This window comes from Vigna radiata, unplaced genomic scaffold, assembly GCF_000741045.1.
Source record: "Vigna radiata var. radiata cultivar VC1973A unplaced genomic scaffold, Vradiata_ver6 scaffold_165, whole genome shotgun sequence".
In the NCBI taxonomy this organism is placed as follows: domain Eukaryota; kingdom Viridiplantae; phylum Streptophyta; class Magnoliopsida; order Fabales; family Fabaceae; genus Vigna; species Vigna radiata.
The window spans coordinates 99,865-171,953 of NW_014542359.1; the positions used below are offsets into that span (position 1 = coordinate 99,865).

General features: G+C 32.2%; 4 protein-coding genes and 1 pseudogene across 11 annotated transcripts in view; 3 read left to right on the plus strand and 2 right to left on the minus strand.

The window, feature by feature from the left end:
• The first annotated feature begins 2,584 nt into the window (after positions 1–2,584).
• Positions 2,585–28,073, plus strand: LOC106779666 (callose synthase 7). Its single transcript, XM_014667831.2, has 43 exons — positions 2,585–3,241; positions 5,190–5,290; positions 5,588–5,700; positions 5,783–5,870; positions 5,965–6,075; positions 6,184–6,345; positions 7,251–7,337; positions 7,474–7,565; positions 7,921–8,044; positions 9,329–9,463; positions 9,566–9,642; positions 9,750–9,840; positions 11,522–11,650; positions 11,778–11,895; positions 12,038–12,369; positions 12,512–12,564; positions 13,098–13,158; positions 15,095–15,179; positions 15,273–15,322; positions 15,435–15,521; positions 16,170–16,274; positions 16,384–16,478; positions 16,566–16,647; positions 16,743–16,906; positions 17,002–17,125; positions 17,242–17,336; positions 17,444–17,540; positions 17,631–17,782; positions 18,993–19,102; positions 19,187–19,297; positions 19,388–19,456; positions 19,553–19,739; positions 19,832–19,943; positions 23,203–23,325; positions 23,425–23,543; positions 23,650–23,733; positions 24,053–24,165; positions 24,287–24,516; positions 25,673–26,470; positions 26,565–26,615; positions 26,868–27,053; positions 27,416–27,675; positions 27,777–28,073. The coding sequence occupies exons 1-42, from the start codon at positions 3,031–3,033 to the stop codon at positions 27,653–27,655; spliced, it is 5,754 nt and encodes a 1,917-aa protein (XP_014523317.1). The 5' UTR covers positions 2,585–3,030; the 3' UTR covers positions 27,656–27,675; positions 27,777–28,073.
• Positions 28,074–29,015: 942 nt separating this feature from the next.
• On the plus strand, positions 29,016–33,634 carry LOC106779650. The gene is given in 4 exon segments (XM_014667808.2): positions 29,016–29,196; positions 29,742–29,804; positions 32,980–33,469; positions 33,471–33,634. Coding segments are annotated over 3 exon segments (588 nt in total). The 5' UTR covers positions 29,016–29,196; positions 29,742–29,778; the 3' UTR covers positions 33,543–33,634.
• A 19,714-nt stretch (positions 33,635–53,348) lies between these two features.
• LOC106779671 (probable receptor-like protein kinase At2g42960) lies at positions 53,349–58,037 on the plus strand. Of its 3 annotated transcripts, none has more exons than XM_022776653.1 (9): positions 53,349–53,377; positions 53,969–54,042; positions 54,529–55,264; positions 55,376–55,480; positions 55,662–55,784; positions 56,293–56,463; positions 56,548–56,677; positions 56,771–56,980; positions 57,420–58,037. In XM_022776653.1, the coding sequence occupies exons 3-9, from the start codon at positions 54,600–54,602 to the stop codon at positions 57,546–57,548; spliced, it is 1,533 nt and encodes a 510-aa protein (XP_022632374.1). In that variant the 5' UTR covers positions 53,349–53,377; positions 53,969–54,042; positions 54,529–54,599; the 3' UTR covers positions 57,549–58,037. The 3 variants fall into 3 exon arrangements, with proteins under 3 accessions (XP_022632374.1, XP_014523328.1, XP_014523329.1); XM_014667842.2 differs by lacking the exon at positions 53,349–53,377 and adding an exon at positions 53,464–53,735 and having other exon boundaries at positions 53,857–54,042; XM_014667843.2 differs by lacking the exon at positions 53,349–53,377 and adding an exon at positions 53,464–53,735.
• Positions 58,038–59,463: 1,426 nt separating this feature from the next.
• LOC106779668 lies at positions 59,464–64,053 on the minus strand (annotated as a pseudogene).
• A 3,913-nt stretch (positions 64,054–67,966) lies between these two features.
• The window catches only part of LOC106779667 (transcription termination factor MTERF6, chloroplastic/mitochondrial), a 5,664-nt gene continuing 1,541 nt past the window's right edge, over positions 67,967–72,089 (minus strand). The window contains exons 2-4 of one of the 6 annotated variants that reach the window (XR_002666417.1): positions 71,496–71,778; positions 71,237–71,343; positions 70,109–70,194 (exon numbers count right to left, since the gene is read on the minus strand). The gene's annotated coding sequence lies outside the window, so the exon portion shown is untranslated. Of the gene's footprint in view, positions 68,501–70,107; positions 70,195–71,175; positions 71,779–72,089 lie in introns of those variants that run through there. The other 5 variants (XR_002666418.1, XR_002666416.1, XR_002666419.1 and 2 more) reach the window with 5 other exon arrangements.

A 72,089-nucleotide genomic window follows, 5' to 3' on the forward strand; every position in this document is an offset into this window, starting at 1 on the left:
AGTGAACAAGAATCCACGAGTTTATCCCCTGTAATCACAACAGGTCCAATGCATCAATTTTCAAGGATGCCAAGCCAAAATCTTGATCAACCAGAAACACCTTTATTGTGCAGAATGTGATCAAGCAATGTGTGCGCAGTCAGTCTCCCTTTGAATCTCTTTCAAGAAAGATCATCACCATCTTCTTGGAGAATTCTTGGAGATCTAAGATCAGAGATATCAATCTGAAACATAAATGAAATTGTTAGATCATCAAAAGTCTCTAAACATCTTCGTGTTCAGCTAATTTATAGATTTCGGTTTTAATAGACATTCTTTGAGTCGAATAGGCTACTAATACAGTCGACTGAGTTATGACAGTTATGACAATTCAGTCAAACTGGTAGCATTCAGTCAACCAAAATAAAAACTCATTTAATACATTTGACCTACTATTCAATGCTCAACTAACTTTTAAAAATATAGTCGTTAAAGTACAAGAACATAACATAATTTCAAATCAAACAACTTATGCAGTCAAATATGTAGCGCACACAGTCGACTTCGACAAGTAAGACTATTTTGAAATTCTTTTCTTCTCAAAATCTCAAAAAACACTGATTCTCAAAATCTGTACAAAGACTTTAGCATAGTCGAATCAATTAATGATGAAGTCGACTTTACTGCAGCTTTGTCACACAGTTATAAGGTCATAAAAGTGCTTGTGGCTTTCTTGCATTAAAACATGTGCAATACATCCAAAAATGATGTAACAATTACAAGCTCAATGTGTATGCATTCACATAGCAATAGATCACATAAACATGTTCAACAAATATATCAAACATTTAGCATAAGAACATGTAACACACCAACAACATATGTGTGTTATTAAGCAATGTGTTGTCATCATAAAAACCTAGAGTGATATAGATTTTGTGTTGTCAACAATCTCAACAGTTGGGTGAGGATTGAGTCGTTGGGTGACGTCGAAGTAAGTGAACTCATTGACTTGGTGATCGTTGGGTGAAAATATTCTCATTGAGCGATTACAAAGTCAGAGAATCCACTAACTTGGTTGTCATTCGGCGTTGTTAGCAGTTGTTGGGCGAGTTTTGGCATATTAAATCTTAGGAGTTCCAAGGGTTCTCTCATTGGGTGACAACTATACTCATTGAGTGCCACTTAGTTGGCATTGAACACTACTCTTCTAGGGACTCCTTTGTTTGAGTGGCGTTAAACGACATTGAGTGACATAGGGCAATGGCTGGGTGACTTTAAAAATATCTTCTAAATTGCATAATAATGTGTTAATGTATATATGTGTATATAGGTTTATGCATTAATGCTATGAATGTTTGTAATCTGTAAGTAATGGTTTGTGTAGATGAATGTATTTTGTATGAGATAATGGTTCATAAGGATGAAATAAAGTGTGAATTGTTTTGAAGAAATAAATTCCACAGAGAAGTTCCATTTGTTTAGTAGTGTATACGTTGATATGAGAGTTCAGGATTGGACGTTGTCTTGATAATTTACTAATCATTCATCTCATAGAGAAGAATGTTTGATGTGTTGAGAGTGGTGAACTTTTTGAAGTTTTGGTGGCTGTATAGGATTAACCTTGTGGGTGGAGGTTATCCATCACAAGTGTTAAAACATCCAGAGATTCAATATCAGAGCTTGAATAAAGATAATTGAGTCTTTTATAGTATTCTCTTGTGAATTGCATAATGAATTATTGATATAATCTTATGACTGTGTGTGTGTTATTATTTTTGTAAATTAGTTTACCATCTTTTGTTTGATTGTCTATTATGTGTTATGTTCTTCTTTTTGCAATTATTATCTTATTGATGTCATTAGATAAAGATATTGGTTAAGAAGTCAAATATCTAGACAATTGAACAATATTAGATCATGTTAAGTATAGTCTTATAATAGAATTATAATATACTAACTTGAAAATGTATATAAGTGATATTATTATAGTCCTGTCTTGTAAGACTATACTAATATGCCATACACATAATGTATTTTGAATATTCATAATAAAATGTTTTATTTTAATTATATTATGCTATTAAAATGGAATGTTAAAAATTTAATTTTAAACTTAAAAAATACTTCTAGTTTCTAAACATTAAATTTGAAAAATTAAAATATATTTTCAAAATCATTTTAATCTCTAAACAATAAATTTAAAAGGTTAGTATCATATCATTTTGTTTTTTCGAATTATAAGATTAATTGGGAGATCAAATATTTAATTAAACTTATTGCTTTTCTATATATATATATATATATATATATTTTTTTTTTTTCCTTTTTTTTTCATTTTAAAAATGAAATAATTCAAACAAAGCATATAAATCTTGGGGAAACTTAGTACAAACAAAGATGCTGTGACGATTCTAGGATTGCAGAGGAACAGAGTGCGCACACATACAGTGACACTAGAGACTTTCCTCTCACAAACCACTTTTCTTTTTGTTACGTGTTTTCCGTAAAAAACATAATGATTGACAGCAACTCCAAACTCCAAGGTCCTTAGCTAGTTTCCTTGGCATGTAAGGATTAACAATTCGTCAAATCACAGTTTCAAAGACTCACTTTTCTCACAAAAGAACAAACCAAACAAAAAAAAATAATGAAATTGCAATCTGATGTGTGAAGTGTGAGCTTTCCTCTCTGGTTTGTTCCTTTGTTTATTTATCACCAAAAGAAAAAGCACTAAGCAAAAAAGAGTAGCAGCTGCATCACCCTCTGTTCCCTTTTTCTTTATTTTGATAATTATTTATTTATGGTTTCCCTCCTTTTCCCTTGCTACCAGAGCAATCCCAAAACCTCTCTCTCAATCAAAGTATCAATCTTTTTGGTTCCTTCTTGTACCCCAGTACAAAAGATGGCAACTTTACCTTCCCTCACTCTTCAATCAAACCCCAATACCTGTGGTGCTTTCGGGGTGGCGAAGGAGAGAAAGAAGAAGAAAATTGAGGAAGAAACCTTGAACCTTGTTGCATTGGCTGTAGTGGTGTTGGAGGCAGGACCATGGCCAGCACCAGTGGCACAAAGGGTCCTTTTGAGATTGGCAGGCAGCCATCAAAGAGAATGGTGAGGGCTCCTACCAGAAATGTGGACTTGGGAAATGAGGAGGGTGTGTTGGACAGTGAGATTGTGCCTTCTTCACTTGCTGTGCTTGTGCCTATTCTCAGAGCAGCCCTTGAGATTGAGGAGGAGAATCCCAGAGTTGCATATCTTTGTGAGTATTTCTTCATTGGGTTGTTTTCATGATTTATTTTCTTTTTTAATTTTTGCCTGATGTGTGCATACAGTGAGTTGTTGTGTTGTAAGTAGGTGTTTAAGGACGGGGAATGTTCACCAGGGAAGGTTGGTGTTTTGTGTATGAAAGTAGAAGTATATAAGGCTGTGTGGATTTCCTTGGATCGTTTGGGCAATGTCTTTTTGTTTTCTTCATTTTTTTAGAATGAAAGAATAATTTTTATCATGGAAGAGAAGAGTGCAAAAGTTAATAAGGCTGGGGTATTATAATCATTATTAGGGAAATATGTACGGCTTATAATTAGGGATATTCTCCATTTTAGCCATTATTAGGTTTCCCTATATAGTTTGAGTGATTATAAATAAAGTGTTTACATGTGTGTTTATGAGGGGAGGGGGGAAAGAGAACAGAAAATTTACCAGTTCATACCGAGAGGCCACATTCAGCACTCACCTCACACATTACATGATCAGCATAAGGAATTGTCTATAAGGAAATAAGAAAGTAAGTGGCAGATTGCGTCCATGTTAAATCACATCACTGGATTTCCAACAGAGCTTTAGTGCTTATCTTGTTGAGTACTGTTATCCAAATGAAATACAAAATTTTGGGATGAGCTTCGGTTGGACTTTGAAACAGTGTTCTGTTAAAAGAAGATCATGATATACAAGCCTAAATTAAAATAATATGATCATGTATAAAGGAACTAACCAACGTTCCTAGTATAGAAGTGGTTGGTAACTGAGATGTTACCACTGCACTGAATATAAGAAAGTAAGAGTTCATTACAAAGAAATGAAAATGAATTAAGAGGATCACTGGTTACCACTAATTATGTTTTCCAAAATCTAAAACATTCCTGTCCCTCTGGTTACCACATGTTTTCAAAATGAAAGGATGCATTGTTCCTGACTGACCCCTGAAGAATGTAGTAGTAAATAGTGATGGGATTTTATGAATGACTGGGAAATAAATCCTCTTAGGGAAAAGGAAATGAACAATTAAAATGGCCAAATAATCACTCAATGAAAATAAGTTAGTGAACAAAAGAAAGTGATATGTTGGCACTTCAAATGTTCATAAAATTGGCGTAAAACAATATTGAATTTCAATTAAGCAATAATTATCAAGTTAAAACAGTGTCCATTTTCATTAATTGATTGATTGAAACCCTTACAATGGATGCTTATATCTTTAGAATTGCATTTCACCACTGATGTTGTCCTTATGACTGAAGACTGAAGACCTGTCAAACACATACTAATATTTCTCCCTTTTACAATTGCACTATATTATTTATAATTTTTTGAAGAAAAAGTTTATTATTGTATGTTTAGCTCAACTTATTTTGAAGAAAAAATTTCTTGTTTTTACAGCTTTCTGAGTGTTCTTGAAAAAGAAATGATTATTTTCACAAAATAAAATAAACCAATCATGCATAGCCACTAGAGCAATTTTTGTGAACACCAACGTCTAGTAATTCTTCTGCTTGTCGTATCTCATGACATGCAGTATTTAATACTCATAGATAGATTTCAAAGTCTTCAGGCAGAAACTAAGCTCTTTCTATATAGTCTCCATGAGGGAGATTCACTTCAGCTACGATCCAAAATCCTTTTTTCTATGGCCAATTTGGACTAACCTAAATTTTTGGCCTGTTTAACGTAATCCAAATAGAATTCAGAAGAGGAAGAATGTAAAAAATAAATTTTAGTAAAAATATATAAAAAAAATCCCTTTTAGTTATTGCAAAGTGTCACATTGAAGCCTGATTCTGCTTTCCAAATTGTTACTTTGATGGTGAGCACAAATTCAAAGTCAACACCTAAAAGAAAAATGAAATAAAGCGTTCCTTCAGTATATCATAGGTGTTTTACCTTCTATTCAGAGAAGTGTATATGGTACTGATGTGTGCTTGTTAAATTAGGTCGCTTCCATGCATTTGAGAAGGCCCACACAATGGATCCAACATCAAGTGGGCGTGGTGTTCGTCAGTTCAAGACTTACCTATTGCACAAACTTGAAAAGGTACACTGTCTATTTTTATTTTCTTACAGATCTTATAGTTATAGAAGGTTCTGTTTTGTTTCCTCTGATGTCTATATGCTGGTAATGATGGGTGTTATGTTGAGTTATATTTTATATATTACTCTCAGCCGGATAGGGTTTTCTCTTTTTCATTTCAATATCAGGAAAAACATTATAGAATGATTATATTGGTTGATCCTTTTCAAATAAGAACTGAAGTCATTTCTTAATATATACCTGGAAAATGAGAATCAAGTAGTTGATGTATTAGACATTTTTTAAAATTCCTTGTTGCAGGAAGGGGAGCTTACAGAAAGACTTGTTAAAAGAAGTGATGCCAAGGAGCTGCAGACCTATTACCAACAGTTCTATGAGAAGAAAATCCGAGATGGAGAATTTAGCCAAAGACCGTGAGGCTTGATCTAAATCTTGTGCTTTCAAGTATTGTGAATTGTAATGTGATGTTTTATTGTTCTGATGTTGCTCTTGAAGTGAGGAGATGGCCAAGAATGTTCAGATTGCCACTGTATTGTATGAAGTGCTGAAGACTATGGTAGCTCCACAAAATATTGAGGAGAAGGTTTGTTTTGCTTGATTAGGCTACCATGACTAAAATTTTAGAATTCTAGTAAGAATAGCTCAGACCTTGACTAAGGATGTTGTTTTATTGCCAGACAAGAAGGTATGCTGTGGATGTTGAGCATAAGAGGGGACAATATGAACACTATAACATCCTTCCATTATATGCTGTTGGTGTAAAGCCAGCAATCATGGAACTTCCCGAGGTTTGTGTGTCTGGGATATATGCATTGTTTCTTTTGCTTCTGCTAATAATATAATTTCTCTGAAATTTTAAAGTTTTAATCTGCTTTTCTTTTTCTTGAAAATTAAAGATCAAAGCAGCAATTTCTGCTTTATGCAAAGTGGACAATCTTCCACTGCCTATAATTCCTGCAAGACCTGATGTATCTAATGAAGATTCTACAATGCCTACCGAGAGGCTTAAAAAAGTGAATGATATACTTGATTGGATTGCCTCAGTGTTTGGGTTTCAGGTAATGGATGTTCTCTATCTCCCTCATCCTTCTATTTCCTAATTTCATTTTGATTGGAAATTGTCCTTCTTACAAATGTGGGTGAATAAGGAGCTACATTTATTATTACCATAGGATTAGGGTTCTTGGTTTAAGTTGGTGGTGGATGAAGAGATCTAGATTGGATTGATGATTGGGTTCTAGGAGTTGTATTCGTATAAGACCTTGAATCAACTTTTTAATAAAGGATCTCATTTTTTTTATCGCATCGAGTTAGTTTCAAATGGGGGGATTGGATGCTTTTTTTCTATGTTCTGCTAAGCATATTTAAGAAAACTAATGATTTCTGTTTTTTACCAAGTTATTGCGAGAGTTTCTAGAATATAGTTTGTTTCTCCCCAAAAGGTGTTACCAAATATGCCCTCAGTTAAACTTGTGTTAACATATGGCTAATTTGGAAGCAATAGGGTAATGATTGACGACTAGAAATAGCAATGTTTCATAGGTATGAACCATAGTTTCAACTTAGGTTGGAATTTGAGAAGGGTTCTCAAATTATATTTTTCATTGTTCTCTGGTACTGAAAATATGTCTGAGCAATTCTTAGCATAAGCATTTGAGTGTTTGTCTGTTTGTGGCTGAAGCTAATGTGAGTGCTTTTCAACGGAAATATTCTCCTTGAACCTTTTATGACATTAGTTTTTTTCACTACAAACATGGAAAATGAACAATTTGATGAACTTTTATTAATAAATTATAAAGAGATTGAAGAGCTCAATTTATTCAAACCTTATTTCATTTTGAATCTATCCTTGGTATGATGAAAGTTATGCTTCTCAATGTTTATTGCAATTAGCCAATGACAAATACAGGTAGGTATATTTGTCATGATCTGATATTGTTTCCTTCTCTTTTGGGATGTGAAGAAAGGAAACGTGGCAAATCAAAGGGAGCACCTCATATTATTACTTGCCAACTTGAATATAAGGGACAGGGCTGAATCATCTTCTCAGGTGAACTATTATTTCCCACATAAAAATTTTGTTTTCCTATCTTTTTTGTATTTAATGGGCAGGTTGATGCTTAATTTCAGAGTTATAACTACATTCCCAATTCTCATAGTAAAAGCTAACACAAAGCTTACTGCAGCTTCATGTCGAAACTGTAGAAAAGTTGATGGGAACAATTTTCAAAAATTATGAGTCATGGTGTCATTATGTGCGTTGTGAATCCAATCTTAGGTAATTGAATGTTTTACTTTGGGATAATAAAACCCATAGATTTGTACCCTAAGAGTATGTTTGGAATGAGCCGTTGGAAAGGGAAAGGAAGGTTAAGTTTTCAATTTAAATTAACATTTTTTGAACGTTTTTTTAAATGAAAGAAAAAAACTTGAAGTATTATCAAGTAACCTTCCAATCATCTCTTATTTGTTTTATGTTAATGTTTTATAGCTATCAATCGAAAACCGTAAACTAGCCCTCCTTTTCCTTTCTCTCCAAACCTTTTCAAAAGATACTCTAAATTGTGCTTTTTACCGTGTTTATATACTAATAAGTGCTATTGATTCATTTTTTGTTAATTTTTTAACACTAGGTTTATAGAAGATTATGACCCGCAACAGATAGAGCTGATATATATTGCCCTTTATCTTCTAATATGGGGAGAAGCTTCCAATATCCGCTTTATGCCTGAATGTATTTGCTATATTTTCCATCATGTAAGTTCTCTATGACCTAGCATTCATTGTTCTGCTGTGCCTCACTGTGAGTCCATCATCTTAATCTCATTCTCTAATTACTCATACAAGTTTATGGTTCATTATGTTAGCAAAATGTTTTTGTTACCTCTTTAAAATTATCATTTCACCATCATTCTCATCTCCATCAATAACATAACAAGTGTTATAGCTTCCATCTGTAACCATACTTATTGAAATTAAGTAGAAGATATTTCATGAATAAAAAGAACATTGTAGATTCTATTTTCAGATTAATGAATTAATATCATTCTAATTATTTGCAGAAAGTCATTCTAATTAGACAAAACCTTATTGCGTACCTAACAAGATTCACTTTCTTATCCATAAATTAATGTTCTAGATGAATGCCTTTTGAAAGAAAAAAGATTTCTTCTGGTTATCACTTCTCTCATGAAGTTCTGATCATACAAATTTCAAAAAAGTACCGTCACGTGAAACTCCTGTTGGGATTAACCCAAGTGTGATTCAAAGTTTCACATTGGGTAGAAAAGACAAAATTAAACATTATATAAGATGAAAGACTCATGAACCCATTGCTTTTAAGGTTTTGAGTTAAAAGTGGTATTAATATTTTATATGTGTGGGTTAAATTCATGTCATATACATATATATAATATCTCCCATTGAATACCCACCTCTATAACATAACCCATCAGCGACATCAGAGCTGATGGTTCGAACAACTACACCATAACCACAAGGGTACGAGTAGGTCACTGTGCACCTTGGGAAAATATACCATATGAAAAGGGACTCACCTTTGAGGGGAGATTGTTGGGATTAATCCAAGTGTGAGTCAAAGTTCCACATTGGATACAAAAGCCAAAGTTAAATACTCTATAAGATGAAGGACCCGGAATTGACGCTATATACATGATTTGGGAAGCTAAGCAACATTTTCAACCAGAAAAGTGTTTATATCCTAGTACTCAAGCATAAATAAATAATAGCATATCTATTATTAATATTCAACATTCAAACTACTTACAAAGCAAAAGCCATATCAATATCAGACCTATTCTGAGCGTGCCTCAAATTTTACCTAATGACAAACCTAGTTCCATTATCATTCTTTCTATTCTAGTAGTAGGATAGGAACTCTATTACCTTATAGCACTGATCCTGACCCTATAGTTTAACAAATTTTTAATTTCAATTTCATGTTTTAACCGAGCAACATAGCAAACATGTGCTAGATGGTTTGGTGATATGTTAATAATTCTCTCTTTTTTCCTTTCAAAGATGTGCCATAGTGTCCATAGAATATTAGACAAGAATCCCTCTCGTGTGACTGGGAGCACTGAGCTAGTAGAAGGGCGTGATGATGAATATTTTCTGAGGGAAGTTATTAGTCCTATATATCAAGTTTTAATGAAGGTCAGTATGATATGCAGTGCGTTTTCAAATGTCATCTGGAACTTGTTTTGCTGTGTGTGTTCAAATGTTGCCTGAAACTTGTTTCTGTATTTGTTAAAAAAGGAAGCAAAGAGAAACAACAAAGGCAAGGCAAGTCACTCCAACTGGAGAAACTATGATGATCTTAATGAATACTTTTGGTAAACATTTCATTAGACTTTTACTTATCAACTATTTAACACTCTTGAAACGGTGATACTTTTGTACGCATTTAGATAACACGGAGCTCAAATTTGTCCTTTTATAGGTCCGGAAGATGTTTCGATGATCTAAAATGGCCATGGGATCAGAAAGCAGATTTCTTTAGGCATTCAGACGAGACACAGACAAGACATCGGGTCTGTCTATCTTCTTTCTCTCTTCTTTACATTCTGCATATGTTTGCTGTTTTCCAATTGTCAAATTCTCTCATATGTATTGGATGTGGATAGAATAAAAGAATATTTATCTGATTATATCATTTACTTTTATTCTATTTATTTGAATAATTTATCATCTTATGTTAAGTGTCATATTTTTATACTCTATGCCAATGAGCCTAATAATATCCTATTTTTACCTTTATTGAAGAATGATTTTACTTATTAAGACATTTTCCACAAGCTGGGGTTGGTTACATATTTCCCAAGATGCCACTATGTTTTTGGAAGTTATATTGAAACAAAGGGCTGTAGCAAGAATAATCCTATAACTACAAATATGAAGTGCCAATTCTCATAGAACCCGCAAGAAGGATTCCTGCATCAGAAATTTAGATTAGGATACATTTTTTTGGGTAAATATTATATTGTTTTAGATATTTGAAGGACTATCTCTCCTAAAAGCTAAGTTGCTAGGTGGAGGCATTTGCACGTTTTATATTTCCTACTGTACTTTGTGCAGAAAATCCAAGTGGAAGAATCTTATAATTGTGGGTTTGGACATAATTCAACCTTACAAATTTGACTAGTGAAATGAGAGAGTTGTCTCATTTAGTTATATACATTACTTTGACATTATCTCTAATTAATGTAAGACTTGAGTTTGTCCCAACATAGCCTCTCATGCTTAGCATTATTGAATTTGGTTTGTAAATAATATTATATTGGATCTAGGATGTTTTAATAAAATCTTTGAATTGTTGCTTTGATCCTAACTCAATCTCACATAACTAGCTTTGATAAGTGGGACCATCCCCTTACTTTGTGTTCATACTTTGACCTTTTTAATAGTCGATGTGAAACTTGGAGTTTTTTCCAATAAAGAATACATGTATCATTGAGGTGATGAGAGTATTTAAAATAGATAAATAACTAGTTCACATAACAATCAATTATTTCCAAATTCACCAAAATAAGATTTAATTGAAAATCAGCTCATGACAATTTGTTTTTATCCAAGATAAAACATATCATGGAAATGCATTAGAAATTCATGCAAATTTATTAAGGAGCAGAACCTTTTTCATGGTTTCACATTGGTGTTCACGACGTGAACTTTTTATGGGTATTAGGAGTTTGATATGTAGAACACTTGACTGCTCTTTTACAACATTAAGTTACTAGTATCTCTTTCTCAGATAAATTCTCTTCTTTTGACCAAAAATAAAAGAAAGTAAATGTTGCCAGCAACTGTGGGATCTCCGTTTCCAGTTTTGGTAGAGGTGTGAGAACGATGGAGTCTGTATTGTAGAATGACTCCACACTTAATATAGTTTATTTGGTTTGATAGGGCATGTTGGCCTTTCTTCAATTAGAGACATATGTCGTTTATGTATATAAAATATTGCTCAGGTCGAAATGGTTTTTGATGTTTAGCTATTTATTTGTATGTTGATTTTTTTACTTGTTCTACTTTTGTTTTCCTTGCACTTAGCGTGTTCAATATATATATATAAATGTAGCCTACTTGTATTTTCCTGGCACACTAATAAAATTGTTGCATTGATTATACATAAGTTTATGTAAATACTCACCTGGTCAGATGAACTTGCATTTCTTTTGAAAGAGACTTTAATTAATGTACAAATTTCAATGACAGCGCCGTAGCCAAAGCAACACTGCAGTTGGTAAGAGGAAGCCCAAAACAAATTTTGTTGAAGTTCGAACATTTTTGCATCTGTATAGGAGTTTTGATCGAATGTGGATATTCTTTATATTGGCTTTACAGGTAATTGTAGTGCTTGGACCTGTGGAATGTCCTTTATGTTGACTCTAACTAAATGTCTAGAGCTATGGTTACGTGTGTAAACTTCACCATGCAAAATTTGTTTCAAATATGGAAGTATTTGTTTCAGGCAATGATTATCATAGGATGGAGTTCCTTGGGACCTGCTGGGGTGTTTTTTGACTATGATGTCTTCAGAAATGTTATGACTATATTCATTACATACGCTTTTCTCAATTTTCTTCAAGGTACTTGATTCCTGTGTTATTACTATTACTATTCTATTGTGTCACGACTTTATTATTGTAGAATGACTATATTCTTTATGTTGTTTTCGGAGCACTTACTGGCATCATTTATTAACTTTTTTCTCATAACTTTTATTTGCAGTAACTCTTGATATCATTCTGACATGGAATGCATTGAAGAACATGAAATTTACTCAGTTGCTTCGATATTTTTTGAAATTTGTGGTAGCAGCTGTTTGGGTTGTTGTTTTGCCAATCTGTTATTCCAGTTCACTAGTTGATCCATCAGGGCTTATAAAATTTGTCACTAGTTGGGCTGGGGATTGGGGGAATCAGTCCCTCTATACCTATGTTGTTGTATTATATATGTTTCCAAACATAGTGGCTACAATACTCTTTTTCCTTCCTCCTCTGCGGAGAAAATTGGAGCGCTCAAACATGCGAATCCTTACCTTTGTGATGTGGTGGGCTCAGGTCTGCAATACATTCATTTATTTTTTTATTTTATTGCGGAAATACCCAATGGATGCTTCATGTATTAATTTTTGCATTTCTTTCTATTTTCTAATTGATATATGGTTTTGGCGTGCTTTGTCTAACATTGACCATGCTGCAGCCAAAGTTGTACGTAGGAAGAGGCATGCATGAGAACATGTTCTCACTGCTGAAGTGAGTGAGAATTTATTATCATTTTCGTTTTTGAATCCAGTTCTTTCTGTGGGATGGAGGGGGATGATTTCATGGTCGAAACCTTCGTTTTGCTCCAACCAAATCTTTTCTTTTCTAATTGTATTTTGTTATGTTAAATACGATTTGATTTATTAAATGCTTTGTAAGATACTTGTACTTGTTATACAGGGAATCTTTTTTCTATGAAAATTATATTCTTCTTTTCCTTAAAGCTTTTTCAAGAAGCTAAGAACAAAGATTTTTTACCCCGAAAATATTCAAACAGGCACTTACTCTCCTAGTTAAAGACGTACTGATGAATATATCTGTAAACTTCCTTTTAGTGTTTTCATCATATGTTTTACAAGACTATTTTGGCCCACATAGAGACATCAAATCATTTTTTTTTTCTCTTAAAATTTATTCAGACTAATAATTGGGTATTTAATTCAATCAGAGGGACATATTTGATGCTTCTATTATTAAGTATATTTTCATATTTTTTGGCTTTAAAATATATTTTATTATGGCAGGTACACCCTCTTCTGGATCATGCTGCTGATTAGCAAGCTAGCTTTCAGCTACTATGTGGAGGTATTATTTATGTAATTGATTTTTTATTTAAATTTCTTCTAGTTTCCATGGCTTGTTGACAATAAAACACATGTAAGTGATAAAAAACATGCCTTGAACTCCAAAAAGAGTGATTAAAATCTTGAATTACAAGCTTGCTTTTTCTGTCAAAATATCCTTTCAAATTGCACTGAAACAAGGTCTAATTAGTTTTTGGTTCCTAAGCCTTGTATGACTTTTACTCCCAATAAATTAGTTTTTTGAAGTTTTGGTACTTGTTATTTTATTTTGGTCCCAATAAAATATCTATTTTTTCATTTTGGTCCCTGTAATATTTTGTTCGTTTTGAAGTAGTCTCTTTCAAAATATTTGAGGGGTCAAAAGAAAATAATCTACATATAAGAACTAAATCATAAAAATAGATATTTACAAGGAGTAAAATAAAATAACAAGGACTAAAATAGAAAAAGTTACAGGGACCTGATGTTAAGCAAAGGTTTTATAGATAAAAAGTTACAATACAATTATACTTCAAAAATAAAAAGCATATTTAACCCTTCATGTTTTTTTTAGTTTGTTAGAATATCTACAGAATATTTTGGAGGACAAGTATTATGAGTAATAGATTACTATAAATAGGGTTAGGAGTTTGGTAATTGATTCCTACCATAAATAGGGCTGTCAGTGCATTGTCTGCATCACGTAAAAAATATACGATATTCTTGTTATGGGACTCTATTGTCTCGTTTTCTCCTTCCTTACCTAAACAATATGATTTAAACAACCATATTGGGTTCAGCAAACTCATTGTGTTATTAAGAAATATTTGTTTAAAATTATATATCAATGCTTAAGATCTATTTTTGTAAAATTCAACATAGATACTATCACAGTCTCGTATATACTTCAAATAGACAAGCTTAATGTTAACAATTTTGAGCTTTAATATTATGTGCTAACTAGAAACAATGCCAAAACACAGAATATAAGTTGAGACAATTCTCACTTTATAAGACAGTTTTGTAAGGTTAAATAAGATCTAAACCACCTCCTAAAATGGTACCAGACCATTTTTTCTCTTCGGCAGTTGCCATACCCTTTGACTAAAATGTCATATCATACATTTGACTCATATCATTCATATGCTCTAACTTGTGGGAGAATGTTAAAAAATATGATTTGATTTCATTATATAGGGAAATATATGACTCGTGTATACACAACACACACCTACAGGCAATCCGGTTTCAGAACCTATCATAGATCCATTAAAAAGGCCACTCATCATGTTATATATGTAGCAAACCTTGTAGTACTAGATGTGAGGGAGTGTATTGGGAAAAACCCAAGTCAACTAGAGATAGTGGCAAAATATAGTATATAAGTGGAGGTAATCCTTATTTTAATAGATGGTCTTTTAGGATTGAGCTAGGCTTAAATCATTTACCAAATCATGTAACTATGTTAATCAGGAAACTTTCTCATTACATTGATGATAATAGCACATGGTGTTAACATCTTGTTAGAATTCCAAGAGAGTCTAAGTCTCACATTGGATAGAAATAAGAAAGTAGAGCATTATATAAAGATAAAGACCTATCAACTCATTGCCTTAAGGTTTTGGTAGAGAATGGTGTCAATCCCTTATATGATTAGACTGAGGTCTCATTGGTATTGTATCTTCCTAGTAAATCTCCCCCTCTATAGACCCAACACATCTCAGCCCTCTCCTTTTTTTCTTGTTCTCATTTTCTCTTCAATTATAAATTTGTGCAAAACTTTATAAGGATAATGAAATCAATTCCCAGTAAATGATTTATCAAATTTTTTCCATGTTTCATGTATTTTCTTTATTCCTCTTTATATCCATGTCATGATTGTACGAAACTCATCAAATATTTTAAACTATAATTCATGAAATTTGTTTCTCTTTCATACTGAATTTATCTTTCTGCAGATATTGCCCCTTATTGGACCCACAAAATTAATCATGGGGATGTCCATTGATAACTACAAGTGGCATGAGTTCTTTCCAGAAAATGGTAAACATTTTTTGTCCTTTTCACATCTAGCTATCTTTGCTACTTGTTCTGTCTGCATAGCTAGCTTCAACTCACATTCTCTAACTGCTACAGAGACTCACAATATTTGTATTGTCATTGCAATATGGGCTCCAATTATCCTGGTAAGTATAATAGGAAAGGAATTTTGGGCTAACGAACTTCAATTTATTCGAATACTCTCTCTTCACTTTGGTACGTTAATTCATTCCATTGTAATATTTTATTAATATATAGGTTTATTTTATGGATACTCAAATATGGTATGCTATTTATGCCACTCTGTTTGGTGGCATTGTTGGAGCTTTCAGCCATTTGGGAGAGGTTAGTGGCTTGCTTATTGCAAAATTTTATATTTGACCTTTGTGATCCTCCCCTTATTATTTGAGTTCTTTAGTCCCACGAGAAAATGCATTATTTGATACTAAGCTCTCTTATAAAATACAATTGTTCATAATTTTTTATTTATTTATTTGAACATTTGCTTGGTATATATTAGTAATGTTATACTTTTCTGGTTATGATGCACATATACTTCAAATTTGGTGATGTAGACATGTCAGATACTGATATATGTTATACTGCTGCTTCTGTACCAAAGCATGAATGCCTCGTCTTCAAACAACTTGCATTTTTTTTTTTTTTGACAATAATGATTCTATATAAAATTTGATTGCAGATATACTTTTTATAATTTTTTCAAGATATTAAAGACACAATAATAGGATGGTGACGGAAAACCAATATAAATACCATATTATATATTTAAGAAAAATAAAGAAATCAAGAAAAATAAATCAATAACATCTACACAATTTATAATCATTATATTTTAATATATAATGTACTTCTATCCTATGTTTTAAATTGTCATATTTATGTATTGTATCTTATTTTAGCTAGTACTTGTACCCATACCATGCAACATAGTTTGTTTTTTGTAATTTTCTCCTAATGTTTTACATCCTTTAGATAAGGACGCTTGGAATGCTGCGGTCTAGATTTCAGTCTGTTCCAGTAGCTTTTAGTCAGCGCTTTTGGACAGGAAGAGATAGAAAGACTAAACAGGAGGAATCGGTACTGCAGTTCATGTTTCAAAATTTAGTATTTATGTACAATAAAATTATATAACTACATAAAAGTTGAATAAGTATCTGGTGTCTTATGAATGAATTTTCGGTGCCAGGATGAGACCTATGAACGGAACAATATTGCATACTTCTCTCAGGTTTGGAATGAGTTTATAAATTCTATGAGAGAGGAAGACCTCATCAGTAATAGGTTCAAACTACTGGCCTGATACTTCTTGCATTGCATGCCTGGTCCTGAATTTCAAGCTTTTGATTATATTTTTAACTCATTGTCCAGGGATAGAGATTTGCTTCTTGTCCCATACAGTGCAAGTTATGTTTCTGTAATTCAGTGGCCTCCATTCTTGCTTGCTAGTAAGGTGTGTCATATGAGTGGTTACCTATGGCCAGAAGTTTATTATGATTGAATGAACGTGTCTTTTTGCTTCATTTCTAAAAATTTTCAATTTGATAGATTCCTATTGCTGTTGACATGGCAAAAGATTATAAGAAGGAGACTGATGATGATTTGTTCAGAAAGATAAAGAATGATGGGTATATGTATTCAGCAGTTGTTGAATGCTATGAGACTCTCAAGGACATCATATTGAACCTTCTGCTTGAAGAAGAAGATAGGCTGTAAGAGAGAAATACTTGTATATCCTCTGTTCACCCATTTAATTTTCTTCTTATTGGAATCCTCATGAGTATTGGGTTTCTTCCATCTGAGACAGGGTTGTGAGCAGTATATGTGGTAAAGTAGAACAGTGTATACTTGAGGAAACATTTGTCAAGGAATTCAATATGAGTGGCTTACCTTCACTCAGTGAGAAGTTAGAGAAGTTCTTAACCCTACTGGTAGGTTTTCCCACTCATGATACCTTTTTTTCTCAGTACATGTCAGTTCCTTCTCGTAAGACTTATTCAGGTCTTAAAAGTATTATTTTTCACCTATATTTTTCACCTATTGGCAGCGATCTGAAGATGGCAAACTTGAATCCCAAATAGTCAATGTCCTGCAAGATATTGTAGAAATTATCATACAAGATGTCATGGTTGATGGCCATTTGTATGTTTGAAACAGTGACTGGAACTTTGGTTTATGTTTCTTTTTTTTTTCTTAAACCCTTTAGTAAGTACTTTTTTATGATATTGGTTTGGTTCTGCCCTCTCCAGGTTTCTGCAAACACCTCAGCAATATCATTTAGAGAGAGGGCAGAGGTTTGTCAACATTGACACATCATTTACACACAATAAAGCAGTGATGGAGAAGGTACTCGTAACAATTATAATATAGTGAACCCATTGTATTATTTCTTTTTTAATGTACAATTGCTTACCAGTTTCTGTTTTCTCTCCGTAGGTTATCAGGCTTCATTTGCTTTTAACAGTCAAGGAATCAGCCATAAATGTTCCCCAAAATATAGAAGCCCGCCGCCGTATTACATTCTTCGCAAACTCCTTATTTATGAATATGCCAAAGGCTCCCAAAGTTCGGGACATGTTGTCCTTCAGGTCAGTCAGTCATTGTGATAGACTAATACATTGAAAGGAAAGGGAAAAAATAGAATGAATATTGATTAAATTGAAGGAAAAACTCGTAAAATGGTTTTACATGACCCACCAACTCAAACAAGAGTGCTTTGAGATTAAAGCATGGATTTACTCATTGGTATACTTTATTTTGTGTTGAAATTCATTGGATGAATGAGGGCAACAAAGATCAAACATTTTAAGAAGTGAATTTTAAACTTAATTCAATATTATAAAATCAGCTTGGAAAGTGAGATTTGCACTTATTTATATAAATTTGTCTTACCCCTAGTCGTCGATGTGAGATTTTCAACACACAATCCTTAAATCGAGGCATATATATCTCAAGCATGAGACTAGACATTAATGGGTGATTTGATAGTGGTTCTATAGTGGGTAGTATGATAGGTCCGACAAACAACAAATCTCGTTAGGATAGATTTCAAATGACTTTAATACCATCTTAATAAGTGGACTTTAATCTTGACTCAACCTTACAAAACTAACTTGTAAGATGAGGTTTGCCCTTACTCTTGAACACTTGGTCATGCAAACTTTTATGCCATGTCAAACAACAACTTGCATAAAAGCTTAAGCTGTTGGGCTGAGGCTTATGAAAAATTTTATATCAAACATAAATTTTGATATGGACGGATGGGTTTTCCTCTATGCACAATGCATACTAAACCCATTTTTTGATTGGCTCAAAAGAGAAGAATGATTTAGATACTAATTAGATTTCCTTTTTCATCATGATTTTCATTTTATTGTTTCTTTTTAAATCAAGATAAAAATTCTATTGCATCACTATACAGGCTATAGTGCTAATTAGGTTAGCACTATGTGTTGACACCTTATTTCTTGTGGCTGCATCCATGTATCTACATGTTGACTTTACCCGATCTATGGATGATTGTTTACTTTTTGCTGAGAGAATTATTGGGAGAAGTTTGTGCTTAAACTTAATCACAAGCTTTGTTAGTTATTGGTTGTTTTACCAATAATTAGAGTGTAATAAGGTGGCAAATTCACTAATATCTGGCCAAACTATCTGCAATTGAACATTCTAACGTAAAACAAATACACTTCACAGCATATTCAAATAATGCTAAACTTTTACTATTATTGTTAATATCCTAACTATTTTCCCAATTACTACTGTTATATATAACTTACCTGAATATTGCTTCAGTGTTCTGACACCCTATTTCAAAGAAGATGTTCTATATTCTGATGAAGAACTCAATAAGGAAAATGAAGATGGGATATCAATTTTGTTCTACCTGACCAAGATATATCCTGGTCAGTACCTTTTTATGCTTACTTATATTTCTGTCCCTCTTGTATATATGCACTCATTTATTGACTGAAACTGATGTACTGTAGATGAATGGGCCAATTTCCATGAACGACTAAAAAGTGATGATATTGAAGAAGACAAGGAGGAGTTAATGCGCCAGTGGGCATCTTACAGAGGGCAGACACTCTATCGAACAGGTCTTGATTGTAATGAACAGTATTGTCAATGATATATTTGAATATTCATTCCAATTTAAATGTTATTTTTCAACTTCTTGTTTTTGTTAGTGAGAGGAATGATGTACTATTGGCAAGCTTTGATCCTTCAGTGCTTCATAGAATCTGCAGGAGACAACGGTTATTTCTCTATTTGCATACTGTATTCAAGTTAAAATTTTGAGATATGCATAAGGCATTCATTTATAAATGAAATATATGTCTTTTCCCTTGCAGCTCTCTCTGAAGGTTTCCGGACAATGTATTCCTTTGACACAAACAAGAAGCTTCTCGAAGATGCACAAGCTATGGCTGATTTAAAGTTCACTTATGTTGTTTCTTGTCAAGTGTATGGTTCTCAGAAGAAGTCCAAAGTTACTAGAGACAGAAGCTGCTATAATAACATTCTCAATCTGATGTTAATGTGAGTCAATACAACCAGCGCTGAGCTTTATTAGTTCTTGTATTTGTAAACCAACAATGAGATTGAATGGAAAAATGGATCATTCCATGCAGGTATCCAGCCCTTCGTGTTGCTTACATAGATGAAACAGAAGAGACTAAGGATGGAAAATCTCAGAAAGTTTATTACTCTGTTCTTGTCAAGGGAGGGGACAAGTATGATGAGGTATGGATAAAACATCCTTGTTTTATGCTTTGTTTCGAGTTTAGTTTTGTTTTTTTTTCCAAATTTAATGGAATTTAATTTCTATTGTCTGGCAGTGTAATTTTTTTATGCTCAACCAATAAAAAGTTATCCTAGGTAGATTCTGAAATTATGACAAAAACGATACAAAAGATGTTCAGAGAACAAGCTGATTACAATGAAAATTGCAGGAAAATATCATAAGCTAAACTGAAAAGAAAAATATAAAAGAAGCTGTGCTTTTCTGCCCTGTGACCCTAGCCACTGCCAAAACTACCTCCTCTGCACATCTAATGTGTCCTTTACTATAACTTTCCGTACCATCCTCTTCACTATCCTGCTGCCAGGTGTCTTTAATGATGTTATTGTATCCGTGTATCAGCTAGTGTTGTCCACACATAGTTTCTGTAGTTGGTGATCCTAATCTCTGTAACTATATCTCAGTTAGTTACAACAGTTTCTCATATTACAACTGTTTTGTTAACTGTTACATCAGTGCTGGGTCAGCACAATGGCGCTACCTTACAAATAACTCTTCTCAGAGTGTCGATTAATATGTACTATGCTGAATATTTCAAAATTAATAAAATCTTTCTTTCTCTAGATTGTAATATATTGGAGGCCCACTGTGTTGAGTTGAGGCTCATTAATGGCTTTTAAGTTAATTGTTGTAAAGGTAAACAAATTTACCGTACATGACAATTTGTGATTGGATTGTACTGCAAAAACCCCTTACACTGTCAACGCTAGAATTTTGTTTTTTTCTAAAATTTACTCCAGATAGCATCGTGTGCTTCTAGAGTAGCTGATAGGATACAGTAGAGACGGCATAATGGGTATTGGGTTTAGGTTAGAAGGCAAAGGAATAGTATAAATAGGACTCTATTATATTGTCAGAGGGAGTTAGTCAATTGTATACTTTGTAGAGACCGGTTTCGAACCTGGTGAGAGGGGTTAGGCCCTCGAGTTACACTTCTTACTTTGTGATTGTTACTGTGAATAAGATACACATTGTTTCATTCTTTCTGTCTATGAATACTCAGTGGTGAGGGTGACTGTTAGGATCTTACAATAAAGATTCCTAACAGTAGCATTAAAAACCAAGATAAAAAGGAAAAAGATTTATATCAAACCCATGTGAAAGCAGGCAGACCAAAAAAACGGTTTGTGAAAAAAATAAAAATACAGCCTAATATAATCGAGCATCCAATCATACCAAATAAAATCATATCCGGATTCTATTCCTAAATTTCAACCAAGGTTCAGCTGTCACATGAGCAGACCCAAGTAGCCCCAAGTTTACTAATTTAAAAGACTCCTAATATTCTAAATAAACACTGCCATTGTTTCTTTGTCTTAGGTGGCCTTCCAGGGTTTTTTTTTCTTAGCTTATTTATATTTTGATAGAACAGATTGAAATGCTGGCTCAAAATCACTAGTGGGGGTGACACAATGTACTCAACAGACCTTGCTAGGATAAGATTTGATATTACATTAGAAAGGGGACTTTAAGACTAACTTAATCTCACAAAACCAGTTTATAAGATGAGATTTGTTCCCATTTATATATACTGTAATTTAACCTAATCTTTAGTTGATATAGGATCTCCAACAAACCAAAAATTAAAATGGTTATTAGTGCATAGACTATTTAATCTTAAATAAAATGTTATAAATTAACTTTTTCTTTTGTAAACTTGTTCTTTAAAAACATACCTATCACTTTGTAAAATCTGATGATGGATTAATTTGTCTTTGCAAAGTGGATTTGTTAGGATGTATAGAGCAGAGATATTGTTAAGATAGTTGGAATATTCATGAGTCAGTTACTTAAGTAAGGTGTTAGATATAAATAGGATAGAAGGAGAGGAGAGGGGAAAGGAGGTGAATTTTTGTAGCTTAAGCTTTTGTGAAAGGGAAGTCCTTGAAGGAGAGAGTGCTCCCCTATTTCTTGTTCTTTTCATAATATTCAATAAAAAAAAGTTCTTTTCATGCTCTTTTCAATTCTTGGTTCCTAACAAAGTCTATTCTTTTTCACTCTTTCATATGGTGTCGTTGCCATCTATGGAAGTTTATTGATTGAATAATCTAGCATGAACTTGTGGATGTTCAATCAACCCCTTATTGAGCTCCTCATACAATTGATATCAGGTTCAAAGTCATGAGTTTGATTCCTAGTGGAACAATTGTTGAGGGGAGATTGTTGTAAGTAGCATAAATTGTTGCCAATGAGACAATTGATGAGGAGCAAATTGTTGTAGGTGGCATCAATTGTAAATAGATTAGGTGGACCAAGTCACAATTTAATCATAGCGGGTGGCTACACTCCTAAGTAGAAAGAATTGCAGTCGACCATAAGATATAACTTTTGGCTAAGTGCATAGCACTCAATCCAACAATAGAAAGACAATTGATGCCCTTGGCATGTGACAACCACATGCTGATGTGGTTTTTTAGTTTGATTGGTAGAATAGAGAATCCTGAACTGGTTGGAGGCTGCTATAAAATTAATCAAATTGTGTTCAATGTGATTAGTCATTGCTGGCCATGAGAAAAGCTTCCGTAACTCTCCTGGTTTAATCTCTTCCAAGCTTTGGAATCTGGATTTTAGAATTATATGAAAATATCTAAAAATATCTTATCATGTCGTAAGATTTTCCTATATTTTCTTATCTTAATATCATTCTTTTTTCTAATTATAACTTATGTTCATAATTAGTATAAATATAGGTTAGTGCTCTTGTAATATGTCTAAGTTAGTATCAGTTTTTTCATTCTTCTTTATTTCTCTTCTGTCCTCTATACATAAAACCACATATTTTAAAAGTTTTAATTCAAACGTATGGAGAATGGAATGCATGACAGAAAGTAGACAGAAATTCAACTAAAAGGAATAATTCAAGTTGTTTCTATCCACAGTAAATCACCAGTTCTTTAACAATGGAGAAATCAATATGGAGTAGATACTTTAGAGCTGAAGCAAATGGAAATATATGCTTACAGCTACAATAGTTCTAGAATAAAATACGATTAGGGTGACAAACTGAAGCATGCTATGTACTACTAATTGCATGGTATAAAGGATAACCTGAAGGGGTTTTCAATTTTGTGTAACTGTTGTGCCTAAATATATGATGAAATAGTTTGACATTGTGCACAGGTTGCTCAATACATGTTAAGTTGGGTTTCTGATTTGAACAGCCTTAAATTGAGTTCAAATTATCCTCTATTGCATTATTAGGAAATATATCGCATCAAGCTACCTGGTCCTCCAACAGAAATTGGTGAAGGGAAACCTGAAAACCAAAATCATGCCATTATATTTACTCGAGGAGAAGCCTTGCAGACCATAGACATGAATCAGGTAACTTTTCCCTGGACTTCAAGGACTTCAATTTAAAACAAACTATGTAACATTTTTTGTATAACTCAATGCTCCTAATTCATTTTTTCTTCTGTTAAGGATAACTACTATGAAGAAGCTTTCAAAATGAGAAATGTATTGGAAGAGTTCCGAAAAAGACGTAGTGGGAGACGGAGACCTACCATATTGGGTATAAGGGAGCATATATTTACTGGAAGGTCTGCCTTGAATTAATTTTTTTATGATCAAGAAAATATATACTTTTATATCATCAAACTTGAATCGGTGCAAGTTATCTATGCTTATGTGTTTCTTATTCTGCAGTGTTTCTTCACTTGCTTGGTTTATGTCAAACCAGGAGACAAGCTTTGTAACCATTGGCCAAAGAATTTTGGCAAATCCATTAAGGTTAGTCCCAATTTTTTTGTCCTGTGATACTGACTGCAAGTATGATAATCCACTAGGATTTTCATATTGTTTTCACACCTTTTACCTTATTTTCTATTTTGTTTCTTCCGCTTAGTTAATGTACAAGAAAGGGTTCACTTTATTATTTATCGACTTTCCCACCTAAAATTCCTTTAGGCCTAAAACATGAACAGAGCACAGACAGGTCACTACCCTGTGCTGCAACTGAACTTCATACAAGAATAGGACAGTCTTGCTTTATATGAACCAACCTTTTTTGTTTACTTCAGTTAAGTAATCCACATATCTGAATTTGTAGGGTCCGATTTCATTATGGTCATCCTGATATATTTGACCGAATCTTCCACATAACAAGAGGTGGCATAAGCAAAGCATCAAAAGTTATAAACTTAAGCGAAGATATATTTGCAGGTATTAATAATAAATAATATCCTACCAATCAAATTTTCTTCTGATTGCACTTTCAATTCAAATCCATATTGGTAATTTTTGTGGGTGGGAATTTTTGACTAATTATGCTTGACATTCACAGGGTACAATTCAACACTACGTCAAGGATTTATCACACATCATGAATACATTCAAGTAGGTAAGGGTCGTGATGTGGGCATGAATCAGATATCACTCTTTGAGGCTAAGGTTGCAAATGGAAATGGAGAACAATCACTTAGTCGGGATGTTTACAGACTTGGACGACGATTTGACTTCTACAGAATGTTGTCATTCTACTTCACAACAGTTGGTTTCTACTTCAGTAGCATGGTAACTAATCAAATCACGTTTTGGGGATCTTATCTTGATAGTTTAAGATATATCATAGTAATCTATCTGCAATTTTTCGTGTAATGAGTGATTTCTTAAGGCTTAATTAAAGCACTTGGTGTCTAGACACATGTACAACATAAAACAAGGAGTGTAGACATTTCTTAGTAAGAATTTAATATGTATGGTTCATGTTAAGAAGTGAACTTTAAGTTTAACTCAATTCTATAAAACCAGCTTGTAAGGTGAGGTTTGCACTCACTTATATACTCTAAATTGGTTTTTTCTCTTGTCGATGTGAGACTTCCAACACTCCCCTCTCGCCGAGATATATGCATCTAGTGTGTGGGACTAGACATTAGTGGGTGTTCTGATAGATAGCAGGTGAAACAATATATCAAACAAATAACAAATATTGCTAGGATAGGCTCTAACAATGACTCTAATACCATGTTAAAAAGTAGACTTTAAGCCTAACTCAACCCCATAAAACCGGCTTGTAAGATGAGGTTTACACCCACTTATATATTCTAAATTGGTCTTATCTCTAGTTGATGTGAGACTTCCAACATAGTTCATTTAGTTTAGAGAAACCTTACATTGGCCATATATATTCTTAAAAAATTGGTGACTAGATATTAGAGTTGCCTTGCTCTAATGTTTAGTCTTTCAAATATTTATTATGTTTAGTCTTCCACATGAACTTATATGGTAAAATTTTAGATCTTTGTGGAAATAATTGGGTGACACAATATATAGAGGACTACTATGGTGACAATTTTAATCATCGAACGATTGATTTGATAACCAACACTTTTGAAGGACATATAAGCATGTAACTTTAATTCAGACTCATTTGAGATTGTGTTGACTTTATGAAAGTGGAAGATACAAAATGCTATATATGAAAATCACATTTCATAATCCAGTATTAGATAGGATCACATTCCTAATTTTTAAAGAATTCTACAACAATCAACTTAATTTTTAAGTTGGCATGTTTTATTGACTGTGTAGTGAAATATTGCAAAAGTAGCACGTACAATACAATTACAGATATTACCAGACAACTAAATACAGAAGCACATGACTCTAATTTTGATTTTTAAAATGAACTTATGCTAATGCCTGTATTTGGACGTTGTGAATTTTTCAGATTACTGTGTTGACTGTTTATGTATTCTTATATGGACGTTTATATATGGTTTTGAGTGGTGTTGAGAGAGAAATTCTTAAAAGTCCAAACATACATCAGAGCAAAGCCCTTGAAGAGGCTTTGGCAACTCAGTCTGTTGTTCAGTTGGGCTTACTGCTTGTGCTGCCCATGGTTATGGAAATTGGCTTGGAGAAGGGATTTCGGACTGCCTTGGGTGATTTTATCATCATGCAGCTGCAGCTAGCCTCTGTGTTCTTTACTTTCCAGCTTGGAACAAAAGCTCATTATTATGGAAGGACACTCTTACATGGGGGCTCTAAATATAGACCAACTGGTCGTGGATTTGTCGTCTTCCATGCAAAGTTTGCCGATAACTACCGGATGTACTCACGAAGTCATTTTGTGAAGGGCCTTGAGATACTCATACTATTGATTGTTTATGAAGTCTATGGGGAGTCATATCGCAGCTCACATCTTTATTTGTTCATCACAATCTCAATGTGGTTTCTGGCCACTTCCTGGTTGTTTGCTCCTTTCTTGTTTAATCCTTCTGGCTTTGATTGGCAAAAAACAGTGGATGATTGGACAGATTGGAAGCGGTGGATGGGAAATCGTGGTGGCATTGGTATTTCAGCTGATAAAAGCTGGGAATCTTGGTGGGATGAAGAAAATGAACATATGAAACACTCAAATATCAGGGGGAAAATACTAGAGATAATTCTTGCATTTCGTTTCTTCATGTACCAATATGGTATTGTCTACCACATGGATATTACTCATCATCACAAGGAGTTGCTGGTATAGTAACACTTTATGTGCATTCTCCAATCTTATTAATAGTTGCAAGTTTTATTGGCACCATTTTACTTCAACCTTTGGTTTTTCGCTGCAGGTATTTGGACTTTCTTGGGCAGTTCTAATAATAATACTTATTGTATTGAAGGTATGTACAAATTCTAACTGGGGATCAAGAGTGATTTCCTAAAAGACTATTATTGCTTCAATTTAAGCCTATTCATTTGCTTGATACAAAATATTAACTAAAGCAAATTTTCGCTTTTAAATTTTAGTAGTCAAACATTTATCTGCATAAAATAAAGGTTGCTTTTAGAACAATTTAGTCACTCGCAGCTAAAATTAGTTCACATTTCTGCAGTACTAATTATTTGTCTTCTGCTGTCTGTATATATATCAGATGGTATCAATGGGAAGACGAAGATTTGGCACCGACTTTCAGCTCATGTTTCGTATTCTGAAGGCCCTTCTCTTCCTTGGCTTTTTATCAGTCATGACTGTATTATTTGTGGTGTGTGGACTCACCATATCAGATTTGTTTGCTGCCATTATTGCCTTCATGCCCTCTGGATGGGCCATTATTCTGGTAAGTTAAAACTTCTGCACGTTAGAGAAGCATTAATTAAGAACAACTTTTTGTCTTTTTGTCAAATTGACCCTATTTGAATAAAGTTTTCAATAAGCACTTGCGTGAGAAGAAAGTAAGAGGATAGAATGAATTAAATTTACATGAAAAGAAACTCTCGTTTAACTTTCCAAAATCCAAAATACATAAGTTTTATGAAAGAATTTATCCAAATAAAACCATTATTTAACATGTCTGAGACAGATTGATGAAATATTGCTATATATTTTACTTGCACTCCGTCCTAGACAATTTTTCTGAGGAAGAGTTTCATTCATCAAATAAAACTGATGTTCCCTTCTTTTCTTTTTTTGTCATTCAAGATTGCACAAGCATGCAAGGTGTGCTTGAAAGGAGCTAAACTATGGGACTCAGTGAAAGAGCTATCCAGAGCTTATGAATATGTAATGGGATTGATAATATTCTTGCCAACAGCTATTTTGTCATGGTTCCCATTTGTGTCAGAGTTTCAAACCCGGTTGCTATTTAATCAAGCATTTAGTAGAGGGCTCCAAATTTCAATGATTCTTGCTGGAAAGAAGGACACTTATAAATCTGATTGACGTATTACTGAATCGGGAAGGTAATCTTGCATGCATCAAAGCTTTTTTTGTACCATGTATGAAAGAAATTGATACTTGTTTACTTTACTCACTGGTTTCCTGTGTTTCCACTTATTGGCAGGAGTTTGAAGTTTTTCAGATTAGAGAGAAATTGATCTCCAACATACTAGAATTTTTGGGAGTTCATAGGATTCCCTTTTCCTTTTCATACTATATTTTACTGACAGAATAGGAATGACAGATGACAAAAGCAGGACTTTGACATTTTGAAATTGCAAAATTGTATCAGCAATGTATATGTATGAGCTAAAAGAAGAGAGCTTTATTTATTTGTTACATACAATATAAAGAGGATTCAGAGGTCAACATCACTGTTACTCATTACAGTATAATTTAATTACAAATATTTATGTATTAAGTATTAAGTTTCAAGTTAGTTTACATTCAGATGGGATTTTAAAAGGGATAAGAATGTTGTATCTTAAATAAAGCTTGCTATAATTTCTCTTTACTTGTGCGCCTTGTTTGTTTCATTCAGTATTTGGAACTAAAGAATCATTGCAAAAATATAACAAACTTTTACTTGTAGAAGACAAATTCTAAAGCTAATGAACCATCTAAATTTTGTTTTAAAGATTTCCAGGATGTATAAATTTTGTGACTTAGTTTTTGAAATTTAATTCAAAAAACAAATCATGGTCTTAAGTTATTGAAATTTTAAAATAAATATCTTAATCATATGCTTTTTGGTCCTCAATTTTCTCTAGGCAGCTTTATCTGTCATGCATGTTGAACTGATTACACTATTAAGCTATAATTTTATTTTATTTTTTTCACTCAACTATGTACTCTCATTTTGATTTAACTTGCTGCCTTCTTTATTTTTTGTTTATTTGGAGAGGTGCCAAAGGCCTATTTTTTATATAATAATAGCAACAAAAGTTCAGTTACTGTATTGAATATTATTATAAATATTAAATTATAACCATATAATCTGTAAATATTTTCATTGAATGATATATATATATATATATATATATATATATATATATATATATATATATATATATATCCATTTTAAAATAAATTATAATTTCTAAATGAATATTTGTATTAGTCATGTAATTTATCTTTTAAAAAACTATCATACTTTAAATTACGTTTTTAATAAATAATTAAGTAATTTAAGTTTTAATTAAAAAAAGCATAAACTTAATTTATGCTATGAAAAGTTTTAGTTCAATAACTAAATTATTAATTATTAAATTAAATTATATGCATATATGAATTAATTATATCAGAATTCAGTCCTAAAATAATTCAGTTTTCAATCATGTTAATAAATAGACTTTTTTTTATTGTATTGGTAACAATAACCCTAATGGTGAGATGATTATCGTAGATTCCATTGGCAGGTATAGAATCTCCACACCATTTCACATCAGTTCAGTTTCAGCTTCAGAGGCCGATGCATAACACAAGTTGAAACTAAATAGCAGAAAGACACGCCCGCTACTCCGATCAATTGTTCTAAATATCAGGTAATAATTCGCAAAACCCTCAATCTCTTCTTCCTCCCATTCGTTTCAAAATGCAATTAGTTTTACCTCGTAACGCAAAATCTTAAGATTTGTGCTTCTTGGCGTTTCTTCGGAATTCCTTTTTCTTTGAAAAATGCTTCTGTTACCTATTCCGCCAACCCTTTTTCATCTAGTTTTTTTTTCATTTTTTTTCTGTTGTAATTGAATTTATAATTTTTATAACAGCCAAAAAGAACCCCTAATTACCAAACCTGTTGGGAAGAACCCACAAAATTTACCTCTTTGGTATCTGACTTTACATCACACTATTTGTTCATAATTTTCTCTATTCACTCCTGGTTACAATGTTAGTGTTACTTTATCTTTTTTTACCTCAACAGCTTAACTAAGAATATGTACTCGTTTTGGTACTTGGTCATGAATTCCTACATGGGAACTTTGGTCTATTGCTTATGTCCTTGGACAAGCTTCTGGAAAGTAGCACATACTGTGGTTTTGACAAGTTTGATTTAGTGTTTTATGAGTATCATTTTAATTTTATGTAGGTGGGGTTTAAAGTGTGGTGTTACCGGGCCTGTGACCATGGTTTTGATTAGTGGCAACAAAAGGTAAGTTTTCAAGTCTAGCAAAGTTTATTCGTTGCCATTAGTTTTGACTATTCCTTTGAAACCAAATTTTTTGTCTTCAATATCACCACCTGTTCTTGATATACTATATTATATCCAGTTCTCATAGTTCAAACAACATACTTGTTGCTAAACAATTATGTACAATCATTTCTTTTTTATAATTCAACCCTCTTGTATGCACTGATTTGCATGTTGTTGATAACTCTGCTTATATCAGGGTGGAGCATGGTTTTCCACAAAAGGCATGACTGATGTTGCATGGGCTTCTCCTTCCTTTTTCTTTCATAAATTGAAACTAGGCTTTTTAGCGGTTGCTTCCTCAGATAGACCATGTGCAATTTTACGTCTCTTTAACCCGATTCCAATTCTTTTACCAATGATAATAATGTCTACGAAATTGGAGGAGACACTACCTACCATAGGTTCATCGAAAGGAGGTTGCAGCGTGTCAACAAACATGGCCACCTTTTACTTATAGTGCAAGGATGGCTCCACTTGAGCAGCAATATCCCTCCATCATTGAGCATATTTCTTGAAGGTTTTAGATTCCTTCTTCATCATGTCTTGCATCTAAAGTTTGTCTAGTGCCATGTCCTTATTATATTTGTACTGTTTTAGAAATGTGTCAACCAAGTCCTTCCATGAACGAATGTGTGATGGCTCAACATGCATACACCAATTAAGCCCTATATCGGCTAGATTGTCTTGGAAGAAGTGTATCAATAGTTTGTCGTCATGTGCATGTGCAACCATCTTCCTGAAGTACATAGTGAGGTGGCTCTTGGGACATTTTTTGCTTTCGTCTCAAGCTTGCATTGCAACAACTCTTCTATTGGATATTTGACATCAATTGTCTGTTTAAAACACAAGTGATGAGCCGCACATAATATCAGCAGACGACACAAATTTTAGTGTTCCCTTTATTATGGCTTCATCCTTGTTTCCTTTAAACAAATTTATCCTTAAGGGTGTTATAATTTACCTATAATTGACCAAACTTAGAAGGAAGAGAGTTCATAATAAATTATACCAGAAAATATTCATTTACTTCCATTCCTATAAACTTCAGCTTTGCAGCTATATTTCATTTACTTTCATTCCTATAAACTTCAGCTTTGCATCTATATTTTCCATTCTTGTTACATGATCATGAATAGGTTGTGACCATTCAAATTACTTGGTTGTCAACTCACTCATGAGAGTTCTCACTATGGACTTATCAGTGATATCAGATTGTGAATATTCCTTGATCAACTTTAAGAACTCCTTTGTATTTTTAGTCATGGACATAGATTGCTTCACATTTTCTGTCATGGTCATGCGCATCAAGTTCAAAGATAGCCTGTTAGACCTTTGTCAGGCTTTATAAATAGACTTTTCATACTGTACTGGTCTTATTGATGGATGGAGGCATCTCATCCATAACTATTGCTAAATCTAAATTAAACACACCCAATTGAAATTGGATTTGTATATACCAATCAGCATAGTTTAAACCATTGAACTTGACCACACTACTGCCCAACCAAACATATTCATAGAAGTTGGAAAAAGTATATAAACTCACACACATTAATGTTTTGATAAATTTAATGGATTCAAACACATAACTAATCATAAATTTAAATTCACCTTTGGGTGATGCTTACAATGCTAGATTAACCATACAAGTCATTCATTTAAGTTTATTTTTGGGTGAAGCTTAAATTGACAAATTTCCATTCACTTAAGATGTTAGAGTAAATATATTTTAATAGGAAATCAATCATACTTAAGTCTACGTGTATGTTACTTTTGGATATACAAACATATTTACTATGTTAAGTGTCTTACTTTAATGTCATTAATTATAAGCAATGGTTTGGATGACAAATATTCCTTGTTAGTTAATAAGCAAGCAACTGTAAATATATAGCATCCAAACATACATAATTCGTAAAATTTTAATGTCTCTCGACCAGCTAAACAAACTTTTGGCCAAATTTCACTTCTATGCAAAAGGTTTGTTCGCCCAGCGGAAAACATTTTCACGAGCGAATTAATGAAATTGTATGCAGTTTCATACCAGATCATACTCAACCCTACATTCTCTTGTCTTTATCTACAAACAGCCCCTATCTGGCTATGCAACCTGCCTCCATAATTTGGTCCCAAGTGATTCCGGGAGTAACAACCACCGTCCATTGTGATAAGCTCATAATTCAATAATAATATTACAGAGTTACACTTCCCATACTCATTTGATTCCTCTTGTCTCACACATATACACATAGCAGTTTGTTTGTTTCTTTGAACCAATTGCCATTTTTTTGCACCAACTAATACTATTTATTTGAGTAGTAGACTTCTTTGGTGCTTTTGGTAAACGTTGGATTTGTCCACAGAATGTGGAGTACTTTTTATAGGTTGTCTAAGAAGTTGTGAGTGGATTAAAGAAGCCAAGCTTGCTTTAGGTAATGTGCCATTTATGCTGGTGTCAAATGTCTACGCCTCTTGGTTGGAGAATAGTCTTAAAATCTGTTCGGTTATTTCCTGCGGTTGCCCATTGGTGACCTAAAGTACTCTTGTAGGGTTCTTTTTGGTTCTCAGTTCAGTTAATGGTAATTATGGAGTGCTGTCAATGTTGCTCAAGTAAGAGAACTTGGAAAGTTGTTGCTTATCTTATTTCTTTTCTTGCCTACCATTTTTTTCAGTATTTTGGTTTATTTACCATCTGTTCTTATACATCTCTCATTCACCAGAAAGAAATATTTATCTTTATACACTCATATTATACTTTTCTTTTGCTATTCCTCTTTTGATGTCATCAAACCCTTCAAAAAATTAAAATGTGAAACTATTCAACTACCCACCTCTTGTAGCTTGGGCCGTGTAAAGTAATCTCTACGTATGCTATGGAGAGGCTACCTAGGTCGAATTCTTTCAGAAGCATTGTTTGATATTTATCTGTTACAAAAAAAAAAAAAAATTTGTTGAGATTTCTATGAATGGTATTACCAATGTTGTCAAAAAAAAAAAAAAACTTTAATTTGAATGGCATGGATGCTCCAAGCAGGTCAGCAGATGCTGTTTAGACTAATAATACGCATAGACTTTCTAACCTATTTGATTATCCTGTATAACTGATCTCTTCTAATCTGATGTTTGAGGGCAGTGTTTTGCAACAAACAAATGATGAGAGGGCCAAAGCACAAGGTATTACAGTGCTGCAGAATTCGCAGCAGCACGGAAACAAGAATGTGGAAAGTGCACGGACGCAGAATGTGGCCAGTGCTGGCTTGACCAAAGCAATGACAACAATGGATGAATTCAAGTCTGGATTTCCGTCAGAAGGCTTATCAGCCACTTCAAATAAATGGTGGGGCAATAGGGACCATGATGATTGTGCAGGAACTAGTGCCAATGGAGCCAAGACTCAACCAGAGGAGAAAGCAGGGGAAGCCAAGATGGCACATGATGAAACAGCAAAAACTGGAAACAGTGAAACTCCTCATGGTTCATCTTTATTGACCGCTGTGAGGAAAAGGGCTGTGGAAGAAGGAAGAGAAGCATTGAAATTAGGAGTTTTTCGAGGCTATGGCATAAACAAGCTAAGCAAAAGGGAGAAAATACTGCTTCACCAAATATTCGGATCTTCACTGCCAAAGTCATGGATGGAAACATGATTTTAGTAGTTTAGAGACAGTGTCATTCTGCACAGCTCAATACTATTTCTGATTTAATGAGAGTTCCTTTTCTTTCCCTGGTTTTTCCATTGGAATGGTATGTGGAGCTAATTTCAGGGGGAGCTCAAGGTATGCTTTTTGTCATGCTTTCTGAGATCCGTTGAAAACTACAATATTCAACAATCGTCAATCAAGAAAATCTACAAATAATGTCCTTAACAATAGTTGAGAAAATTCTAACTAATATGCAGTAAGAAATAATAATAATCTGCAACAACAATAAAATAATCCTAGCAACGCAAATAAAAAATTTTCTATTAACATCTATAAGAAAAAAACCATAGTCAATATCAATCAAAGAGAAATCCTGTCAACATTGGCCAGCAAAATCCTAATGAACGTTGTTGAAGAAATAAACAAGAATTATGTCTTCCAACAAAGTAACTATAATTGATATTGGTTTAAAACTCGACTCGATTTACATAAATTTACCCGAGTTCACATAAATTGCGAAAAGAAAATGTCTGACACTAGTCAAAGAACATTGTTAACGTTGATTTTTTTTTATTCAAACACATTGTAAAAGTGTAGGGGTGTGTAGTTAAGTACTCGTCAAAAAAGGAAAATAAGTTCTAAAATTTTTAATAACGTGTTCTTAGGATAAACATAGGGTTGTTTGTAATTTTTTTTTATTCTTAAAATTAAGGTTTAATTATGTTTCAAAGAAACTTTTAATTGAGTGTTTAGGTAACCTTTTTTAAAAATTTAAATTTTTAATTGAGTCTCTATTGTTAACATATTTTATTAATTTAGCTATGTGATTGTTTAAGTGGCTGACATAGTTATTATTTTATAACTATGTCATTTAGCCATATGTTTAAGTAGTAAGTGACATGGTAAGATTATAACTACGTTAGTCTTTAGCCATTTAATCACCGCAGACTAGCTTAACACAAAAAATTAACAGCAAATATTCACTTAAAAAATTAAATTTATTGAGTATTTAATAAATTATAAAAAATTATCAAAGACTTAAATTATATTTAAGTCTAAAAATAATGTAATTCAACATAATATTAAAAATATGGAGTCTTTGAAGATATATGTGATTTAATATACTAAAAATATGGAGTCTTTGAATCTATATGTGATTCATATACTAGCGAAATCGTGGAGACTTAAAAGAACTAAAATAAAGAAATAAATTTGGGGAATAATTTTCACACTTAGTAGCAAAATACTTTAAATGAAAAAACCATCATATATTATTCAATGTGTTTATTCCAAATATCAAAATTTCATGTGCTTACTTTGTTAGTTCTAATGTTTATTCAAAAGTTATTCATCCATCATGGCTATAGAGATTATCTTTTTGAATGAACTACACAAAGAGATTTATATTACTCAATCTTTAGTTGTATAATTCTTAATCAAGAGAACAAATTGTAAATTTTTTAAAACCTAAACAAGTAAAGAGACATGCAAAACTTGATATTTTACTAACCAACTACTTTTTTATTAATAAAAATGATATTTTTGCACACAATTTTTTTATAATCATTTGATGTTATTTTTTTTTTACTCTTTTTTTATTTAAAAAATATGATAATTTAATTTTTTATAACTATTTTGTTCTTATATATCAAATAATAAATATAAATATATATAATCTTATTATTACTCTTTTATTAATGATGCTAATAAACGCTTATTTACTAAATTTTGAAAAAAAAAATTGTATATTTATAACATGTTAATATTTGGTATATGAAATTATAGTTTAAAAGAAATTATGAAATCTAAGTTTAGAAGGAAAATCATGGATTTATAATTTTGGAAGATGGAATAAGATGAAAAGAAGGTAATATATTACTATCTCAATAATAATATATTGCGAAACTTTATAAAAATATTTACTATTATGAATTTAAGCTGATAAGTGCTCCCCACTTATTCTAAATTAAAAATAAAATGAAGTAAATATAATATTAAAATATCTTACTTACAAAATTTACCCTTTGAAATGTCACCCCTAATCTAATTAAAACACTTTAACAAAAAAAAAAGGTTAATAGAAAATGTAGTATAGAAAACCCATCCAATGCACTGTCAAATTGTGGAATTTTCAAGTTGGACTGTGATATTCCATCTTGAACGATGTGTTGTCTTTTGCCAATTTTTTATTAAATTAATAATAAATAAAAATAAATATAGTTAATATCATAAAATGTAAAAAGTAGTTTCTTAATTTAATATTATAAAAAAATAAAGTATTTTTCTTTGCAGGAAATAAAATACAAACTAGTTATTCTCCCAAACAGAGCTCAGAGGAATATGGACAATTGTTGTCGAGCTGTTATATCTGAAGCATAATCTTAGCATATCTCAATAATTTACACGAATTATACTAGAGTTAATAATCTTTTATATTATAAATATTAAATATTTTATCACGACTTTCTTTGTTTACTTTAGTTTCTTTTTTTCTAAATTAAAAGAAGTTACTTAAAAAAAAAAGGTAAATGGGAGAACAAATATATATCTATTAAAAATTTACCGCTAAATAATAAGTTCTCATTTTCAAGAACAATATATTGAGTGAGGATCTTTTTCACCATTTTTTATTTATTTTGTAATATGTTTATTCTAATTTTATACAAAACAAATTACTATTATCATTTTTTTGGCAAAACAAAAAAAAAATCAATCAAGGGGTAATTTTAAATTCAATCATTCTTTTTATTCACATTGAACTTAAAGACTATTTACAAATCACCACCATAATAATATTCCATCAATAAACAATTTCATTTATACACTTTTTTATATTTAAAAAATACCCATTTAAATCCCAAATACATGTGTACATAGAAAATTACACACGTGTATGATACATAGTATTAGGGTTTACTCTTCTTACTTAGAAAAGACATATACATACATAAAAGAAGAGACGTGAAAGTCAAAGAATAGATATACTAAATTTAAATAGTTATGTTATGGAGAGATGTTAATATTAATTAAATATGAAAGAATGTGAGGTCCATGTGCATGTTGTGAACAACTTATCCATATTAGAGACAGACAATGAAAATGATGCAATGGTGATATTGATGTATGTGTAGTAATACATTTTTGCAACTTCAAGGTGGCATAGCATGTGGAATTTCATAGAGAACTGAAAAGAGAATATGCGTAGTTTTTCATACCAATTTTACATTATTCTAACTTTATTTTTTTATTAATAGTTTATTTATTTCTGACATTGTGGGAAGCAAGGAGACACTAATACACTATCTAATGCTCAAAGTATATTTTAATTGCTAATAAAAGTAACTGAAAAAGATGTTATGGGTGGTTTCATGTATTGGTAAGGAATCAAAAGTTGCAAAATGTTTGTGTATTGGCCATAAATTAATTAATGCGAAGCCAAGTGGGAAAAAGTTGCACAGTCACGTGATGTGCACATGATGCATGTGAACTGCATTGCTATCTAAGTTTCTAAAGATGTTTGGAATTAATTTTCAGAACTTTGGTATTTAGGTTAGGTTTGAACTTTAATATATATGTATATGCATGTGTTTGTGGTATAAAATTTTGTTTGCATAGTTAGGACACAAATTGACGAAGAAAAATTAGCATTGGAAATAAGCAACATGCATGTGTTGTTTTTAGGATTGTAACCGAGCATTAGGGTTATCTTGAAATAATTCTAATTGACATAAATAGAAAAGAGTCTTTTTTTAATATAAACCTACTTGTTTTTTTTAGTCAAGATATGCTAGAAAGTTATACTGTATATGTGTTCATTTTAATATAATTTATATGTTGAATGGTCATGTGATATCGACATAAAACTTAAATTATTGAGGATAAAATTGTTAATATAAAATCATTTTTTATTAGTTATAGGTGGATTTAGCTTGAACTTTTTTTAGGTACAAAACTATAAAATGAAAATTTTGAATATTTTTTTTTTTTACCAAAGAGGGAGATATGAGTGAGAAAAACCAATAACTCAATTAATAATTAGGTTAAATTATGTGTTTAGTCTTAATTTTTATTTTAAAATATTATTAAGTTTTTTCTTATACATTTTAATTTGATCTCTATTTGAGAAATGTGATGGAATTAGTTTTTTTTTTGTTAGCACTGTACCAGCAACTTTAAAGATATATAATATGTCAGTTCGTCGTTTTTTTTAATTGTTTTTAACTATTTTAAAAATAAAATTTTGTCATGTTTCAAATTGATATCGTGTCCCATATCAAGTGAGTTTATAATTGAATATATTGAGAGATAATTTTGGTTAGTTTAGTCTTATCTATATTCTTTTCTATAAATTTTATTTGCAACAAACACCTTATATTTTTGTATTATTATATGATTATTCTTATATTATAAAATTGACATTTGTTTGATTGTTAATATGACAATAATAATTAAATCTCTATCAATATTCAATTTTCGGGAGAGGCTGAATTGTGAGACAGGGTTTGTGCTTTTCCTTTCTTTTGTGGTAAGGGAGGGGGAAAATGAGAAAAAAAAATACGGATGATTTTCTTAAGGTAAAAATTCATTTGAAATAATTAGTTAAAATTAGAGAGAATAAATTTAAATGGTTTGTGAGAAAGAGAAAAAAAAAACACCACCCACATAAACTACAAAATGTTTTGTTAGTTTAGTTTTAACATATTAAACGTGACAAAAGAAATAATTTAGTGAATTTCAATGTTTTCCATATTTTGATATTATCTATTGAGATTTTGTGTCTAAGAAAATAATGATACAATAATATTGTTTGACTTAGAACTAGCCAATGATGCAGGAGGCGATGAAGGTGATGTAAGGAGGCAATGAAGGCATTGCCATAAATGTCAAAGGCGACGAATCACCAATCACAACCTTTAAATCTGACTTAGAATTAGCCTTCGCAACAGTCTGAGGTTGAGATCTTGCATTTTCCTTTACCAACGCGTCAAAAGCTTTATTTGTGATAAAGTTATCCCTCCTTCAAAAATAAAAAAACTTTCACAAACCCCAAATAAGAACTATGACCCAAAATCTAACATAAGCACACCAACAAAGAAAAGAACAAGAAAAATATCAAACTTAATCTACGGCAAGGATGTGAGAGTGATGGAAAACTAGCAAACCAGTGAACTGACAATAACAATAGTGAACGATGAAGGCAACCCAACAAACCCACAAGAATGAGTGTGAACACGAAAAGAAAGAAATGAAAGTGAAGTGTAAGGAAGAAATGCGAATGAGATGTAGGGAAGAAAGGGAAAGGAACAAGAGAAACACAACTCATAGGCAAAAATGAAAGTGAAACGCCAATGAATATGAAAACTTGATTTATTATACCAGTTAGACCTATAACTGGTATAGAAAATCTTTCACTTAATTATAGTTATACCACTGCACCACTTTCTATACCTATTTTAATGCAAAACCGATGTAGAAAAGTTTTCCTTAATTACAAAACTACCATAGCGAAATTATACCAGATGGATTATAACAAGTATAATAACTCACTATAAAAACATTTTTTGGTACTAATGCATAAAAAGTAAAAAGTTGAAGGAAATTTATATATTTGGGTGCTACAAAGTAAGTGTATAAATTATTCTAGGATAAAAAGTGGATTAGATGTTAATCTCTAATGACACATGTAACACCCTCTCATATTCTACTAAAAATTTAGAAATTTTTTTAATGCATATTCTAAACATATTTATTTTGCATCATAAAATAAAGTTAAAATGTTCATTTATTTCATCAAATAAATGTTCTATTAATAACATTTATTTCAAACAATAAGAAAACATGTAAAAGTATTTAATAATTAATATTTATCCAAAATACATCCGAAATAAAAGAAATTGTTTTTCCAAAACAATCCCCAAGATCCACACTATTGTACATTCGAACCATCATTTGCAACATTATCTTCTTACATATAACACAAGAGATATGATCATCATATGTGAAAACCACAACTACTAACATGCAAGGGTGAGTTAACTTAAAAGAAAACATGATAATTAAACCTACAAATATATAATAATAACATGTCATAACACGCCTCATTTAATCTTTTGTTAATTCATACAATAACACATAATTAAATAACAGTTATTGTTGTATCATCCAACAATAATGAATCCACGTGTAGACTCGGTCCAAGAGGTTCAATCATCAACCTAACCCTCACACGTAGCTTACCATCCAAAATCAACTCACCTCTAGAGCTAAAACCACTATTCATTCCTGCTCCCCAAGAGATAGAGCCTATTTCCCTTATTCCTTCTTGAGCCTTACAAATGAAGTACACAAATGCCACTTCCCACCATTCTCCTAGAGAGATTCCCTGGCAAAGTTCACCTTCGATACAGTTACATCGAGTTCTTCACTCCCTGCTACTTTTTTAGAGACCACAATTGGAGTTCTTAGGATCAACTCCTAGAGCCCCCTCATGGTCAGCTCCTAGAGCCTCCCCACCTCTAGCCAAGATGCACACTTCTCATCCGCACAATCACATCATATATGAAGACATCACATTCATAATAACACATATTTCATCTCATATTATAAAAAAACCACATAACTTAAAATAGCTTCATTACTACATGCAATATATAATTAAGGTGATGCCCAACGCCCGCAACTTAGTACATAACTATATTAAGCAATCATTATCACAGAAATATAGATGGAAAAATCATATATGACATATATTTAACAACAAACATCCAAATATTTTATGCGTATGTTGAAACTTTATTTGTCATAAACCATTTATTCCCACACAACAATTAATCACTAAATTCATCACTTAAACTACTAGTCAAATTTCCAACACTTGCACCAACCAAATATCATTCAAAACCATTATTATAACTTAAGTCTAATGTGCATATATCCTTAAACCACTTTTTGTGTTTATAATCAACTTTCTTTCAAAAACATCCATTAATATTCTGAAACTAATTTTATTCAAATTACTAAACCAAATAAAAACTAATCCACTACGAGTATCACCCGAAAAATTTAATTATGATACAAAGTTTCTACACAAAAACAAAATAATAAAAAAAAACAATGCCACAATCAAAATACAGAGTGCTTGGGAGATTCTCAAAATGAAAAAGTCTTTGGGTGAAAATGTGAGAGACTTAGAGTGCAAGTTTGGTTTTTGTGTTTTAAAAAATGCAATTACTTTTTTAGGGAGAAAAGGATTTATGGGGAACAGTGATCAACGAGTCATAATTACCATCATATCTCAATAAATGTATGTCGTACGGTTATGTTGAGGCTGCGAAATTTGAAATTATTTTTTAACCTAGACTATGCTTATTGATTCATTTAATTGGGCTCATTATTAAACACTGTTATGCATGCAATATGTAGTGTGTTTTAGACCATACAATTGAGCATGACATCTCTAAACGATATGTCTTATGACATTTAATTCTAGATGTTATATGGAGAGAAATAGACACATTGAATTAAAACATTCACTTAATAAGTTTCACACCCAAAAGGTTTTTCAAATATTCAAATCTTTCTTCAACCATGAGTTTGCTGAAGATATCAGTAAGTTGATCTTCAGTATTCTTTAATATTCACATATTATAGATCAATAACTTCTTTTTGGACATAATCATGAATGGTGTTTAATTTTAATGTGTTTAGAACATGAATGTATGTAATTTTTAGATAAACTAACTGATAACGTCCTCCTTGAGTTAGGTTGGACCAAAGTACAAAGATGAAGTTATGGATATGGAATTGGTGTGAAAGTTATGGATATGGTGGCGGGCTCACAATTTTGGTGATGTTTTGGTGAGTATTTGTGGTAGGATGGAGGTGTTTAATGGATCTCCGGAGAGGTTGGGCCAACTCTAGAGAAGGGTGATTAGAGGGACCTCATGGGATGCTTTAGCCTTGACTTGACACAAGATATGTTTGCACATATTTTGGCATAATAACATTCAAATTCATCAAGTGATTTTATAAGGAGGGAGGCACTTCTATTTATTGAGAAAGGTGTCTCTAAAGTAGACAAGAAACCCTAAAAACTCTTCACTCTTAGAGTGTCATGTGACAATCCACATTTACGCATTTAATTCAGTTGACTTGCATTTAATGCTTGAACACAAAATCAAAATATAGCCGTTATAGTTCACCAACATTAACAGATTTCAAAATATAACTAACTAAGTCGAATTCCCTGCGTATGCAGTATACTTTAACACTTCAAATCAGTTTTGAAAATCTGTGCAAAGTCACCAGTTTTAATCGACTTACTTCATAATGAAGTCGACTTAAAACTTGCAGTTTTGCCACACAATATAAGTTCAATTAAGTGCATGTGGTTTTTCTTTTCAGAAACATATGTTATGCAATAAAAAATGATGTATCATGTAGACAATCAGTGAATATGCATACATATACGAAAAACAACACAAACATGGTCTTCAAGATATCATACACAATAAAGATTTGAACATGTAACACATATCAATACATGTGTTATTAATAATGTGTTGTCATCATCAAAAACCAGAACACTGTGAGATTAAGGTTTAGCTAAACCAATGCTTCCCTTATCAACAATCTCAACATACATAATGATGAAAATTCTAATGAATAGAAGTACCTTTTGTTGGTCATACATAAATGTTCATGACCCAAATACTTCAAGACCCCAAGGTCTTCAATCTTTAACTCCAAAGACAACTTTCATTTTCTTTGTTCTCCACTTCAACAACAATATAGACTAATGGCAACATTTGGTTATTAACATCTCAACCCATGATAGTTAAAAAGTCACCCTCATACTTTCCTTTCAAAAAGAACTTATCCAAATCAATAGGATCTACATGACACAAAACTATCTTTGCATGTTTTCAAACAAGTATAAAATTTCTAGAATATTGTTTTGTCGTCCTTATCTTACACTTTCACTTTAATTGTAGATTCAAGGATAGATCTTAATAACTCATGTGCATAATCATCAGTCCTTCTAAATTGGTTATTAAATGAACCTTCTACTTGGTCTAATGTCATTGCCCTTGCGCTACGAGCCATAAATATTGACACATTTGTATTCCATTTTCTCAAAGCTTTATTACTATATCATTTATCTTTAACTTTTGATTTTCTCTTAAAGACCTTTCTAATGTGTCACTCAACCACTTGAAATTTATTATATTAATGTTGAATTACCTACTACAAATATGAACATCCAGAATTTTCCTCATTTGCCAAGTATTATGCATAGGTATGTATGCACAATATGTTGACCATTTACATTTACCTTGGGCCTCATGCATCCAACCCTAACTCTCTAGTTATCATTTTTTAATAATTTCAAATTTATGACACCATGCATTGCGTAATGATAACGGTTTAAAATACTGTTATCTGTGACTCAATTTTGATATTAAATGCACCCTTTTTGACTTAAAAACTTGTTTTAACTCATGTTTTTGCTTCGGTTTTGTGAATAAAAGAGTTGAGGTTATACTTGATGATTTTATCACTAAATTCCGTTGATTTTGTAGGCTATTGCAATGAATTGAAAGAAGAGTCAAAGTATCAAATGGTTGGGGTGCAGAAAAGTCAATCAGAATGCAGAAAAGTCAACCAAATTGCAGAAAAGTCAACCAGAGTGTAGAAAAGTCAACCATAATGCAGAAAAGTCAACCAAAGTGCAGTTTAGCATCGCAGTTGGTGCCCGAGGGCCCTACAGGGGCGCGGAGCGCCATTTTGAGTGCCGCAAACACCGCCCGAACGCCCTTTTAAGGGTGTTGAGTGCCAGTTTCTCCTGTTTCGCACTTGGGCGCCCTAAGTGGGGCGTTGAGCGCCTGCGGCGTGGGCTTGGACCTGTTTTCTGTTATTTTTATGATCTATTTAAGACTCATATGCCTTAGGGTTTGTATCTTTTGATGGCTTGAGCACAGAAACAAGTTTTTCACCCCTTTAGGGGCAGATTTGGGGATGCAGGAGCTCTCCTCTTCTCTTTCTAGGGTTTTTCTCTCTCTTCCATTCCATTGTACACCTAGTTTCTCCATGGCGGTGGAGAACTAATCTTATTTGTTATTGGGGAAGATGTAACCTCTAAACTCTCTTGTATTTGAATTGATTTATATTATAAATGTTTCTTTCATTAATTGTTAGGGTTTTTCCTATATACTCTATGCTTGCTTTGTTTAACTCATTCATAGCATGATAATTGATTTTGTCGATATGGACACATACGGGGAATTCTAGATCTGGGAAATCTCTCCCAAAAGCAGTATTGCCTAGACATAGGGATACGAGGGTCGGTTGCCTTTAAGCTTTTGTGCGTATGTAATGCAAAATTAATTGCTAGGGAGACAAGACATTGTAAACTAGTAATTAAGGATATGTTTTCTTCGCTGAGACATCGGATTTAAAGTAAATTAGAAAGTAGCATTAGCATTAATGAAGAAGATGAATTCGTTTATGCATGAGAGTGATTAGGTGAAATTTAAACCCTAATAACATATTCATCCCATATTATCAACTTCATCCATTCATTCTAGTGTTTAGCCTCAATTGATCGAATTGCATGCATATTTACTTTTATCGTTTTGCATTCAAAATCCCCAAAACATTGTTCTTATAGTCTTAATTAGTTAAGAAAAAGCACAAATGTTTAGTGTCGTGAGTCTCTTGGGAAAATGATACTTGGTCTTACCATTTATATTACTTGATATGATTCGGTACACTTGCCAGAGTCTTGACACATAAGTTCTAATAGCTAGGGCTGGGCATAATTAAGCAAATTGTACTAAACTATAATTATTCATACTATATTAAAAATTAAAGTGTTTTCTACTAAAAACTAATTATATTATTTTATAGTTCAGCTTAAAAAAATTGAACCTTTTATTCTTTCAATGCAGTGAATTGTGAACTGTGTTTTTATGTTTTTGTGTTTTGAATGACAGTACGATGCATTTGTTAAACAGACTGAGATGTAGTAAAACACAATTCTAGTATCAGAAAGCATAATATTCTTGTGTTTCAGTAATTGAGAAGCAGTCAAGTTCAATATAGTTGAACTTTTCACATGACTTAGTTGGCATATGAAAATGTTATTGACTCACTAAATCAAATGGAATAATAGGATTGTGAAAGAACTTACAAGACAAAAGTTTTGGCTCTTATAATTTATTTTATGTATTTTAAGACCATTAGGTAGTGTCGACATGAATGTCTAGTTGCTCAGTTACATGTTAGCTACATATGTAACGTCACTCTTTTCTTCTTCTTGAGTTCTCTGTCTAATATTTCAAAGTTTCAGTGTTTGTCTCACACCCATCGGATGATCATCGCCGAAAGAAAACACACAACACAAAGATATACAACTAGACCACAGACAAAGCAAGGGTGAGCTAATGCAACAGAAACAAACGTATCATAAACATCATAGACTTGACTCATGCGAACAATCGTATGAATGTCAAACTCTTAGTACGTTCTACACTTGTAGTAATAATTCTGCCAGCTTTTTCACGACTACCACACAAGCTTAATCCTTTCCTACTCCGACCTTTACTCAATCCGCGGATAAGGATTTCTCACTCTCTACCACATCTTTTTATCTCTATGTGAGATTGAGACTATTGAGAGCGTTAGAATGAACCCCTAAGTCGAAGCTCCTACATTCATACATACAACACTTGACATACAATCAACAAGAATTCTCTCCTTGGAAATCTTTTCCAAACTTTCTATTCATAAATGCACATGTCAGCATACAATATATTACAACCTTTAATCATATCTCAAGAATAACTCACTTACATACAAACCATGTACGCTATAACATGAAAAACATCACATAACAACACAAATTTCCTTATGGCATTTTGAAACCCTTATTTAGGTAAGTCAAACATCTTGGAAACCTTCACCATTGACTTTGGAATGATCAAAAACCCCCCAAAACGACCTAAAGAACGTCCAAAACGGACATCCAAAACCCCCAAAACCTCAAAAACACATAATCTACCCTGCACAACTCACTCCAACGAGTGGGTTCATTCGCTCAAGAAAATAAACCATTCCAGAATCACAAAAATTTGTTTTTTGGTCTAATCCGACGATTCCCTTCACCATACAGACTTTCCAGACATCCGAAATTCATCCTTAATCATCACAGATATAAAAAAGACTACCATACATCAAGGATTCATGTCTTAACTCTATAAATTTCATTTCCATCATCAGATTTTATTTTAATTCGATACCCAAAATCATACACAGTTTCTACTCACTTCATAACAACAGTTTAGACTCATCGGAATCCTATAACCATTCAAAATCCTCATCAAAATTAACATATTTATGAACGACGCGGATAAACAGTACAAACATCTTATCGTCACAAACTTCACATAATCATCGTCAATGTTGTTGAAAATAGAATGGCTTAGTTTCAACACCAATAGGGGGGTGAATTGGTGAAATATAAAAATCAAAGTCTTTTTAAACCCTTTTTCGTATAAGAGAGAACTTTCAAAAGTTTCTTGAAACTCAAGGAAAAATATGATTCAAGTGCAGTAGAAATAGTTGACTACGTGAAATATAAAGTCGACTTGAAATGTAAAGAGTTCAGGGATAGAAGATTCAAACGCAGTTTTTATACTGGTTCGGCCAAACTGCCTACATCCAGTGTCCTTCCTGTACCTGGAAGCAAATGCACTATAATGGTCAAGGTTTTTACAACAAGGTTTCTATAGAGAACTCCACGTCAAAATATAAAACACCTCTCTAACCCTCTAACCAAAATATAGGCATACACACACAAAGAACAGTAGCAAGATATCCACTCTCCTGCAGTCTTTAATCACTTTGAACAATCCTCAAAGTTCCCAGAACGCAACACGTCCTCTTACTGTAATCACAACAAGGCAACCACAATCTTCACAAGATTGAGAGAAGTAGTCGATCTCGTTTCAAACACCTCACTATGTAGTATGATCAATCTGATTTTCATCACAAACACTTACTCTTCAAGGAACCACCAAAGAATGATCACCACAGTCTTTCTTGACGCGTTCTTGGAGCTTCAGCATGTTCTACAAATCTAAAAAGAATCAATGAAATTGTTAAATTCACAAAAGTCATTGTAGAAATCAAACTTGCATCTATTTATAAAGTTATCATGAAACAAATGTTCCTCAAGTTGAATACGCTACTAATTAGAGTCGATTAACCACAAAAAGTTATAACAGATTAGTAGCAGTCAGACCAACTTAATTGATTGCACATTTAATTCAGTTGACTAACAATTAATGCTTGGTCAAAGATATAAATATAGTCGTTATACAACACAATCATCAACAAAAATTCAAAACATAACTAACTAAGTCGAGTAGCTTGCGCATACAGTCGACTTTGTCACTTCAATGCAGGTTTGAAAATCTTTCTTTGCAAAAATACTCACAACACTATTTGAGAAAGTTTGTGCAAAGTCACGAGTCTTAATCGACTTGCTTCATAATGAAGTCAACTTAAAACTTGCAGTTTTGCCACACAATATAAGTTCAATCATAGTGCATGTGGTTTTCTTTTCTAAATCATATGTTATGCAATCACTGATGATATCTCATGTAGAACCTGGTAAATTTGCACAGATAGACAGAATTAATGCAAACATGTTCTCAAGTAATCATACACATGAAAGTAATGAACATGTAACACAAATGAACATGTAACAACACATGCTGTTATTAATAATGTGTTGTCATCATCAAAAACCAGAAGCTATCTGAGATTGTAAGGTTTAGCTAAACCAGAGCTTCCCTTATCAACAATCTCAACAAATATACTAATTCAACCAAAAACGAAATAAAATCTCATTCTATAAACATTGATTGGTTCAAGTCTCTTTCTAGATCCATAAACATACTCAGAATCATTGAGACATACGCATACCTTCTTTTCTAAACCTTCCACCGATTAAAACGCCTAATAAAAACATAATCTCTTCATAAACCATAAACATATTCAAAACCATCAAAATAGAGGCATATCCTCATTTCAAACCGTTCAACGATTACTATAAACATAATTTCATTCTAAAACCATAAACATAATCAAAATCCTAAACATATTCAAGAATCAAGAGCATACAGAACCAAAAGACTCAAGGTTAGCTTCCCTTACAAACATATGCCCATTTCCATGATTCATTGATTCATACATGTATCAAAACCATACTTTTACCCCAAAACATAAGTATTTTCGAAAACATAACATATTCATGGCTCAGAAACTCATAGAGACGAAAAACACTTAAGGTTAGCTCCCCTTACGATTTTCTTCGTAACTTGCTTGACAAAAGCTTCGTGCAGACGTTTCCTTGGCTTATAATCTGCTCTCATAGCTCCAACTCAACTTCAAGACTTCACTGCTACAAAATTACGGTGCTCTGGTCTCAAGTTCATTTCTGAGCCTTCCTTAAGCCCCTATGACGTCTTTATATAAGCCAAAACACATTGCTTCACTCACCCAACGAGTGTTTTGGCTTGCCTAACGAGTCAAAAAGTCTTCAAAAAACTTTTTCTGATGTCGGGAAAAAGTTTTACTCACCCAGCGAGTTGTCACTCGCCTAGTGAGTGTGTCGATTTGCTCAAGCGAATCTGCCAGCGAGTGGAAGTTACTTTCACAACTTCGACAACTCAGTTGAACCTTTTCCCGAAATCGAAAATACGTGTATGAATACTCGAATCGAAGCTTTTTGAGTCTAATTTCTAATGGAAAAAGAACCAACTCAATATCTAAACAGTACAAAAAGTTATAAGTAAAATACTAAATCATGTCAAAGTTGACAGCATTGTAATTTGCAGTATAACTTTTGTTACAACTTGTTACATTTTGAATTTTCTTAATCTAATGGTCCAAGACTTACATTTACCTTTTGAATTTCAAAGATCTTACAATCTTCTCTAAAGTCGATAACCCTAATAGTATAAATGAAAAATGTTCTTAAAAATTCTAAAAACAATTTTCACCATAATCTCAATTAAATAAAAAATCTACTTATACGAGGAATGTAAGAAAACACAAAATACATAATGCAAACAATGTGATCCTTTACAAGGTTCTATTAACAATTTAAATATCATTAAAAATGATCAAATTAATGAAAATTGAGACTTTATTAAAAAAAGTCAAATTAAATAAAAGATATGAAAATAGGAACTAAAATTATATTTAAACTTAAATTTAAATATTATTTATTGATAAAAAAAAATTAGCAAGATAAATAAATATTAAAGAATTCTTAAAATATTATGTGTGAACGAAAATTCTTCAAAACGCTCCTGTTAAAAATTAAGAATTACTAATAACATTTTCATTTAAGATAAAATAAATTGATATCCAAATCTTTAATTAATATTTTTTAACCCAAACTTAAAATTGAACCTGATTTAATAAGTACACTTATGCTAAACTAATAAAATAAATTATCCTTTTGTAAAAATAGTCTGGCCAACTAAGTCTTTGAATAAGTTGCATTAAATCATAATTAAATTAGACTTAAAATTTTGAAGCTTAGACTGACCTTCTAGCAAGTTAAACAATTTGACTAATTAGACTTGACTGCTTTTCAAATTCCTAATTACAAATCTAAAAGCAAATCAATGTCACTCACCAAATTTCACCATTTTTGTTTTATTATGGAGAAAATAGTTGCACCTAACCTTTGACATTAATACTGATTTAAGTGTTTTATTTTTATTTAGACTTGTGAAATGAGAATGAGGTAAAATGCACTTATCACCTAAAAGTGACAACATGAAATATCAATTAAATTTAAGAACCAATTACTTAATTTTAATATATATATATATATATATATATATATATGTATATCAACTTAATTGATGAGAATATTTTTAAGTAAATGTAATTCAATTTTTATTTCTCTACATTGAGTTTTATATAGTCTTTTGATATTAAATCAGATAAAAGTCTTACTTACAATGTTTAATATTAATTTGATAAGTTTTCGTATAAATAAGATTGAATATATATTTCCTATCAAATTTGTTTTGTTGTCCTCGTAGCATTTGGATAACTATTTTGATGTTCTTTTAAGAAAAAGAGTATTTTCTAAATTAAAATTAGTTTATACAGAAATCAAAATTATTTTTTAAATAAAGTAATTTTAATATTTATAAAAAGAATCGCTTTTATATATAAACTACTTTGAAAAGTGTTAACTAGTAAGAATAATTAAGAAATTACAGGAGAATGTTTGTTACGGAACATGTAATATTTTTTTAATAAGAAACAATTATTTTTAAGTTGTAAATCAGTATAGTTAGAACATTGACCAACTAATTTTAATTTGTAAGAGAAATTGACCTCTATTTTTATTTTTATTCTTATAAATTTTGATAAGATAAGCTTGTCTAAACATGCATAAAGAAATTAAATAAAATTCAATAATTTGGGGAGAAAATTAGGGTTTAAAGAAAGTTTTTATTAGTGTGATGTTGCCATAAAGATGATTAAGATATTAATCTAAAATGAGTTGCAAATTAATTTTGGGAAAGGAAAGAAAAGTTGCAATGGTTGGGTGTGGGTCATACTTTAATAAAAAGTTATGCTTAAAATGAAAGTTTGTGTTTCTTCCTCTATTGGTGACTTTTTCAGCCTCCAAAGCCATCATTATACTCCGAAAAAGGTTTCAATTGTTTAATCCAATGTTGCAATTATTTGAGTAAGAAAAAGATTAGGTTTAGTCAAACCATATTGACAAAATTAACCCTCTCAGACCATTGGAATTTAAAACTCTGATTTCACAGTCAAAACATTCTGGCACATTCTACTATTTTTTATAATAAAAGAATGGCACCCTAATTCCTTTCTTTTTAATAATAATTCATACAGTACATTTCCTTAGCTTATGAAATTCACTAAGCTAAATTATTAAATATGTAATGTTGTTTTGAAAAATGTATATCTAAATTTTAGATAAATTAAGTACTCACGTACATATGGTTTTGTGATTATTATTTAATTCTATTTAAAAATATACCATATTAAATAAAATAATTCATAAAGTATTAAGTAGTTTTAAGTTATATAAGATTTTATAATTTTATTACTTAATGAGAATGCTTAATTTAATCTTGTCAACACAATAATATATATATATATATATATATATATATATATATATATATATATATATATATATATATATATATATATATATATATATATATATATATATTTGGTTTTTTAACTTTTAGTGAAAATTGGAATTAATCATTTTTTAAAATATTGGTCTAATTTAGTTCTCCAACTTTAGAAATGTGTAAATTTAAACTAAATTTTGTTAAGTTTATTTGATGTTTCAAGCATGTTTCATGATAGCATTTGAGTTGTTTATGCCCTTTGACACATTTTTGCTTCAATCTTAATTAAGAAACGCGTTTGAAACATCAAATAAAATTAACCAAATTTGATTAAAAGAGCTAAATTCATACATTTATAATGTTAGTGACTAAATTAGAACAAAGTTTTGAAGAGGAACTAATTCCAATTTTCACTGAAAGTTAAGAATAAAAACAACATGCATATAGATGTATTTTTATGATTTTTTATAATATTTTTAAGATAGTATAAAATCATATAAATTAATTATATAAACATTTTTTTCTCTTTCAAAATTTCGCTGAATTCAAAAAAGGAGTGAATTCAAATAATAATGAAACTAATGTAAAAACAGTCAAAATAATAATTAAAATATGAATTTAAATTGACTTTAATTATTACGATAAATTAAATATGTGAAAAGAGACAAATAATCATGTATATTTAATGCGTAAGTTAAAAAATTATTAAATATACATTATTCTTTAAATCACATTAAAAATAATTAATATTTATTTTAAATATCATAAATATTTCTCAGTAGAAACTCACATTTTTGTTTCTTTAACGTAGACTTTATGTAAAAGGACAAAAAATATTAATAAATGTTATATACGCTAAAAGTATATATTACTTATTATAGAAAAGTTTAAAATTAAACATAATATGAAATACTTGATTTAAGTTAATTAAAATTGTAAACTGTTGTAATATCTTTTTTTATTAAACTTGTAAATATGTATTGAAAATTTTCTCTTAAAGCTGGATTTTGGATCATAATTTGATAGACATACAAAAGGTAATGCATACTATACCTTAATTCTCATTTACTAACTAATTAATAAAGGTAAATAAATGGACTCAATTGCAATTAAGGGTCGTGATATTTTGAAATATTTGTAAGACATAAATGACAGAATTTTCTCAATCAAAAGCATAGTCTTTGTCTTTAGTTTTAATAACTTTTAGTGTTAATGTTTTAATTGGTAACAAATTATTCTTCAATTAATGTATTATTACACAGCACTACTAAATTCCAATAATTGAAACTAAAATCCACACGTTTTAACAATAAAATTTCCATTAGAACAATGAAATCTGTGGGTACAAACTTTATAATTATACACTATCAATGACCTCAATTCAGCTTGTCTTTTTCTTTTAATAAACTTTATTTGTGCTCCCATTGATTTATCATTTAATTATTATAAAAGTACAGTTATTCAAATTTGGTTTCTACATCCTTAATGATTCAACTATTTGTTTCTCTAAATCATAGTTTTGACTCACAGAAATTGAGCTGAATCAATTTCACTCCTCTAAATTTAAAATAAAAAGCTAATTTACTGCTTAAAATTTAAATAAACATATTTCCATCTCTAGACACTAAATTTGAATAGCTTCTGAATAATAAATTAAAAAAAAAACTGAAACTGTATCTTTTAAACTTTTAAAAAATTAAAGTCAAATATATTCAAAATTTTGGAAACAAAAACATAATTAATTTCCGTTTAATTATATTGCATGTGCAATCGAATCATCATCAACCTAGGTAATGGCTAAGCCTGCAAAGTTGCAGAGCTATCACATTGATCAGTAGAAGGAAACAAACTAAAAATGTTCCCACTAGTAGAATTTGCGATCTGCAAGAACCAAAACAAAAGGTCAGAATATAAACGTTAATGCCAGCTACACTTTCAAAAAATGTCAAAATTTTCTGTGACCCCTTCACCATAATGTGTCCAAAATCCAAATTCCACAGTCAATTGCATCAGCATTATTGTGCAAAGGACAGATATGCCATGATACAATGCTTTTAAGGTACTAAAATATTTATCATGTATTCTGTTTCCACCATTCATATTTGTTTATTAAATCATTTCTTGTTTTCATAATTTTTTAACTGTTTATTTCTTCTTCTTATCTTCCTTCTTTTTAGCCGATAAAGTAAACATTTATCAGTATTATTAAAAATAACACCAAGAGATTCATCAAATATAGTTTCCTTTATAGTAAAGTGTAAGCTATATAAGTTTATTCATTTCTTTATATAAGATGAAATATAACTTTATAAAAAATAGTCTTTAAATCTTACTTTAGACACCAATATGCTATGAAACAGTCCACTTATTCTTTCACACGTGTTTAAAAAGTATATGTTAAAAAGATGTTACATTCTTAAAATAAGTTTAATACCTCAAAAATTCATCTTTTAAATTTTAGTAATGGAAAATAAGAAAAAGTATTGAAGGAGTGTTTGCAAAAAATGAGAAATCTGAAGATCAAACTCTAAAGTTTCTATCACCAGAAAATTAAAAAGCTTTTAAGATTTGGAATGTAAGCATTTTATTAAATATTTATATTTGTGTTCATACAAATAGGACAGTTTGGTGAGTATACCTCAGAAGAAGCTAGATTTGGTTTGGAGTTCAACCCTGTTGGATTGAGGTTGACTCTCTCTCTCATCAACCCACTTCTTATTTCTCTCTCCTCTTTTTCTCTCTTCACTCTACTTTTGTTGTTAGCTTATTTAATACACTTTTTGCTTCCAGCTATAAATGCTTCACCTGTTTATTACATTTTTGCTTTCCCTTTACTGTTTCTCTCTCTCTCTCTCTCTCTCTCTCTCTCTCTGGTTTCCTCCATTACAAACCAGGTTTCCTTTCCAGCTAGTTAGGTCCCGCTCTCATCCTGAAGCACAGTGCCCACCAACCGTTTTCCCCACCACCATTGCTTTTTCCTACACCAAAATCTAGCCATTTTCACTCTTTCTCTCTCCTTGCATTTTTTTTTCTTCATAAAAATAGTACGTTTGTCTGGCATTCCTATCAATTTTTGTTTATTTATTTCCTGTTATATTGGTCTTGCCTTGGGTTTAGTTGTGACCCACTTGAGGTCACAATCCACTATAGCTAACTGCATATCAGACTCTGCATCTTTTTGCAGCATCTGGGTTTTATAGGGCTTCTTGTGTTTTTTTCTTCTATTGTTCTGCCATTGCTGCGTCTATCTATGCTCATTGGGTCTGTTTGGGTTCAGAGAGAAGGCCCTTTGTTGCCCCTGTGGGTGCTGGAGATAGAGGATCAAGGAGGGTGATATAGATCAATACAAAGGTGAGTCCTTTGCGTCTCTCAGAGCCACTTTTTTGTTTTTGTATATTTTTGGGAAAAATTGGCATTTGGGTTTGCCTTTTGTTTGTTTTGATTATTAGTGATGCTTTACAAGTTTGCTTTTTTAGTCTTGTTGGATATTTTGTTGTGATTAGAATTGCTTGAGACAGTGGAGGGCTCCTTATTTTCCTTATAAATTGTAAATTTATTATCGCTTTTCTGATCGGAGTGATGTGATCGCAAATGGGTTTCTGATTTGTTGAAGTGTTGCAATAGTTTTTGGTTCAGAATAACTGAATTCCCGCAAATTGGTTTAAATGCTGCAGCCAGACTATGTTTGATTTTGATAAAAAAAAAAATAAGGTGGAACTGGTGATTAGATGAGTTGCTGATTTTGTTTTTTGTTTGGTTTATGAGGATTTACTGCATGAACTTGAACATTGGCTGTAAATTGGAATGTTGAATACTTAACCATGTTCTTGCATTCAGGTGGGAATGTCTTGATTGTACGCTGAAAAGTTTGGTGGACATATTTGATTGACAAATTTTTGGATCCAAGCATGTCAGCAAACAATTCTTTGCACGTGGAATTATCGAAGAAGACTTCGTTTCTGGGATTGAAATTATGGGTTTTGATTGGGATTGGTGTTGGTGCTTTTATAGTTCTGATTCTTTGTGCATTATCTGTATGGGTGATGTTTCGGAGAAAGTCTAGGAGATCTCTGGACAAGTTCTCTTTGTCACAAATACCGCATGTCTCAAAAGACATCAGAGTTGACAAGGTTGGGGTGCAGACTTCTTATGATCAAGCAGAAAGTGTAGCTATTCCTGTTCAAGACAAAGCAAGTGAGAACAATTCTGACAAGTTCTTAGTTCATTTGCGCAAAAGCAAATCAGGCGATGCTGATAATATCAGTCAGTGCAGCTCAGTTTATCATCACGAGAGAGGATTTAGTTCAATGTCAGGGGAAGAAGGAAGCTCCGGCACTGTTAAGAAGCAGTCTGCATTGGCATTTGGTGGAGTGGTAACTGCCTCTCCTCTAGTTGGCTTGCCAGAAATTTCTCATCTTGGGTGGGGTCACTGGTTCACACTAAGAGATCTGGAACTTGCCACTAGTCGCTTCTCTCCAGAAAATGTGATTGGTGAGGGTGGATATGGGGTTGTTTACAGGGGAAGATTGATCAATGGATCCGAGGTGGCGGTTAAGAAAATTCTTAACAACTTGTAAGAACACTTGGTGGTTTATCCTGTGACTGTCATCTATTGCTGATATTTCTTGATGGACCAATGATCTTTGAACTTGCTCCATAATTGCATAATGTGTTGAATTCACAGGGGACAAGCAGAGAAAGAGTTCAGGGTGGAAGTGGAAGCTATTGGCCATGTGAGACATAAAAATCTTGTACGCTTGCTTGGTTATTGCGTAGAAGGAGTTCACAGGTAAACTTGGTGTTCTTAATGTATCAAAATATCACAAATGCAAATATTCCCTTGTATACTGGATTACATTACTAACTTTTTTGTGATGGCCTTAGTCTTACTTTTTTGTTGAAAATTTGAACCGAAGCAAGCTCTTTTGATTGTCTTTTCTTAATAAGTGTGGTTGCCATCTGATTTGCAGGTTACTGGTGTATGAATATGTGAACAATGGTAACTTAGAACAATGGCTACATGGGGCTATGAGCCAACAAGGGATACTTACCTGGGAAGCACGGATGAAAGTTATAACTGGCACAGCCAAAGCGTAAGTTCTATTTGAAAACTTCAAACAGAGGACAGTATGAATTATATTTGTCTGACTTATGAAAAATTGCAGTGAAATCATTTTGTGATAACTATTTTAAAATTCATATTTAGGGTGATCTCTAAATGGTTGACCATGTTAAACTTGTCACATTGTTAGTGTATCAAAATTAAACAATCAGTTTTTAATGTGTACCAAAGAATGTCATCAATGTAATTTGAGAGTAAAGGCTGATATTGCTACTTTGTAGGATATATAGTCATGTCTTGTGCAATTTATTTGCTCCACTAGGATTCTGGACAACACAGCTATGTGTTCTCTGCTAATCTGCTCCACTGGTCCATTGTTAAATCCCTAAATATAGGGCACAAGGGACCTGTTGCCTAGATTATTATCTTTTCCATAGTTTTAAGTTGGTGCTTGCTCCATTGGTTACTTAACTTTAGCAATTTCAACATTAGGCTTAGTTCCACTGATTAAGCTCTCTGTATCCTGTTATTGGTGGCAGACTGGCTTATTTACATGAAGCAATAGAACCGAAAGTCGTTCACCGGGATATCAAGTCTAGCAACATATTGATTGATACAGATTTCAATGCAAAAGTTTCTGACTTTGGTTTGGCCAAACTTTTGGACTCAGGAGAAAGTCACATTACTACTAGAGTAATGGGAACGTTTGGGTATGTAAAATGTTTTGGTATCCACTTTACAGATACTTTTAAAGGATTGCATGAATGAAAACTTACTCCTGTTTCCAATTTCAGTTATGTGGCACCAGAATATGCCAATACGGGTTTGTTAAATGAGAGGAGTGACATTTACAGCTTTGGTGTTCTCCTGCTAGAAGCAGTTACTGGAAGGGATCCTGTGGACTATTCACGTCCTGCTAATGAGGTATGGATTACTTAAGCAGTGCCTTTTGCATGAGAAGTGATCTTTGTTTTGCTTTTTGTATAGCTGATAATATTTTGATTATCCTCATTACAGGTGAATCTTGTTGAATGGCTCAAGATGATGGTGGGGACGAGAAGGGCCGAGGAAGTTGTGGATTCAAGGCTTGAAGTGAAACCATCAACACGTGCTTTAAAGCGATCTCTTCTGGTTGCACTTAAGTGTGTTGATCCTGAAGCAGAAAAGAGGCCTAAAATGAGTCAGGTTGTGAGAATGCTTGAAGCCGATGAATATCCATTCCGAGAGGTTCATTCTTTGTCTTATCTTCTCATATTTAACTTTTGCTACAGAATCTGAATTTTTATCACAATTTGGGACTTTTGATGTTTGTTTCGCTCCTTGCTACCTGGCACATCATTGGGAGTACACACTAACTCAATAGCCTTTTTGTAATTCTAGTGTGTTAAGCATCTTCTCTGTGTGGAATTATTTTTTTAACTTGATATTTTTGAATGACTAGTAATCAATAACATGTTTCTAAATTTATTCTCAGAATTCATCTGCCTGTATGCATGCCCCTTTCATGATTAGTTACCAGTTACTAGATGTTGAATTCCATGGATCCTCTGGTTTTGTATGTGCATGTTTGAATGTATGCGTTTCTGGATATTACATGAACTCTTCATCAGTCACTTCTATTGGATTTGTTAATTTAAGCCAGACATCTATTCTATGTCACTTCCAGGATCGAAGAAATAGAAAGAGCCGCACAGCCAGCATGGAAATTGAGTCTCTGAAGGATATTTCTGGCCCATCTGATGCTGAAAAGGTGAAGGGTTCTGAAGGCCATGCACCAGAAACAACTCAAGCGTAGGATTGACAGCCACACTTGACTTAACCAGCATGTACAATCGGCATTGTTTCAATTTCTGTAACCAATCAAATACCATATATGTTCAAAGCTTGTCTTGAGATTTTTCTTTTGCCTCAAATCCGAGAAGATAATGAATTCTGATGGGAGAATTAAGTTGGAGATAGCTCATTTGGACAATGAAGCATTTTCTTGTTCAAGATGGTTATTCAAGGATATATCATACACAATTTTTTGGAGGATGAAGTCAGGGTGAGTGAACCAGTTCATGTTGTACTTGTACAGATGTCATCTGAAACCACTCTCTTCCTTACATGACTGCTAATTTTGCAGCCATTTTTGTCTGCTTGAGAGTTGAGATGATGAAAACTGACTTGGCTTCACTGTAGTTGCCATTTTGCTTTAAGTTAATCATTATGTATAAACTCCAAAAAGCATTATGTGAAGTGATAATATTTCTTTCTTTTGAAGTTGTCATGAATTGTGTACACATTTATTATGTGTGTTTCTATCACATTTCAACCTATTGTACATATAGAGGAAGTATGTCGTGTGATTCAATTTGCCACCTACCCAAATCATTATTGATCAACCAGGAAATGGATAAACTACACCGAAGGACATATATGCTTATAATATTCGCCAGTTGAAACACAGTCTTGGTTGTTTTAGACTGTGTTCTTATGGATGGATTTGCTGTTCACACAAAATAGAAGACGTAGATTTGCGAGGAATTAGCACTTTATGCGATTCTGTTTCATGTAAGGAGATTTATGGGTGATGAGTTTGTACAAAAATAACTCCACTTTAAAATCACGTGCTGCTTTTGCTTCCAAGAGCTCGAGGAGTGATTGGGTTGTGCAGCAAGGTGATAACCAAGGCAGTTCATGATGATTAGACTTGCGGTGGTGTCCGTTGGCATTGCAGAATTGGCGCTGAAAGGTGACAAGCGCCTTGAAAAGCAATAATTGGAATCGATTCCGTATAGCTGGAAACGATTTCCAGTCCTTTGTGTGTGTTAATGGAACCGGTTCCCAATCATTTGTCTAATGAATCTGATTCCCTAGCCTTTATGTTGCATTCTTTTAGGATAATAATAAAAATAACAATAATAATAATAATCACTATAAAGATAAAAAAGTAATTTAACATTTTAATCTATTAATTTTTTTTAATTATTACATCCATCAAATCTTTTAGAAGTTTTATTTTTAAATTCATTCACTTTCATCTCTAAATTCTTTAAAAGGAACAAACTTTATCTTTAAATCCATGAACTCATTTTTTCTTAAATTCATCTTAAAAAAAACACACCCTTAAGCATGTGATTTCTACCAGAATTAGAGTTTCACTCATAATTTATTCAAATTTTTACTACGCAAACGATTGGAAGTACTTAAACAATTGTATCTAACTTCTGTTATTTTGTTCTTGGAAGTTCTTAAAAAATTGTATCTGTTATTTTGTTCTTTGTGTAGATACTGGATAAAGGTCAATAATGAGCAGTTTGAGGGAGCTTTCATCGTTGAGCAGTGGAATTTTGTTGAAACCATTGGTGTCAATAAACAAATTAGTAGGCTTCTATACCTAAAAAGTGCGTTATTCTTATAGACTCCTTGTAAAATAGCCTTAAGGTGCTTCAACCATTTGATCCAGTTAATTGATATGCTAACTCTACTTTTATTCATCTAATTTTCTTTTTGCCACCTTTCTCCCCTCATTCACTCAAACGTATGTTTTAAGTAATCTTGAACAAGCATTAAGAGGCATGCATTCATACGAAATTGTTCAAAGTTCAGATGATGAAATACACAACACCAAACTACATTTTGTCCTTAGTTAATCTAACTGTTTGGTATGTTAGTGATATTGAAGTGACATGTTCTTATCAGTTCACCAAGTACCATTCCAATCACTATAAACATAACTTCCAATATTTCCATAAATGTCTCAACACTCTTTTATCTACACCAAAGCGTGTCAAACATGACGAGTAGATGAAGTTTGGTATAGCTGCAGTCAAGTGAAACAGACAGTCAAATAACTTTCATACTGAGTTATATTGGTTTTCCCATCACCATCATTCTCGAAAACTTTTCATTTACTACAAAAGGAGTTTAATCAAGATTACAACTTTCCAATATGAACTTTTTTTTTTCCAACTTTGTGTTTTTCCTGGCGAGAAAGATTCCTTCTTCAGGGTAATGCATTTCCATTCCCAAAAATACCTCATCACTCCAATATCGATCATTTCAGAAACCTGCAACATGCTCAATTAAAAATAGCATATACATAATTGTACATATTTAAGTTTTGACTATGATACTCCTCGTTTTTCTGTGACTTGTTCAATCTGAAATGTTTTAAATTAAACTAATGAGGCAAAAAGGTCTTAATGAGTGTCCTAGACACACATCATGCCTATCATATTTAACTACTTATAACATTACGTTACCAGAATTTCTTCACATATAAATCATAAAACATGCCATAATCAACATATTGTATATAAACTATGGCATCAAAATATGAAATTAGCCAAATTGAGCTCAAAATCTCAAGGAGTATTCCTGTTGCATATGCCATTAGTCTGAAAAATAAATACGGTCCTAATCAAAGTCTGATGCACTAAGGCAATGTTTGCACTACTTTCTAGGGATTTGTTTGAATATGCTCTACAGTCACTAAACAATTCAAGAATGTTTGCACTACTTTCCAGGGATTTGTTTGAATAGGCATTTTCTTTTTCAGCAATGAGATTAAGTGACAAAGTGATGCAAGAACTTGTTAATTTGTGAAAAGCTCAACAAAGGAACAGTATATTTTTGCAAAAAGATTGACTGACAGAAGGGTAGAAGAAATTGTTAATTTAAGAGAAGATAATGAAAGCAATAACGCATGTTTGCAGTAAGATTGAGGGACACTGGTAAGAATTGTGACTAAGAAATAACTTACGGAAGAAACTATATATTTTTCATAAGATTGAGGAGCAAAGCGAAACTGGTGGGAGATTTTGTGACTTTATTAAAAACTGATGAAAGAAACAATAGATTTAGCAAACAGTGGCAATAAACTAAAATCATTGCGTGGAGCAAAATAAGTTATTCTTTTCTTTAAATGCATGTTAAAATTGATGTTGAACGTTCTCGGAAAGGTTGCTTACACGATAATATTTCAATGACAACTTATAATTTGAATTAGCTTTCAGAATTAGAATTTTTTTTTCGAAACATATATTTACAATAGAATTAATTATGAATGTCTATATATATTTATAAAATTCACAGGTATCAGGACAATGCCAGTTCAGTTGAAATTTTAGTCCAGGGCAGAAAAAAAATAAAGGTTTTAGGGAGAAAAAGTTAAATATTTATGATTTAAAAGGTACAAACAACATTTCAAGAAAAAAAATATCTTTTATAGTAAGTTCTTAAATGTAAAAAATAAAAAATGTTATTAAACTAAACTCACTAAAAGGATGCATTAAGGCAATAATTGAGATTACATAATCTGAAAGCAAAAAAATCTTCTTGATAGTCAAAAATAACTTTCAAATTGTACAATCTGAAAGACAAAAATGACTTTTGGATTATGCAATCCGGAAGTTAAAATTGATTTCTAAATTATACAATTTGGAAGCTATTTTTTCTTAAACTTATTCAACTTTGAAGTTATTTTTGGCTCCCAAATTATGCAATCCAAAAGACTTTCTCTGAAGAAAAATAGTTTCGGATTGTGCAATCTGAAAGTTGTTTATGATTTTCATATTGTGCAAGACAAAAATATGAAAGTGTAGAAAGAATTTGTCACTCATGATGGGTTGTTGTTGTATACCTCTTTATATTGTTTATAAATAGTGTTTGACTAACATTATGGTCATGGTTAGAATTAACAATAAACTTAACCATCTCGGTGTTAGATCATTGATTCAAGAAACTTAATTTATAAACCAAATAAGCTAAACTTCAGATGAAAAATTAAAGATAAAAGTAAAGAATTATGTGAAAAGAATAAACATTATTTACCAAGAACTTGTTATTGGAAAGCAACTAACAAAAAAAATTAGTGATTTTGCATTGGAATTTTCTGTTACGCCAAAGCACAGAGGGTTGTTCATCAGATTTAACCCAGGCCTGCAAAACATAGGGACGCTTCTTCTAATGTGCTCTTTTGTATCAACAGAAATTAATAAACCAAGACACAGAGATGCTAAAAATGAAAATCACCAAATGGTTTCATTCACATTATTATAAAACCAATATGCTGTAAATCTTACCAAAACGCCCTCCCTCCCAAGAATACCATTCACATTTCACACACATGAAGTGGTTTTTGCAATAACAGGTCTGCTTCAACTTCTGGTTTTCATGGGTTAAACATCCCACTCCATAATACTTGTAGATGGTGCAACCCTTTAAACTAGAAGCAGCTCCGGAAAAATTTAAGGAAACAAAGCTGTGCCCTTAACATCTCTTCTGCTAAAACCTTTGCCTAAGGCAAATGCTTCATTCAATGAGAAAGTCTTTCCAAACAACAGTATAATATGCTACTGAAAAGATAACCAGAAGTTGAGAAAAGTTCAAACTATACGTATCCATGACTTCCTATAACAGTATGCAGTATGCAATCACATGACAAGATATAGTGCAAATTTCAAGTTGAAAAGAGTCGTAAGCTTGGGCCTGGAAGACAACTAAACATAATTCATTTATTAAAGAATTGTAAAATTAGCATAACTCAATGCAATTTTATTTGACTGAAACTGTAAAATAGATAAACAATCAAGATAATTAAGTTGAATATCGCAAGTATGTAGATTTATATATTTGATTATAAAATCCATATGCTATAAATCTGAAAAAAATTCCATCCTGTTTAAGCAAAACAAAACTCACTATATCGACACAAAAAACAAAAGCAGACAGAACTTATGTTCACTTTAGAACTGAAATAGAAGAGTTAAAAGTTAGAAAAATGGCCTGCATATACCTTCAAAGTCTACATTACATCATCACAATGAATCAATCCTTTGTAGACATCTGGTAAGAGAGGCAAATGTTCCTTGAAGCTATCCACATATTTCTTCAAAAAAACATTCTCCTTAATGCCCATATAGTTACCAAAACTCAAACTACTCTTAACCAAACCTTTTGATTTCAAGATTTTAATTATTGAGATTCTAGGGATAATCCTCTTCTCCAAGTTGTAGGAAAGAACTGAAGGGTATGCGGCAATTTCAAATGACGGCAAACCCATATCCTTAACTAGGAAAGTCATTTTTTTCGTAATTGTCTCCTCGGTCAATTTTATAAAACTGGGATACTTCAGAAACGCTTGAAGAACTATTTCCCTGTTCCAGTCCCACCTCTTATAAATCTCAAATCTCGATTCCCATGCCGCTTTACGCATCGTTAAAAGCACTTGGACACCCATGACAAAACTTGTTCTCGTAGGGTCAAACCCCAATTTTTTAATTCTCTCGACAACTTTAACAAATCTGGAATGCTTCACCAATATTACAGAGGGGAGAAGTTGGCCATTAGCAAAGAGATTGAACCCTGAGGAACCCCATACTACCTCAAAACCTTAATGTTTGGAACCAAGCATTTCTTTAGGTTACACATTACGAAACCAACTGGGGATTTTCTCAAAATTCTAACAACTTCCAGATCATCACGAACTATACTCCTTATAATCTCGTATCGTGGCAGAAGGCATTTTCCCAGACTCCCCAGCAAGATTGAAGGACATCCAACCACGATCTTAGGCACGTCAGTGTTGGAAACCCCAATCGAGTGGAAGAACTTGAGTTTGGGCAAAAGGGTCTTCTCCACCTTTGCAGCAAGCACACGGGGCTTCTTCTCGACAAGTTTTGCAACCTGAGTTTCGGAGAACCCATAGTTCTTGAGAGTGTTGATAACAGCATTTGGACCATCTGGGGTTTTCAAATTCACTCTCTTGGAGACTTTCCTGGCCAATTCCAGGGACAACCCACATGAGTTGATGAGGTAAAGCACGGTAAAGGTGTCACCTTTGCAGGTGTTCCCACCAGAGGTGAATGTGTTGAACCTAAAAAGAAAAGCATAGTGCTTGTGTGGCAACAGAGAACCCAATTGGAATTGGGTGCTTCTGTGGTGTGTGAAGGACGCAGATAGTCTAGTAATGAGAATACGAGACACCATTTACTCACTTAGATTTCAACGTTCCACAACGGTGCAACCTTCAATGCAAACCCTTAGCTGACTTCAAAGCAAGATGGTTGAAGCTCCAATGGGGGCAATGAAGAACTTCATTATGGAGACAAACAAATGGGTTTTGATTGAAGAATGCGTAGCTCTAAAATTAAGAAGAATGCGTAGTTATAAAATTGAGAAGAATGAACAAGTGCTGTTCAATGTAGTTTGGTGCAATGTAGGCTAGTTTTCTCGGTAGAATTGTTATGCAATGGGGTTTGGCATGAACTTTTTCCTACTAAACCAAAAAATTTGGGACCCAACTATTCCTTTTTTTATCCAATTATACCTTCCTGAGAGTTTTTCTTTCTGCCAACTGGTTGGATTTCAACTATTCCCTGGACAGTTTTTTTTTTTTTATATAAAAAAAATTAAGAATGTCTTAAAGAATTGAAATAAAAAATATACAACTGTAAAATTAAAATGGATTTTTTTTAATGATTCATTTCTTCACAATTCGTGTTTAAAAGATAATTTAATTAATTTATTTTTAGTAATAAATTTATTAGTACATTATTATTTTTAATAATAAATTATATTAATAAAATTAAAAGTGTTACTATTAGTTGGTCAAGTACTTTGTCTTTTCTTCAAAAATTGACTCACTTAATTTCTTAAAATTTTTGTTCTTTGGAGCATATGTGTGTCAATGAAGTTAGTGATAGCATTTTAAATTATTTTTCTTTTCATAAACTTGTAAATAATTAATTATAACTAGAAATAATAAAATTGATGAGAAATGTTTTTATTAAACCGAATAACACTTTAGTTTCATTTCTTAAGTTTTTTTTTCACGTTTTTCATTTTGATATTAACTCTAATTGTTTGTTTAGACTATTTAGATGGACAATTAATTATCTATTAAAGGTACTTTTTTTCAATTCAATAAGTGTAAGTATGAAAAAGTATTAACTATTTTATATACTATTTCTATTGTTTAGGACGGAGGATGAGTCTTCTTATTTTAGTTTGCATTCTATGTTACAATTGTCCACGCTTCTCCAGAATTTTATTCCAAATTGGTTGGCATTGGTTGATCTGCACAAGACACTTTATGTTTCTAAAGGAGGTATAGAATAATTAGATCATGAAAATGTGTCTTTATTTCGACATCAAATTTGAGTTTATGGCCATCAAACCTATTGACTGACCATTAATAGCTATTAATATAAATGTTAATATTTCATCAATAACTGTTATCCTATTAATTAGTTTTAAATTATCTTCAACGGTTGTTTGGACCGATTGACCTCCCCTTTCCAATTTAGAGCTTGTCTGAACTTGATATCCATCGAGCACCATGTACTACATATAAAAAAATAAATTAAACTTCTAAAATTGTCATGCATTATATTACTTCACTTGACTCAACAAAAGTTGTAGCTACTATGACAACTTTACCTTTTGGAGATCGTCAACCTCGTTTAACTTCATCTTGTTTCGTAAAATTTAAAAAATTCAACCCATTTTGATAATGTTGAGATTGTTGATAAGGAAAGCACTGGTTTGGCTAAACCTTAATCTCAAAGTGTTCTAGTTTTTTATGATGACAACACATTATTAATAACACATGTATTGATATGTGTTACATGTTCAAATCTTTATTGTGTATGAAATCTTGAAGAACATGTTTGTGTTGATTTTTGTATATATATGCATATTCACTGATTTTCTATATGTTATATCATTTGTGATTGCATAACATATGTTTTAGAAAAGAAAACCACATGCACTTGGTTGAACTTATATTGTGTGACAAAACTGCAAGTTTTAAGTCGACTTCATTATGAAGTAAGTCGATTAAAACTCGTGACTTTGCACATATTTTCAAAAGCAGTGCTATGAGTAATTTTGCAATGAAAAGATTTTCAAAATTGATTTGAAGTGTTAAAGTTGACTGCATGCGCAGGGAATTCGACTTAGTTAGTTATGTTTTGAAATTATGTTAATGCTTGTGAACTATAATGACTATATTTTGATTCTTTACTCAAGCATTATTTTGATTCTTTAGTCAAGCATTAATTGCAAGTCAACTAAATTAAATGCGTAATCAATTTGGTTGGTTTGGCTGCTACTAATTGCTTTAACTGTTATAACAGTCTGGTGATAGTGACTGTATTAATAGTAAAGTCGACTACATGAGCGTCTGTTTCATAGAAAACTATAAATAGACGTGATTCTGTTAATCACAGAGACTTTGGTTATTCTAACAATTTCGTTTTGTTGTTTCAGATTGTGATCTCTGTGAAAGCGCTCCAAGAATTCATCAAGAAGACATTGAAGATCTTTCTTTGGGAAATGTGTTTACTTAATAGTATATGTTGATGATATAGTCATTACAGGAAATGATATTGCTGGAATATCTCAATTGAAGGAGTACTTGTGTAGACATTTCCAAACCAAAAATCTTGGAAGCCTCAAATACTTCTTAGGCATTGAAGTAGCTCAGTCAAAAGATGGAGTTGTAATCTCCCAAAGGAAGTATGCCCTGGATATTTTGCAAGAAACAGACATGATTGATTGTAGACCAGTTGACAGTCATATGGACCCAAATAAAAAATTAACAATCGAAGAAGGTGAGTTATTTTGCGACCCGGAGAGATATAGGAGACTTGTTGGAAAACTAATCTATCTCATTATTACAAGGCCGAATTTATCTTTTGTTGTTGGAGTGGTTAGTCGGTTCATGCAAGCTCTCATGTGTTGGCCATTGGAATGCTATCATTCGAATCCTAAGGTATGTAAAGAAGGCTCCTGGGCATGGGCTGTTACATGAAGAGAAAGGAAGCCTTCAGGTATCAGGATATTGTGATGCTGATTGGGCAGGTTCTCCTATTGATAGACGATCTACTACTGGATATTATGTTTTCCTTGGAGGAAACATTATCTCATGGAAAAGTAAGAAACAAAATGTAGTGGCTCGACCAACAATTGAAGCTGAATATAGGGCAATGGCATCACTAACATGTGAACTCATATGGGTGCAGTAGTTCCTTCAAGAGCTTAACTTTTGTGACATCCAGAGTATGAAGATGTATTGTGATAACCAAGCTACCCTTCACATTGCATCAAATCCAGTGTTTCATGAGAGAACTAAACATATAGAGATTGATTGTCATTTTGTTTGGGAAAAGTTATTGTCAAAAGAAATATGTACCGAGTTTGTTAGATCAAATGACCAACTCGCAAATGTGTTGACTAAGTCATTGAGGGGACCTCAAATTGAGTTTATTTGTTCCAAGCTTGGTACATACAATTTGTATGCTCTAGCTTGAGGGGGAGTGTTAAAATCATTACATATAGGTATCATCATTTAGGCTAGTCTGCAGAATGATTAATGAGTTGTACCAAGTTCTGTACCTGGTAGTCTAGTGTAGACTCTTGGTGTTCCATGTACTTTTGTGTTTTCATTATAAATAGAAGATAAGGAGAGGGATCATAAAGCCCTCAATAATATATTTTTATCAGTCTTAAATCTCAAGTTCCCTAAAATGTAGTTTACAAATTACAATCAGATAAGCAAATATTAAAGAACAGAAAACACCTTCCTTCGACAAACGAACGGAAGAGTTTCAGCTCAATCAAATTGAAGAGAACCGCTTCGACTTTAGACACATTAAGCGCAAGCTTCTCCAATTCACAAGACTCGATTCAAGCATACTAACACTTGAGAAATTCCTCAAACTTTTTCTATATTCTCAAATGGCTTAATTAAAACTCTAAGAAGTTTAGTAAAATGTGTATATAGCCCAAGGGTCAGAAACGGAAAAGTCAACTCCTAACTGTCAGTGTTAATCGATTATCGTAAGTGATAATTGATTATTTGCGACCATTATGAGGTTTTCAAAAAGTGATAATCGATTATCTTGATAAATACTCAATTATTTGCGCAACTTGGACAATATTAAATCAAGGTTTAATATCTATTTTGGTCCTTCTTTTGGGAGGGTTTGTTCAAAATGGTCCTCTCTTTTTTAAAAAGTTCACTTAAGTCCCAGCTTTTGCAAAAACTGTCTAAATAGGTACTTTTTGGTAACGGCGTTAACTTTGTTAACAAAAAGCTGATGTGACATTGTTATATGTTTTAAAAAATTAATTAAATGTGACGTGGAATATGTAAAAATTAGGGTTAAAATAAAATTAGGATTTGGGGTAAAATCAAGTTGTGATTTTTTGGGCAATTTAGGATTCAACAACCAGCTTCAACACAGATTCTTGATGAAATTGCGTTCATAGTGCATAAGCCCCCATGAAGTTCGTACTGGAGGGATTGGACTTTATCCTCCATGCCATAAAACAAAGGTAATTATGCTCTCTTCCATTACGGCGGAGGTGTGTGCAGATTTTGATATGTGGTTGGTGATGGAAGAAGAGTAACAGGGATTTAAGGCACCAGAAACTTGCAATCGCATAGAAAAGAATATATATCCAGTATGAAAAGTGTCTGCAATAAAGAATTTATAAAGACTTGGGTTCAAAGTTTCTGGCTTTATTTTTTCATTGACTTGGTGTTCAACAACCCTTCAAGAATGGAGACCAAGTTCCCTATCGGAACCGGTGAGGTGTTACCCAAAAATCTTATGGTGTTGTCCAAAAAATCTTGTGGTTTTTCTTGCAGCAATACATTTGATCCAACTTGGCTGCAGATTTTGAAATCTTCTTCAGGTTCCAGGTTCAAGTTTGGCGTCATCATCATCATTTGCTATGAGCCCACTTTTTTCACTGTAAGCAATTGCAATGAATCAAAAAGGGGATTAGGGTTTGGGAAACAACGTACGATTATGGATTTTATAACGGAGAAGAAAGAATCAGATAAAACCAATCCCTATAACTCCAAAAACGCTCACCAAAAGTTTGATTTTTCTTCTCAATTTACACTGACACTTGATTCAAATACCATAAACAAACTGAAGAACAACAATCTGGTGAACTCTGCTCTTCACCCTCTAGGTTTTTCTTGAGTGGAAAGGAGATTGCCATGTGGCAGTCTCTTATTGGCTGAGTTTGCCACCTAACTGGACTAATTGACATGTCATTTAATTTTGGCCACGCAAGCAACTCTGTCGTTAGTTTTGTAACGCCGTTACCAAAAAGGACCTATTTGTACAGCTTTTGCAAAAGTTAGGACTTAAGTGAACTTTTTAAAAAAGGGAGGATCACTTTGAACAAACCCTCCCAAAAGAGGGACCAAAATAGGTATTAAACCTTAAATCAAATAATGATAATCGATTATTCTGTTAAATAATTAATTATTTACACAACTTCTTTTGTCAAGAATTCGATAACACTTTGCAATTCACACAAAAAGAAAAACCGAAAGAATGCATTTTATTAATGAAAGAATGAACAATGACAATCTCAACCTCCTAAAAGAAGCACTCTCCCTCCATTGAAACAAATATCCAGTTTATACCTAAAAGTATACAAAAAGAATCATCCCCTGTACAAAACCAATCCCCAATTTATACATCTCATTTTCCGTCCTTATTAACTAATTAAGTGACAGAAACCGCCTTTCCCTCCTAACCCTCCCTCATTTATTTTTTCTTCTTTCATATACCCTTAATATTCTATCACAATGCTTGCACTACTTTCTAGGGATTTGTTTGAATATGCTCTACAGCCACTAAACAATTCAAGAATGTTTGAACTACTTTCCAGGGATTTGTTTGAATAGGCATTTTCTTTTTTGGTAATGAGATTAAGTGACAAAGTGATGGAAGAACTTGTTAATTTGTGAAATGCTCATCAAAGGAACAATATATTTTCCCAAAAAGATTGACTGACAGAAGGGTAGAAGAAACTGTTAATTTAAGAGAAGATAATGAAAGCAATAACGCATTTTGCAGTAAGATTGAGGGACACTGGTAAGAATTGTGACTAAGAAATAACTTACGGAAGAAACTATATATTTTTCATAAGATTGAGGAGAAAAGTGAAACCGGTGGGAGATTTTGACTTTGTTAAAAGCTGATGAAAGAAACAATAGATTTAACAAACAGTGGCAATTAATTAAAAAATCATCGCTTGGAGTAAAATAAGTTATTCTTTTCTTTAAATGCATGTTAAAATTGAAGTTGAACGTTCTCGGAATGGTTGCTTACATGATAATATTTCAATGACAACTTATAATTTGAATTAGCTTTCAGAATTAGAATAATTTTTTTCGAAACATATATTTACAATAGAATTAATTATGAATGTCTATATATATTTATAAAATTCACAGGTATCAGGACAATGCCACTTCAGTTGAAAAAATATCTTTGTAAGTTCATAATTGTAGAAAATAAAAAATGTTATTAAACTAAAATCACTAAAAGGATGCACTAAGGCAATAATTGAGAATACCTTTTTGCTTCAGAAAATTATGAAAGGGAATCTTTGTTTGGTTTAACCTATGCGAGTAATTGTCCCTGCAGATAATGACAAACCCAGGAACAAATTTGACATCATTCTTTTCTTCCCATGAAAATTTCCACATTAGTCAACCCTATCTATCTAGAAATGTTATTATTCCAGTCAATATAGCAAACAGATAGAAGTAAATAACAAGTTTGGCATAATCTTTTACCCATAAAACGATTACCAAAATTTTCAGCGACCTAATGTTGTTGTTAATACTCAATTTAGTACACTCTTTTCAGCACTAAATTCTTAGATTCATTCTTTGCAGGTATCAGGCCTAAGACCAAGATAGCTAATGACTGGGCAAATTCTTCCTGCAACTCCATAACTTTAATCTTTAGTCCTGCATTCCTATAAATAAGAATATTTTTGTTTTGTCATTTTGGAATTGTGCAATCCAAAAGTAAAAGATAATTTCCAGATTACCCAATAGAAAAGTCATTTCTTTTTTAAAAGAAATATTAGATTACATAATCTGAAAGCAAAAGAATCTTCTTGATAATCATAAATGACTTTCAAATTGTACAATCTGAAAGACAAAAATGACTATTGGATTATGCAATCCAGAAGTTAAAATTGATTTTTATATTATACAATTAGGAAGCTATTTTTTTCTTAAACTTATTCAACTTTGAAGTTTGTATTCATTTATATACTCTATTTGACCTTATCACTAATTGATGTAAAACTTCCAACAACATACATATCAGTAGCATCAAACTAACAATTGAGAAAGTTGTGCATTAGTTAAGTTTTGCAATTGCATACTCTAAAGTTTAACTTAGCGCTGCTTGGGAAGTTAAGATTTTATAATGCTTAAGTGAGGCCACTGTTTTGATCTTATTTAGTTGGTGTAAACCTCTTTATATTGTTTATAAATAGTGGCTGACTAACATTATGGTCATGGTTAGAACTAACAATAAACTTAACCATCTCGGTATTAGTTCATTGATTCAAGAACCTTAATTTATAAACCAAATAAGCTAAACTTCAGATGAAAAATTAAAGATAAAAGTAAAGAATTAGGTGAAAAGAATAAACATTATTTACCAAGAACTTGTTAATGGAAAGCAAGTAACAAAAAAATTAGTGATTTTGCATTGGAATTTGCTGTTACGCCAAAGCACATAGGGTTGTTCATCAGATTTAACCCAGGCCTGCAAAACATAGGGACACTTCTTCTAATGTGCTCTGTTGTATCAACAGAAATTAATAAACCAAGACACAAAGATGCTAAAAATGAAAATCACCAAGTGGTGTAAATCTTACCATTCACATTATTATAAAACCAATATGCTGTAAATCTTACCAAAACTCCCTCCCTCCCAAGAATACCATTCACATTTCACACACATGAAATGGTTTTTGCAATAACAGGTCTGCTTCAACTTCTGGTTTCCATGGGTTAAACATCCCACTCCATAATACTTGTAGATGGTGCAACCTTTTAAACTAGAAGCAGCTCCTAAAAAACTTCAGGAAACAAAGCTGTGCCTTAACATCTCTTCTGCTAAAACCTTTGCCTAAGGCAAATGCTTCATTCAATGAGAAAGAGCACGACACTCGATCTTTCCAAACAACAGTATATGCTACTGAAAAGATAACCAGAAGTTGAGAAAAGTTCAAAACTATACGTATCCATGACTTCCTATAACAGTATGCACTGACATGACAAGATATAGTGACAAATTTCAAGTTGAAAAAAGAAGTAAGCTTGGGCCTGGAAGACAACTAAACAAAATTCATTTATTAAAGAATTGTAAAACTAGCATAACTTATGCAATTTTATTTGACTGAAACTGCAAAATAGATAAACAATCAAGATAATTAAGTTGAATATCGCAAGTAAGTAGATTTATATATTTGATTATAAAATCCATATGCTATAAATCTGAACAAAATT

What these genes read in the sequence shown, in the direction of transcription:
- LOC106779666 (XM_014667831.2), top strand. Translation starts at nt 3,031, where the DNA reads ATGGCCAGCACCAGTGGCACAAAGGGTCCTTTTGAGATTGGCAGGCAG. An exon ending in TTGTGATGTGGTGGGCTCAG is followed by an intron (nt 12,370 to 12,511) that starts GTCTGCAATACA and finishes ACCATGCTGCAG; the next exon opens with CCAAAGTTGTACGTAGGAAG. An exon ending in CTGGATGGGCCATTATTCTG is followed by an intron (nt 27,054 to 27,415) that starts GTAAGTTAAAAC and finishes TTGTCATTCAAG; the next exon opens with ATTGCACAAGCATGCAAGGT.
- LOC106779671 (XM_022776653.1), top strand. Translation starts at nt 54,600, where the DNA reads ATGTCAGCAAACAATTCTTTGCACGTGGAATTATCGAAGAAGACTTCG. An exon ending in AAGAAAATTCTTAACAACTT is followed by an intron (nt 55,265 to 55,375) that starts GTAAGAACACTT and finishes TTGAATTCACAG; the next exon opens with GGGACAAGCAGAGAAAGAGT. An exon ending in ATGAATATCCATTCCGAGAG is followed by an intron (nt 56,981 to 57,419) that starts GTTCATTCTTTG and finishes TGTCACTTCCAG; the next exon opens with GATCGAAGAAATAGAAAGAG.